This window comes from Benincasa hispida, chromosome 8, assembly GCF_027475165.1.
Source record: "Benincasa hispida cultivar pf3 chromosome 8, pf3_genome.v1.1, whole genome shotgun sequence".
NCBI lineage: Eukaryota > Viridiplantae > Streptophyta > Magnoliopsida > Cucurbitales > Cucurbitaceae > Benincasa > Benincasa hispida.
In genome coordinates, this window is record NC_143485.1 from 16,685,353 (window position 1) to 16,757,441 (window position 72,089).

At 34.6% G+C, this 72,089-nt stretch overlaps 2 protein-coding genes across 4 annotated transcripts; both read right to left on the reverse strand.

The window, feature by feature from the left end:
• Nucleotides 1-1,067: 1,067 nt before the first annotated feature.
• On the reverse strand, nucleotides 1,068-27,347 carry LOC120083041 (Rab3 GTPase-activating protein catalytic protein). 3 transcript variants are annotated; one of them, XM_090316517.1, is made up of 24 exons: nucleotides 27,149-27,310; nucleotides 26,885-26,951; nucleotides 26,693-26,736; nucleotides 26,264-26,327; nucleotides 25,700-25,814; nucleotides 25,542-25,609; nucleotides 25,364-25,461; nucleotides 24,952-25,123; nucleotides 24,221-24,440; nucleotides 23,770-23,896; nucleotides 23,010-23,119; nucleotides 22,833-22,925; nucleotides 22,281-22,409; nucleotides 22,019-22,152; nucleotides 13,641-13,759; nucleotides 11,510-11,599; nucleotides 11,323-11,396; nucleotides 10,709-10,794; nucleotides 10,479-10,550; nucleotides 10,032-10,071; nucleotides 9,241-9,521; nucleotides 2,686-2,863; nucleotides 2,377-2,588; nucleotides 1,068-1,581 (listed from the first exon to the last, which is right to left on the reverse strand). In XM_090316517.1, exons 2-24 carry the CDS (start codon nucleotides 26,942-26,944, stop codon nucleotides 1,285-1,287), a joined length of 2,883 nt encoding a protein of 960 aa, XP_090172643.1. In that variant the 5' UTR covers nucleotides 26,945-26,951; nucleotides 27,149-27,310; the 3' UTR covers nucleotides 1,068-1,284. The 3 variants fall into 3 exon arrangements, with proteins under 3 accessions (XP_090172643.1, XP_038894472.1, XP_090172644.1); XM_039038544.2 differs by having other exon boundaries at nucleotides 11,311-11,396; XM_090316518.1 differs by lacking the exon at nucleotides 13,641-13,759 and having other exon boundaries at nucleotides 10,709-10,895; nucleotides 27,149-27,347.
• Nucleotides 27,348-31,024: 3,677 nt separating this feature from the next.
• On the reverse strand, nucleotides 31,025-39,321 carry LOC150034397 (uncharacterized). Its single transcript, XM_090316603.1, has 6 exons — nucleotides 39,257-39,321; nucleotides 38,753-39,084; nucleotides 38,337-38,427; nucleotides 34,876-35,002; nucleotides 34,083-34,241; nucleotides 31,025-31,355 (listed from the first exon to the last, which is right to left on the reverse strand). Exons 2-6 carry the CDS (start codon nucleotides 39,082-39,084, stop codon nucleotides 31,192-31,194), a joined length of 873 nt encoding a protein of 290 aa, XP_090172729.1. The 5' UTR covers nucleotides 39,257-39,321; the 3' UTR covers nucleotides 31,025-31,191.
• Between the last annotated feature and the right edge of the window lie 32,768 nt (nucleotides 39,322-72,089).

Below are 72,089 nucleotides of genomic sequence, written 5' to 3' on the forward strand. Positions count from 1 at the left end.
TTTTTTTTTTTTTTAATTAAATTACAAGTTTAGTTAGTAAACTTTTGATGTTATATAGATGTAGATTCTAAACTTTAGTAAATATCTAATAGATCTCTAAACTTTTAGATTTATGTCCAATAAATCTCTAATCTTTAAAATACATCAAATAATATTTCAAGAACTTAACAGACAAAAAATTTAAGTTTGAAAACTTATTAAAAAAATTTAAAACTCAAAGACCTAAACTTGTAATTTAACCTACTTTTTAAGGGACTGTTGTAAATATAGCAATCGAGCCTAAAGTATTTGTAGATATAGCACAATGCAAAAAAATTTGCAAATATAACAGAATTTAGATTTTGCTTTCAAAATATATCAATGATAGATCATATTGCTCGTAGGGATCTATCAACTAGTAGGAGTCTATCACGGATAGATTTTGTTATATTTGTAATTCTTTGAAAATGTTACTACACGCTTAATTATTATCCCTAAAACTACTATCCAATAAAATTGTCCACTTTTTAATATATGTGAAAGGTTTGGCAACTTATATGTACCACAACTATTTGCACGAGACAATCATTTCGTCCTACAAGAAGTAACTGTAAAAAAAATTCTGAATATCTTAGGAAGGTAGTGAACATTATGAGATCTAAGCATATAATCTCAAAACTTCTTGGTTTGCCCCAATAACCACAGACCAAATTAGGGTAGTTGTCATTAACTGAATTCACTCTCTTTTTTTTCTCTTTTTTTTTCTCTTTTTCTTCTCCCTCTTAGGAATCCATATAAGAAGAGGAGAGGGTGTGAGTGGGGCATGATCCTGTGTAAAAGCACTGATGAACCTCAAATGTGTAGGTAGTACACATGTCCTTGTGCTATTTATTACTCCCCACCCACCATTCATCTCCATTTTTTCTCGCAAAGGATGAAAGGATCTATTTCCTTGTGATGCTGACCTAAAAGCCATTAAAGCTAGCACTAGCAGACCCCACAAAATTATCAAAGGGATATTTTTATGAAAGGAATTTAAAATATTATCACTGACATATATGACCACCTAACTCCCTATACCCACAATCTCTAACTAAAGCTACTTTATTTATTCACACATGCACACACAAAAATGTTGTGCCAAAGTGCAAATACAGCTCTACTCTTTCAAGGATTTGGTGAAAACTATATGATCAATGAGGAAAAACCTAAAAGGTTGTGACATTGAAATCGATCAATAAATAATATAACTATATAACTATGTGCTGAAATTACCTTCTTTTTTTTTTTTTTAACAGAGGAGATTTAATCACATGAAGTAACAGAGAGAGCTACGCGGAGATCGTTAGAAGTACCGTTTATGTACATTCGATGTGTGTCTATTTCTTCTTCTCGAGCCGTAGGAGTAGAATCTGCATAATGGTTTCCATTGACACGATCTCGCAATGAAAAGACGATCTCCCTGAGGATTGGTTCGTGGCCATTGAAAAGGTTACCCATGCTCAAAACCTTCCTCCATGATTGACTGGCTGTTGGAGGAGTGAACATGCTTGATATCACTCCTCTTTCATGGTTTCTTACGAGCTGCTTCTTGTTAAACTCCTAAAGATGATACATATTTAGAAATGAAAGTTAGTCCCGGCTCCAGCTGAGCTTCAAAATAGTTATCCAGGATGATCATAATGAGCAGATTTGACCGATATAACGAGACAAGGGTAGATTCAACTTTCATTGGAAAGGTTTTTCCTATATATTAAATTGGAAGCAAAATATGTGCTTGATCACTTGATTAGTAACTATAAATGTATATAATGGATTTTTTTCCTTTCCACAATTTTTAGAGTCATACACGGGATTATCGTAAAAGGAGATTTTTTTTTTTCAATTAAATCAATTAAATTATTAATTTGTAAATAGCAATTTTTCCCGTCCTTAATTTTCGGGTATATCTTCTCAATCTAGCCCCACATTTTGAAAAAATTTTAAAAATAGTTGATGATAAACTTTTACTGCATAGAGAAAATTTAGAGGAAAAAGTTCCTCCCAGAAGGATTCCAATTCCTCCCCTAAATTTCTTTAAATTGGTAGAAGTTTTGATTTTTATTTTCCTATATTCTTTTTTTATTTCCCAAATATGGTGCCATGTAAGTTTATCATTGGCCAGTTTTAAAACTTTTCAACAGTGGGACTAAATCAAAAAGCGGGACTGAAAGGAAACATTTTAAATGATAGAACTAAATTAAAAAGAGTTACCTAAAGTATATATTTAGCCTAAATTTGAATACTAATAAACCTTTTTTTTTTAAGAAAGAAAACATGATAATCTAGTATCTCCCAAATGGAAAATTTTCTCAAGTATTGTACACTTTTTCTCAGAAACATCTAATAAGTGATTACCGTTCCAAATTTGCTGCCTGACGAGCCAGTTCCCATTCTTGGCAGGTAAAAGTCGTAGTAGTCTTTGAAAATCATTTCAGACAGACGTGGTGCCTGTGACAATTTACGATAGAGAGAAGCTGCAAGAGCCATCAACTTCTCCACATGTTCAAAAACAACACATAGACGTCTTAGGTCATCAATAACCTCACTCTCAGCAGACAAACGATTTCCTGCAGTATACTTGCATGACATAAACATGGGATCAAAGCAAAATGATTGTAATAAAAAACATGAAATCATGAAGATCGCGATTACGCGTTTGTCTACCTTGCAAGAACTTCAAAACAGACGCCATAGTACAGTAAAGTTGCTCCATTTTTGTTTTCATCAGTTTCAGTCCTCCATAACTAGTCTGGCTTAACGTATCAGCTGCAGCATTAAAGGCAGTGCAGACCATTTGCTCCAGTAATTGATGTGGTCGTAATGTCTCCAGATAGTGGAGAATCTGCAGAATTCCAGGTATCATGAACAAGGAAACAATGCATGCAATGGAAGTACAGGGTTTTAGTATACACATAGGCAAAGTCACTAGTACTACCATGAAATTACAGCTTCCCATTTTCCACAATCCACACGCACACAATACAGTCAATTTCATTATAAGAAATTACATCAAATTACTTTGGTTAAAGTGCAAAAACTGAAGTCCACACATAAATCAGTAATGGTACTTGAACCATTCTCCAGCTTAACTCAAATCAGTGGCTATGCTAAAGTTGCCAAGGTTACCTCTCCTTAAACTTTCAAAGCTACTCATGTGTTCTTAATGTAGCCTGCGAAATAAAAGGAGAGAAATCTCCAAAATAATAAAATCAAAGTCTTTATTATAAATCAAAAGTTACCAATACAAGAAGACAATCTCTCTATTTATAGAGAACTGGAAAGCAAACTAATCCTAATCCTAATTAATCAAAGAAACTAATCTCAATCCTAAAAAACCAAGGAAACTAATCCTAATTCTAATCAATCATGGAAACTAATCCTAATCCTAATCAATTAAGGATTTGACATAATACCCTAACTTATCCTAATCCTACTACATCATTTATCCCTCCAAAAAAAAAAACTTGTCCTCAAGTTTTAAAACGAAAATGAAGATAAAAATAAAAAAGTAAGCCACTCAAACAGACACATCTCTGAACACCGGGCACCAATAACAACCAATTTTCACAAGCCATGCAATATATCGAATATTTGATTCTTGAAAGAGAAAATTATTTCCATCAATAAATACTACCATCAGTTAATCCAAGAATTAAGTTATTTAGTAAATCCTTTGTTATTAAAATATATGCAGACTCCTCAAGGAATGGAGGAAAAAGATTTTCAATTTTCTTCGAATTAAGTTGCCCATGAGTATCTTTTTCTTCCACACTTGAAGAATTCACATCCTCCCAATATTTCCTCTGATATAACCTTGATCTTGGTTGTTCTTGAATGATTCTTGGTAAATCTTGGACATTTTTTACATACCATTGGTGTTGTTGATTCTCTTGTTGTCTTTCTTGGTGGTCAAGGCTAATTTCAATGGAGGTAATTGTGGTTGGTTGTGTGGCTCAATTAATTGATCTGACCAAACGAACACATTCTTTGCAGTGGCTTCATCTTCTTCAACACCTCCATCGTTGATTTCATTGATTAATAGTTCCTCATCATCTGGTTCGAATTGAGCAACCTCCATGTTAGTCCCATCGATATTTTCTTCTTCCAACACAAGCTCCTTTTTTATCTTTATACATTTCTTATTCAACTCGTCTTCAATTGATTTTTCTTTCCTTCTACTCCGTTCATTTTTTGTGCAATTTCACAATCCATTTGGATGAGTTCTTGATCTTCTTGAGTGACTAAATGTGATTCTTGATGGTTTCTTGAAAAATCTTGAGGATTATAATTATGCCTTTCTTGAATTTTTTCCAAAAGAACCTGGATCTCATTCATTCTCTTTCCAAAGCAGTTTTGATCGTCTCAAGGCAAGAGGCGATAAAAAGGCGATGCTCGAGCGAAGCGAGGCGCAATGAATAAATAAATAAATAATATATGTAGAAGTAGGACATAAGTTTATATACAAATGTCAAAGCCTCAAAGATCAATAATAGTAATCTAATCAATAAAAATTAACATGATCCAATTCAACATCCTCCCCATCTAAATATAAGGTTTCATCCATTGCTCCTCCTTGGCCATTGTCCTCAATGTCTAATTCCTCTTCATCGTCGTCCTCATCTTCATCACTAACCACTTGTATAGTTGGTGTTTGCTTTTGAACTTTAGAAGTGGAGGCAAAGGCAGTTGACTTTCCTTTTGATCTAGTATACGTGATGGGTTCTCTAATGCCACTAGCACGAGCTACATCTCCCCATTTGAGGTCGTCGTCATCAAAAACTAGCTCATTGTCAACTTCAACTTCATTATTTTCTTTGTCCAATGTTCCGACCAGCCATTCATTACTCTCGTTTATATGATCTAAGGAGATGGGATCAAGTTGATCCTTTAAATCAAAGAGCTCTTTAAGTGTTTGATTATACTTTATATAAACAAGATCATTTAAGCGCTTCTGTGCCAACATGTTCCTCTTTTTCGTATGAATTTACAAATTATTAACCAATATGGAATTAGAAGTTTATTTTAAATCTTAAATTCATAATGTAGAAAACAAAATGATCACTTACATGTTCAACTCACACCCAGAAGCGTTGCACGTCAGATTAAGGGCTATCATAGCTAACTTTTACAAAATTGGAGTACTACCACCATAAGGAGCCCACTATGATGTTGTTCACACATTTGACATGATTTAGAAATACCATACTTATATACACTACTAATGTAGTAGGGAATATCCTTACCTAGCGTCTTAACTTTCCTTGTGTTGATTGCTAAGTCAATGTCAAACATGTCTTTAGCTCCAGAATATAACTCTAATTCCACTGGGCATTGATTTTGATCACTAGTAGATGGTATCAATCTTTGCACAACTTTAAGAAGACCACTCGTGACTTCAACATCTTGAGTAATTCTACCCTTGTGGTCGTAGAAAAGTGATGGATTCAAATAATATCCAACATGTAATGATCGATTAAGTTGACAATCCCATCTTCTATTAATGATCTCCCAAATTGGCTTGTACTTCATCTCATTATCATTAAACCCACTCTTAATGCCTTTTTTGTCCTATCCATGGTCTCATAAATATATCTCATTGCATGTTTATCACCATCGACAAGTCTAAGTACTCGAACTAAGGGTCCAGATGCCTTAAAATGTAGACCACTGAGTTCCAAAAGAATGCCATCAAAACGGTGTCCGTTGCTCTCTTTCCCTTTGGATCTTTTGTCCATTTGGAAGTCGTCCATTTCTGCTTTTTTTTTTTAAATAAAAATGCTTCCTTTTTATATAAACCCACGTAGAATCTGCCAAGAACAAGTACAATGGAAAAAAGAAAGGACTAAAAAACCTTTGCTTTTTTTTAATAAACCCACCTCAGAATCTGCTGAGAAGAACTATAATGGGAGAAAAAAACTGACCTTTTTTATTGCTTTTTCTACCCCTCAGAGGTGCAGCCGAAGATGTTGAATGGGAAAACTGAAGAAAAATTCTTCCTTTTTTTTTTTTTTAAGAGACTTAGAATCTTGCAAGAAGGAGAAATTCAAACTTGGAAGAAAAGAAACTAACCCAAACGTGGAGAATAGGAAGAGACCAACACATTTTCCTGTAATGATTTTTGCTTTTGCATGGTATAGACGGTTGTGTATTATAATATTAGGTTGCATGGATTTGGTGGGCCTCTTTTACGTAGGCTTAGGTTATAAAATTATACTAGTATAATTTTAAATAAAAAACAAAGAAGAAAGAAAGAAGAAATTCTAAATTTTACTCAGGTACCTCACCTTGGTCAAGGCGCAAGACACTACAACGCGAGCGCCTCATTGAATCTGCACACCTCAGCTACATACGAGGCACACAAGCCTCCGATCGCCTCGCCTCTACCCTCAGGTGCGCTCCCGAAGTCGCCTCAACATCACTGTTCGAAAATCCTCTTGATAGATGTCTTTATTTGAATATTTATGTTTTCTTGAAAATGTTTTGACCTCCAAATTTGTGTTGATTTATGGGTGTCCTTTGATGTTGGTGATAATAATTTCTTACACACTATGAATCATCTAACTCCCAATTCTTACGTCGATTTCTTGAGAAACCGGTTTGAATTCGTCGGGCTCTTTGTTGATAATGTCATCTTGTTATTCCGTTCCAAACTACATTAGAATTTTCATCGGAATGCTAGAATCACTATAATCAAATTTCAAACGTAGATAATAATAGGTTCTTTAAGAAAATCGAGTAGGGGCAAAATTATTTTGTTGGATTCTGAATCACTTGAATCAAAATTCCAACACTGCTTTTGGGAGGAAATTTGACTTTCTTGCCTATACCAACAGCTATATTTTTCTTCGTCGTCTTCATTCATTGGTAATAGTCCATTCTTGCAAAATCTTGAAAAAGAAAATCTCGGTATCTTCTTTCTTTTCTAAAATTTAAAGGGTTCCGCTATATAGATGCAGATTGTTCAACAACGAGCACATCTCACAAAGCTCCCTCTTGCAATCGGCGTCGCCAAGAGTTTCCCAATCTTCCACCAGCGGCAGTCTATGTTGGCCCAGATGGCTGCTCTGATACCAAATTGATGTAGCCTAAGAGATAAAATAAGAGAAATCTCCAATAATAAAATCAAAGTCTTTATTATGAATCAAAAGTTGCCAATACAAGAAGACAATCTCTCTATTCATAGAGAATTGGAAAGCAAACTAATTGATAGCTTGTAGAAATACAAGCTATCGCAGTCTTTTATTTAGAAGTATGAGGATTGATGAGCAGAATATGCGTTAATATTGCTAAGAATTTATGTGCAATATTGAACTTGCGTTGATCAGTACTAAAAATCCCCGCTAACCCTATATCATGTGTTATTTTGCATCAAAATATCTATTTTGTAGTTGTAGCAGGAATCAATCGCATGCGTTGATCCCAAACCATCGCAAAGTTAATCTTCATGAAGACAAGTTCGTCGCATACAGTGATAACCATGATAGGAGGATGATAGCAAAGTGGGTGGAATGCGTTGATACTTCAGAAGAAACAATCATGAACACATATCTCGGGAGTATCAAAGAGATAAGATCATGATGACATTTCACCAACCACGACAAGAATGGCAGTGATTCAGAGTGGGATTACCAAAGTTGTCGGCGTTTAAGCTCTATAAATAGAGCCTTGAAGCCCAAATTCAAAGTATCTGGGACTTCTGCCTTGGGCAGATTCCTGTGATCACAGACGAGAGCATAAGCAAGAAAGTCTTTGAGAGTTCTTCACTTCCACAACTTCCTCCGATTGACGACCAGGGCTTCACCAGAGATAGATCTCGAGAGGGACTACTCCACCGCTCATCCATTGCACCACCGGCAGCCTTGACATACATCTTATGGAAGCAAGAGATTGCCTACATCTAGCCATCCATCTCTCCCCTCACCTCTGTATTGTATTACATTTTAGCTCAAGACATTAATACATTTTATAGTCAATGCATCTCTTTAATTCGTTCAACATCATTTTCATAGTCTTCTTCTACTTTATCATCTTTTTCTTTCACCACAATGAGTTAAGTGCAGGTTGCAAGAGTTATCGCATACTCAATCATGCGGCATAGAGATATGACGCATGTAGCAAACCATCGAGAGGTGTGCGTTGCACGAGTATAGTGAGTCAATCCTGTTTGTTTAGTGTGAGGCTATCGCAATGCTTATCTATGAGCGGAGTAGTTATAACCAACTGCCCTAGAGGGTAAGTAGTAGAATTCACTAAGCAAAGAAAGCAGTGTTCCTAAAGATAGGAATAACCTTATGCTCAACATAACCATGCGTTATAGAGATATAAGCATGTAGCTGACCACCGAGAGGTGTGCGATGCGTTAGTGTGGCGAGTTGGGATTACCCTTGCATCCAAACTTAAGGACTTGGTGAAATCTCCTCCCCCAACCTTACTTCTCCATGCATCTTATTACGCGTTAACAGTTGCCACATCTCTACCAATTCTCATAGTCAAACTTCAATTGTTCAGTCTATTTAGCTAGGAGTAGGAGTAGCGCATAGTAATCAGCTTCTTTCTTTTTATTTTTATTCTCCACCTCAAATGCATTACTTTACAATCATCTTTTAGTTGCAAGTCCCCGTATTCGACCTCGGATCATCCCGAGAAACTTGTGATCTCGTTAGACTTGGCGAGAGAGCAAGAAAGCTTATGACAGGAACGCATGGTCATCGCATCCACGATTAAATGCATTTTTCATATTAACGCATGATCAGCACATGACCATCAACGCATATCCATTAACGCAAACAAATTGAAAGTTTCCTCGAATCACTAATCCTAATTCTAATTAGTCAAAGAAACTAAACCTAATCCTAATAAACAAATGAAGCTAATCCTAATTCTAATAAGTCATGGAAACTAATCCCAGTCCTAATCAATTAAGGATTTGACCATAATACCCTAAATTATCTTAATCCTACTACATCAATTCTTCAACTTTTCCTTCATTAAACTTGGTTGTAGACCAAATAATTAATGTAAAATTGGTGTGCAATTTGAATGGAGCTGCTAATACCTAAAAATTTAACTAAAGATTTGGTTGTCATAAATCCTTAGAAACTTGAAGGCGACTCTAGAAATCCTAAATTGTTCCCATTCTACGATGATACATATCCCCAACCACAATCTTTCAAAGTTCGCAAAACATGAAAGATTGGTTCATATATCTAATGAACATACCTTTTCCCCTTCTCTATTTGGATCCAGCAGCGACTTCTGTTCAGAAACAGGCAAGGCAGGTGCATCATTCCATAGTTGTCGCCATAAATTTCCATGCTCAGACATTCGTTTTGAAAGATGCCCTCGAGGAGGCCAGTTGTTTTTGGAAGTTTCTGTTGCTGAGCCATGGGGTAAATCCTCGTCCTCCGGACCAGAATCCTCCTCCCAATCCCCAGGTGAATGCCACCGAATAAAATCTTCAAAGACACCATCAGGATTCGCTGCTTTAAATGCTGACATATCTGTTTAAAATACCAGATGTAAATGTTCTTAACTAGAATATTGCAGTTTCACTATAATATGGCATAATGGGAAGGAAAGCTGAAAAACAAACACAATTTTTGTGGGGAAAATAATCATATATTTGCCTGATGCAATGCATAATGAAAAGTTAGAAAGGTCAAGCAAATGTAAAACTACATCCCCTGGGGAAATTTTGGAGTCTAATGGCCTCCAAAAGTCTGGCCCGCCGGTAACAAGAACATTGTTACCACATTTTTCCACCAAGTCCCAACGAAACAGTAACGGGTGTGTTATTAAGAATCTCAAATTAATGTTGTTTTACATCACGCACTAATCCTCCCTCACATCACAATAACTCTTTTTAATATTTTAAGTGTAGAATTACTAAAAGATATCTTTATTAACAAAACACTCCTTAATTAGGATTTTTTTCCACAAGATTCCTGTTAATAAGAGCTGGCCAATGTAGATGCAGTAATGATAGAAGAAAATCATTCAAAGGTTATTACCTGAAGATAGGATATCTTTCTCCAACTGAGCAGAAAAGTCCTGCCACAGAATACAAGTGTAATTTAGTTAAGAATCCTCAATGCGAGTAAAATAGTGTAACAGATAACAGAGTAAACATTGTTTTGATGGAGAAGAAATTGCAAGTGCAGAACAGTGTAAAATTCATCATATGGAAATACATACAAAGAATCAACAACAGTATGATTTAGACTGAGAATTCCAAATTAATATCAGCATGGAACGTTGGAATTTATCTGAATCTAGAATTTTCTTCTTCTGGGACTATTTTACAGCTCTGGACTGACAATGTAATATTTAGTATATCTGAAGTTCACTCCCCCCAATCATGCCAGTCATGCCAGTGTTGCAGAAAAAGATGTCATCTTTTAATTAGGTGGGGGGAAAACATAACATGCAGTAGATGAAATCTTGTTAGAAGCACTAACAAATGAATCGCCAAAGGCCTCCACAGCTTGGAGTCTTTCTTCATGCATGTCCTCTGTCATAAGTGGTACATCCTGTAGAACCCAAATTAAAAAAAAATAAAACAGATAATTATTTATTGCCCCTGGGCGGAGCATAAGGTTTCAAAATGGGTGTACTAACATATACATACATGAACATGGGAGCTTGCAATGTATATATATATGAATAGAAATAAGAGTTTGGAAAAAACCTGTGTGAATGGAGCATGCATACTCTGGTATGAATTGAGAAGCATCATGTTTCCTACTATGCCTGCTGAACCTCGTCTCATTGAATCTGGAGACTTTTGATCAGTAAATGATATTAAATCTTCAGACTTGGTACTATCTTTTAACAGATTTACTTTAGATTCAAATTCATCCTCTGAAGACAAATGGCTGCATAGTTTGCCAAAAAAGAGGGGAAAAAAGGAGGTTTGATTTAGTTGAACTACAAGTCCAAGAATTCATGTAGATAACATAGCAGATTAGAAGCATGACCTAACCAATATGATCTAACAACAGACACTCTCATCTGTCTCTTTTAAACCCTGATAATATCTGCACAATCCTACAACTACCATCTATCCTGCGCCACATTGTGACTGCAAGTTTAAGTGTCTAGAGCATTAGTACGCCAGTAATGAACAAAATATGAGGACAGAAAAGGAATGGCCTTATTCACAAAAACATATCTGAAGTTTCTTGGAAAAGCCGGTATATGTATATCATGTGCTGATATGAAATAAGGTCATTGACTGATAGTATAATATCATATATGTTTTTCAGTTAAGCAAAACAAAAGAGCTCTCACTTCTTATATCACCTGTCAGATTTCCCATCAAAATTTTCACCAGGCATCTGCATAATGGAAAAGTCCTCGGAAACTGGACCATCATCCTGCCAGTTCAATAATTTCAATATTTCTTCCAAATCAACAACAAAGAGTAACTGGGACAATGTGGAAAGTTGATGGCATTGAAATAACAATAAGAAAAAGGTAGTGCCGTTACCTCATCACGAGGAGATTCAGGATCCTGGCTCCCAAGACAATCCTGAAACTCCTCAATAGATTGATGCTTCCTCTCGATGCATATAGCCAGCTGCAGAGCCAACGAAAAGCTAAAATTAGTTTTTTTGTTCCCTTCCTTTGCAGTTGTATCCTTCTTTTTAAATAAAATAACAAATGTTTCATTGATTAGATGAAATATAAAAAAGAAGAAAAACTTGAAAATTGGTACAGGTGATCCAGCTTTTCATCAGGTCATTTAAGAGGGGTAGTCAGTGAAAGGAAAGTAAAAATATTTACACCAAGTGCCTGAACAAAAATATTTCTCCATAATTCTATTGAACGGGAGAGATTTGTTGTGGAAAAATCTTCTTTTTTAGATAAGAAACATTTATTTGAATAAAGAAATAAAGGGAGACACCAAGCACCTAAAGGTGATTACAAAAAGATCTCCAACTGGAAAATAAATGAGAAAGACTAAAGTTCTTAAAAGGGTTCCCGATTTTGCACCAATAAAAATAAAAATAAAAAGCAGTAGACAGAACTAGATCAATAAAATAATCTCTAAAGAGACGCTTATTACACTCGCCCCACAAAATCCAGAAGAAAGCTCAAAGAATGGCCAACCAAACCGTGTTCTTTGTGCCAATGAAAGGGTGCCCCACCAAAAGAGAGTCAAGGATGTCAAATATATTATTAGAGCAGGCGATGGACCACCCAAAAGCATCCAAAATATTATGCCAGTTACGGGATGCAAAAGAACGATGCATAAAGCATGAGCTTGACACATACTACACAATGGAGAGAGAGACATATATGGCATACGGCGTGGTAGACGATCAGCAGTATTGATGGCACCATGGCTAAGCTCCTAACGGAAAAATTTTAATTTTCTTAGGGTAGTGATCCAACCAAATGACAAAACAAAGATCCTCGCAAGAGGCTCGATAGAACCAATTAAATCATCCACGAGAGATTTCACAAAGAACGTAGAAGAGGAATCAATAATCCACCTCCAAGAAACAGCACAAAACAAAATCTGACAGAGAACAACAATAGAGATAAAGAAGCCCACTCATGTATTTCAGGCTTATTAAGATTACAACGAAGACGCAAGTCCAAAGCCTTGGATTCCGCAAGCCACACCTCAGCCACTTTAATATCAGGAAAATGAGCAAGTCGAAACAAACGAAGAAAAGCCACAAAGAACACCACAACTAAGCCAATGATCCTTTCAAAAAGAAATTGTGGACCTCGTACCAAGGCAAAATTGAGTACGAGAAGCAACCAGATCAATGGTATGACAGATAAACCACCATAGGGATTTAGCAAAACTACGAATAATAGACAGCCATATACATGAAAGAGAGGAGAATCTAGCCACAATAAGCTTCCTCCACAAAGCATCATGTTCATGTAAAAACCGCCAAATCCATTTGGCCAATAGTGCAGAATTACGACATCGGAAATTACCTATCCAAGGTCGCCCAATAACTTAGGACGTCAGGTAGTTTCCCAGTTGACATTATGTATTCCATCATCACCGCGAGAACCCTCCCAAAAAAAGTCATAAAATCACTTTCTCCAATCTATTAATATCATCAGCAGGAGCACGAAAAAGAGAAAGATAATATGTAGGCAAGCTAGAAAGAGTGGCCTAGATGAGTGTATGCCTTCCGTCCTTAGAGATATATGCATACTTCCAGTTATGGAGCTCCTGTTGTATCCTCTCAATAACAGGTTGCCAAAACCTCAACGAAAGTGAACTACCTCCCAGGGGAAGACCAAGATAAGTAGCAGGCCAATGACCCCTTTTGCAACCAAAAGTATTCACCATTCATTCCAATTCGTCCTCAGATAGATTAATCCCCAACAACTCACTCTTAGAGAAGTTAATAGACAAACCAGAAGCTTGTTCAAAAACACGAATAACCTCAAATAGATGTGTCAAAGCATGTCGATCAGCAATAAAGAAAAGCAATATATCATCAGCAAATTGTAAATGGCTAAGGACAAAAGAGGAATCAATAATAGGGTGTGTTACAATCAGTTCCTTTGACAAACTATGGTCCAACAGATGGCTCAGACAATCAACCACCAAGATGAATAGAAAATGAGAGATGGAATCGCCTTGCCTTATTCCACGAGAAGGGATAATCTTATCCAGAGGTCTGCCATTAATAATGATAGAGAAATTGGCACTAGAGATGCAACCTTGTATCCATGATCGCCAAACTATCCCAACACCTTTGGCCTGAAGAACAACATCCAAAAAAATCCCAATCCACTATATCAAAAGCTTTTTCTAGATCAAGCTTAATAACCACGAAACCAATCATCAACCAACTCATTTGCCATAAGAGAAGCATCCAGAATCTATCGATTTTCCACAAATGCAAGTTGATTCAAAGGAATGGTAGAAGGAAGAACCTATTTCAAATGGTTTGATAGAACACATGCAATAATCTTGTATGCACAAGGAATAAGGCTAATAGGCCCATAATCAGAAACCAATTTGGAATCACTTTTCTTGGGGAGATGGGACAAATATAAGTTTCATTTAAAGAAGCATTTATAACTCTCGTATCAAAAAAAATCATGAACCATATTCATAACATATCCCTTCATAGCAGGCCAAAAAAATTTAAAGAATTCAGCTGTAAAACCACCAAGACAATTTATTCACCCCAAGTGAAGAGACGGCCCTGAAAACCTCATCTTTAGAAAACGGACGTTCAAGATCTATTGATTGGACAGTTGAAATAGGGCTCCAGTCCACATTAATAGGAAGGAAACGATTACCAGATTTTTTAGTGAATAGCTTAGAGTAGAAGTCACAAAATTCAGATTCAATACTGTTGAAATTATATTTTAGCCCTAAGGGCGTTTTTGTCTTTTATCAGTCTAGGGTTTCTCATTGTTTGGTTATTTATACATGTTCTTGTATTGTGTACTGTGTATCTAAATTAAAAATAAAAAACTCTTATCGTGGTTTTTTCTCCCTGGTCTAGGGTTTTCCACGTAACTCTGGTGTTTTTTCTTTTCCCCTAACTTTTCAAGATGGTATCAGAGCATGGTGATGAGAACGTCGCTGGAATAGAAAAGATTCAGTCATCGACTCTAGTAGGGGATGGAACTCCAAGAGAAAACTCATGGTGCGACTGTTATAGAAAAGATTCAGGGGTTTATGGGCAAAAACAACCTACAATGATTCATGGTGCGACGGTTAGTGTTCAACAACAACTGGCAAACCTTCAATACCAAATTTCTGCACTTGGAGCAGCTGTTAGATCTTCGGCCAATCCTTCAACAGATTTTCTACCAGATACATACCCAAGGGTTCCGTTATGTTCAGAAACTCCGGTAACTATTTACCCTACTTTGCCTTTCACAAACATTATGTCTGGGTCTGTAGGCAATTTTGCAGGAATTTCCATTGGCGAAAAACTTAATGGGCAGAATTATTTTTCTTGGTCTCAATCTGTGAGGATGGTTCTCGAGGAGCGGCACAAGTTCGGGTATCTAACAGGGGAAATACCCAGACCAAACCCCGGGGATCCTCAGGAACGGATATGGAAGGGGGAGGATTCTCTCCTTCGCTCAATTTTAATAAATAGTATGGAGCCTCAGATCGGTAAGCCTCTTCTTTACTCAGCTTCTGCTCGGGATATCTGGGAAGCTATCCAGAAACTTTACTCGAAGAGGCAGAATGCTTCACGCCTTTATACCTTGAGAAAACAGGTGCATGAGTGCAAGCAAGGGACACTCGACGTAACATCCTTTTTCAATAAATTATCACTGTTGTGGCAGGAGATAGATCTATGTCGGGAAATAGTTTGGAATTGCCCAGTTGACAGGGTTCAGTATTCAAAGATTGAGGAGGCTAACCGTGTCTATGATTTTTTGGCTGGCTTAAACTCGAAGTTTGATGGTGTTCGGAGCCGAATTTTGGGACAAAGACCAATGCCATCCCTGATGGAAGTTTGCTCCGAGGTCAGATTGGAAGAAGATCGAACCAGCGCTATGAATGGTACAACGCCTAATACCCTGGACTCTACTGCGTTTGGAGTCAAGTCAATGGGTTCAGAAAATGACAAATAGAATGGAAAGAACCCTCCAATTTGTGAGCATTGCAAGAAACCATGGCATACGAAAGATCAATGCTGGAAATTACATGGCCGACCTCCAAATAGCAAGCGGCGTCCTCCGAACAACAAATCTAAGTCCGGTCCGCCTTCATTAGTGAAGTTGTTGATGGTGCCCCTCCAGGGACGAGCCAGGTGGATCCAGGTACGGTCGGAAGCGGCAGTATTGCACAGTCAGGTACTCCCCATTCCTTTAGTTTCTTTGCTGAGGGAGATGAATCCTAGATTCTTGATTCTTGAGCAACAAACCATCTAACTGGATCGTCTGACCAATTCCTCTCCTATTATCCAAGTGCTGGAAATGAGAGAATAAGAATTGCAGATGGGTCATTTGCCTCTGTTGCAAGAAAAGGCCACTTATCCCCACTTCAAGGACTGATTTTGCATAATGTCTTACATGTGCCAAAAATATCCTATAATTTGCTATCAATCAGTAAGTTAACCAGAGATTTGAACTGCAAAGTTGTGTTCTCACCAGATATTGTTTTGTTTCAGGATCTGAGCTCGAGGAAGATGATTGGCACTGCCCGACACAATAAGGGGCTCTATTTTCTTTCCGACGATGCTTCATTTAGGAGTTTATCTAGCACTTGTTTACTATCTTCTCTTACTATTTCTAAAACTGATTTCTTATTATGGCATTTTCGTCTTGGACATCCAAATTTTCATTATATGAAATATCTATTTCCCCATTTATTTCGTAATGTGAATGTGTCATCATTGTCGTGTGATGTTTGTATCCGTGCTAAGCAGCCTAGGGCGTCTTTTACCTCACAACCCTACAAACCTTCCCGACCCTTCCACCTGATACATAGTGACGTTTGGGGCCCTTCGAATGTCACAACGGTATCAGGTAAACGGTGGTTCGTTACCTTCATCGATGATCACACTCGTCTTACATGGGTGTTTCTTCTTACAGACAAGTCTAAAGTGACGACGGTCTTTCAACAGTTTTACATTACCGTCAAAACCCAGTTCAATACCAAAATCACCATTCTTCGAAGTGACAATGGGCGTGAATTTGTTAATCAGACCCTTCGTGAGTTCTTAAACTCGAAAGGAATTGTCCACCAAAATTCTTGTGCCTATACACCTCAGCAGAATGGGGTGGCCGAACAGAAAAATCGCCACCTCATTGAAGTAGCCCGATCCCTCATGATACCTGCATCCTTACCCTCGTATCTATGGGGGGATGCTGTTCTTACTGCAGCTCATCTCATAAATCGGATGCCCTCCCGTGTGCTCAAATTCCAAACCCCCTTAGAACATTTTAAAGAATCCATCTCGTCCACTCGCCTTTTCCCCGATGTTCCTCTTAGAGTTTTTGGGTGCACCGTGTTCGTCCATAATCATAGTCCTCACCAAAGTAAATTTGCTCCTAGGGCTCAAAAATGCGTCTTTGTTGGTTATCCGCTCCATCAACAGGGCTACAAGTGCTTTCAGCCTTCCTCTCGAAAGTATTTTGTCACCATGGATGTCACATTTCTGGAGGATAAGCCATTCTTTCCCGTTAGTCCTCTTCAGGGGGAGACTTCGAGTGAAGAGGCTAACACTTCCACCTACTCTGTTCCCTTAGACTTGTTTCCCAAACCTATCCCTGAAACAGAAACAAATGAACCTATCCTTCCTACAAAACAAGTGCCTTGGATAACCTACTATCGAAAGCATCTCCGAAAGGAAATGGTTCCCGAAATTGTTTCCTTGTTGCTCCGCCGGAAGGTGTTCAAGAGTCAGAACCGGAACCGGCTCAGGGTCAAGGTACCCCTAGTCATAATGATAATGAGTGTGTTGAAGGTGATATAGGGGACTCAAGTGAAGTCAGAGATGATGACAGTGCAGTCAGGGATGATGGCAATAATGAAGCGCCCAGTGGTGCTCAGGGGACTGAAAATGAACAACAGTTGGATACAGATCAACAGGTTGACAAGACCAATGAGATTGAGGTTGATGCTACCTTGGATTTGCCGATAGCTCTGCGAAAAGGTACTAGGTCGTGCACCAAACACTCTATGACAAGCTTTTTGTCTTATAGTAACCTGTCTACGAGATTTAGAGCTTTCACCACCAACCTGGATAATGTGATAATTCCGGACAATGTGTACAAGGCTCTGAAAATTCCTGAATGGCGAGGTGCAATTATGGAGGAAATGCGGGCCCTTGAGACTAACAAAACATGGAATCTGGTTAGTCTTCCGAGAGGGCACAAAACCGTAGGGTGCAAGTGGGTGTTCACTGTCAAATACAAGTCAAATGGAACTCTCGACAGATATAAGGCCAGATTGGTTGCAAAAGGATTCACTCAGACGTATGGAGTGGATTACTCATAAACCTTCTCGCCTGTGGCAAAACTTAACACTATTCGTGTCCTCCTTTCTGTGGCTGTTAATCAAGACTGACCTCTCCATCAGTTGGATGTGAAAAATGCGTTCCTGAATGGTGAACTAGGAGAAAAGGTTTATATGAACCCACCTCCAGGTTTTGAAGCCCAATTTGGCAATTAGGTGTGCAAATTGAAAAAATCCTTGTATGGACTGAAGCAATCCCCTAGAGCTTGGTTCGATCGATTCACCACCTTTGTTAAATCTCAGGGGTTTGTTCAAGGGCATTCAGATCACACCTTGTTCACTAAAAAGTCAGCACCAGGAAAAATAGCAGTATTGATTGTCTATGTTGATGATATTATACTATCAGGAGATGATTCAGCAGAAATTGACAAGTTGAAACGACGAATGGCAGATGAGTTTGAGATAAAAGATCTCGGTATCTTGCGATATTTTCTAGGAATGGAGGTAGCAAGATCGGTAGAAGGGATCTCAGTGTCTCAGAGGAAATACACACTCGATTTGTTGAAAGAAACTGGAATGACAGGGTGTAAACCTGTAGATACACCTGTAGAAGCCAACCTCAATCTGATAGAGTCAGCAGATGATGTTCCTGTAAACAAAGAAAGATATCAACGGCTTGTGGGAAAACTGATATATCTGTCACATACCAGACCTGATATATCATATGCAGTTAGCTTGGTCAGTCAGTTCATGCAAGCTCCGTGTGAAAGACACATGGAGGCAGTCACACGGATCCTGAGGTATCTGAAGTCTTCTCCTGGAAAGGGCTTGGTTTTCAGAAAGCATGATGAAAGGTGTATCAAGGCCTACACAGATTCTGACTGGGCCGGTTCTGTTACAAATAGGAAATCTACCTCAGGATACTGTACCTTTGTGTGGGAAAACTTAGTTACTTGGAGAAGTAAGAAGCAAGCCGTCATGGCTAGAAGCAGTGTCGAAGCCGAATATAGGGCTATGAGTTTGGGTATATGTGAAGAGATTTGGTTGAAGAAGGTTTTGGTAGATCTACATCAAGAAAGTCATGACCCGATGAGACTTTACTGCGATAACAAGGCTGACATTAATATTGCACACAATCCAGTTCAGCATGACAGAACTAAACACATTGAGATTGACCGATACTTCATCAAAGAAAAAAAGGATAACGGTGCATTTGCATTCCTTATGTTCCGTCCAACCAACAAGTTGCGGATGTTCTCACCAAAGGGTTACCCAGACAAACTTTTGACACCTGTGTTAGCAAGTTGGGTCTCATTGACATCTACGCCCCAACTTGAGGGGGAGTGTTGAAATTATATTTTAGCCCCAAGGGCGTTTTTGTCTTTTACCAGTCTAGGGTTTCTCATTGTTTGGTTATTTATACATGTTCTTGTATTGTGTACTGTGTATCTGAATTAAAAATAAAAAAACTCTTATCGTGGTTTTTTCTCCCTGGTCTAGGGTTTTCCACGTAACTCTGGTGTTTTTTCTTTTCCCCTAACTTTTCAAGAAATACTATCACTTGTCAAAGGACTTTGTCCGTTTTTGGAGAGGATTTCTGTAATCGAACTCTTCCTTTTACGAGCAGCAACAACCCGATAGAAAAATCGAGTGTTTTCATCACCCTTAGTGAGCCATTTAAGTTTGCAACATTGTGTCCAATGGATCTGTTCTTGTGCCATTGAACACTTAATTTGTTCCCTCAACAAACAACATGTAGATAATTGATCGCCTGTAAGTTGACCAATATCCTCCCAGTTGTCCAACCCACAAAGCTAGGAGATAAGGGACGGCAAATTAGAAGCCACCTGTCTTTGAGTCTGGTTCCAATTACGAAGGAAGAATTTTAAAGCTTTCAATTTCATCATCAACCCATGTCCAGGCCACCCAACAATCGGATTATTGGCCCACCAAGACTCCACTAATGGTCGGAAAGAAGGAGTCTGAAGCCAAGAGTTCTCAAAATGGAAAGGGCACGGACCCCAATCAATATTACCGGCAATCATAGCCAAAGGAAAATGATCTAAAGGAACGCGATCTAACCGATGCACCTTAATTGTCTGAAGTAAAACATAACATGCAGAGGCACCAAAGGAAGGCTCTGATCCTTTTTCTTTAATTAACTAATTTATTTAGAAATTTCATTTAAAGCTACTTTAATTACATTTAAAGTCATAGTCAGGTTCTAGATGAGATATGTTCCTTTTCCTCCTTGCACAACTGCTGTTAACTTTTCTGGCAAGCATTAAGAATCTGAACAGTGAACTACAATGTAATCAATTTCCAGTAGGTATTTCTTGGTTGATGCTTGTAGAATCCAATCTAAAAATCCTGAGCAAATTCCCACAGTTTGTCTTCTATTTTATTTTTGTTAGGAACCAAGGTAGTACGGGATGCCTTTGTTCCACATTGGTTAGAATGGGATGACCAATGTGGTACTTAAGTGGCTTGGCTCTCCCACCCCAATAGCTAGCTTTTGGGGTATGGCTCTCCAAGGTACTTAAGTACCTAACAATGGTACTAGAGCCGGTTGTTAACGTTCCGGAGTGGAACCAGCTGAGGGTCCTGACCGAGTGTGGCCGAGTGTCTTCCTCCCAATCCCCTTCCTCGTGCACTCCTTCGATTTGCACTTATGCCCGTGGAAATATTTATCGTCGCAGCGAAAACACAAACCCTTGTCCCTCTTCTCCTTATACTCAACATCAAATAATTTTCTCAATGGTATTTCTTTATTTTGGGTTTCTGTCTTGACTGGTATGGTCACATTTTTCATTGTTGCCTCTCCCGTGTTCTTATTTGGCCCTTGGCCGTTGAGCCCAAGTTACTTTTCGATGGGCCTTCAGAGGGTTCTTTCTGACACGAGTCCTCTTCCTCTAGGGCTAACTTAAGGGCCAATGCCCTATCATCTTGAGTTTGGGCCTCTTTCATACATGCTTCTAAGCCCAACTGATGTTTGCTTACCACCTCCGCCTTCAATACCGGCTTTAAGCTGTTGAGAAACGCCTCTTGTAACACATCCTCCACCATTTCGGGAACCGTCGTGGAGTAAGATTCAAATTTCTTCCGATAATCCCAACAGAGTCCCTTCTTGCATTGGTCCAAACTGTTCAAACGTCTTCTCTTTCAGAACCTCCCAAGTTTTAATCGGACCTCGGGTGTTCGCCCATTGGAACCAGTTGACTACTTCTAAGGAAAAGGACACTACAGATACCTTCACTTTCTCTTCCTCGCTCAACTCATGTATATCAAAGAAATGTTCAGCCTGATATAACCACGAATCAGGATTTTCTCCGGAGAATATCGGCATCTCCAAATACTTATGCTTACTCCGGTCAATGGCGCTGTCTTTTTTCCTTGGGAAGTTTCTCCTTCCTCCTTTTCGGTCAGCTCTTTCCCTTTATGGGACCCACCGGTCATAACTGACCCATTCTTCTCTCGTTCAGTCATTGATCTATACTCTGGCTAACTTCGATCATCCATTCTCTCAGTGACGATAACTCCCTTTCCATTTTCTCAACCCGTTCGTCCATTTCCTTGCGTGTTTGCGTTGCATTCGTCCTAGAGTTATTAGTCTTTGATACCAATTTGTTAGGTACTTAAGCACCTTGGAGAACCACATCCCAAAAGCCAGCTATTGGGGTGGGAGAGTCAAGCCACTCAAGTACCACATTGGTCATACCATTCTAACTAATGTGGGACAAAGGCATCCCATACAACCTTGGTTCCTAACAAATTTTTAACAGCACAAATTCCCGAACTCTTCCTGCATTAACTTAATACAAGAGAGGACCTATAGCTAAGACCGCTTTGCCTACCACAGATATGATGTCACCCTAGATTGGCTTTAATACATCCTTCTAAGGAGTTACATTCACCAATAATAACCGTGAGTCAATGGCACAGTACACAAATATGAAACTCAACAACCCCCCCCAACAAAAAAAAAAATGAATTGAAGTTACATGTAAGTTGCAAAAAAAAGGCAATGTTGCACAAGGGCACGGAGAGTTTCTAAAATAAGTCTTCAGAAGGTGTAAAAATTACCATCTGCAGCTTTTGATTTATTAAACAAGTAGAAAGGTCAATCGAACTGCTAACTGGAATCCGTGGCAATGGTTGAACCTCCTCCCAACACCATCTGACTTCTCTAACAAACTCAACCCAGAGCGTAGCTATTGCTGTCCATTCATTACAGAGATCCATATATTAACAACTGAATGTGCTAGAAAGGTTTCTGCTATTCACTAGATTTTACATAAACTTTGATCAATAAACCAAATAAAGAAAGCCAGTATGCAAACCATACCACGTATATTGCAGTTTCCAAACCATAGAACATGTAAACAAAACTGTGCAAAAAGAGAATCGACAGGTGCAGCTTTAATTGCTTGAGAATTTCTATGCTCACCCTTGGCAAAATAAGGGGATTTTTTTCCTGCACGTGATACATGGATAATTATTTATCATACAAGCATCCACCTGGATCCTACTAATCATATCTCAGTAAACAATTATGTGTCTACATTGCAACCCCACCCAGGGCAGAATTATACCGGACACTGGTTAATGAGCTGCAAACTAGTTATAGTGAGAAATTTCTAAATGATTGTCATAAAAGGGGCAAATGAATATCACTGGCCACTTGTACCATAAAGAGCTACAAGTTATTTAAAAGATGCAATTGATTAAGATTTTCATGAATGCTGCGGTGTGTGATGAGCATATTCATTCTCTCTCTCTCTCTCTCTTCCACCCCACCCCCTCCCTTGTCAGGAAGACCAGAGCATTTTCATGGACATCAACAAACAAGCCTAACCTCCGAGGGTAACCAGGAGGGAAGGAGGAGGCAGTTTGATACCTTCGTGAAAGAGTTCTTTAAGTACACGATCGATGACGGTGGGTGGAGGTACTACCGTAGAAGACTTTAGATTATCCGAACCTGGGTTCTCAACTGCCAAACCAGAAAAGAGAAGAGTGGTGTATGTATTAAAACTAAACATTTACATATAACTGGATGGTTAAGAACAATACTTACCTGAGACGAAATCTTCCATAAATTGAGCTTGGAAGGACATATCTAATGCATCAATTAGAAGATACAGCTGAGAAGAAAATCCGACTCTGTTTCCGATGGTGTTATCAGTTCTAAATAATCATAAAAAAAATAAATGAATAAAGATTTCTAGACTAAGTAGAACTCCAAGATATCTACAAAAATCATTAGCCACCAGTACCACACACATCACTCTCCTACAATTTACACCATCAGACATTCAGATGAAATTTTATAACAGATTCTTGATCAAATTCCCATTCATTTAAGATCAGCAACTAAGGGAAAAATAGACAATTTAGGAAAATAATCAATACTCAAAGCAATGTGACAAACAAGGAAACTCAGAAAATACCAGTAGGATAGCAATGGAGCATTTAAAAAACTTCATTATTGAAAGAAATGTTTAAAGAAAAGTAGTCAATCATTAACAATTACAGGATAGTGAACTTTCTGCAAAAGCGTATATGGGTCCTTCTGTAATCCCCTTGGCTTATCTTAACAAAAAAGAGAGAACTAAACTCTTATACTGTCATACATTTGAACTATCTTATCTAAACATAAAAGTGAGAATATCATATAATAGCAGCTCCTCTCTATTTGTCAAGAGCTAGAGTTTTTCTTTTCGATATGTTGTCAAGCTTTCAAAATAATGGTACACCTTACTACCATGTTCACGAGCAGAGAGTTCATGGTTTCACAAAAAGAAATTATATACCCAACCAAAGATTGCGCTCCTTACATATTCGGTGATAGAATTGGAAACAAAATCCATTTCTTAGCTTCATGAGGTGAAGAATTTTCCAACTCAGCCATTTCCAAGGAGCTCTCAACCATCTTCTCTGACCATGAGGCAATCAGTTCAAATCCTGGGCACATCCAAGAGCTATTATCTTCCACATTAAAAGGAGAGGAGACCCTATAACATAACTTTTTTTTCATTTCATTTTATTTCTGCCTAAATGAAGGAAGATTTATTAACTTGGAATATTTGAACATTTAAGTTCAAATTAAACAAAATAGAAGGAAGTGACAAATAGAACAGAATGTTAAATCCCTCCCATTAGGTATTTTAACATTTATTCACTGTTTAAGAAATGATATGTCAGTATACCAGGTATCTTTGATTCTTATCACGTGATCATGTACACAAACCTCAAATGGAAATAAAGGTAATATCTCAAATATTTCACCTTTCACAGGATCTTCTAAGGAATACCACTCAGTCCATGGACAGTCATCATCCCATTGCACTTTCCCGTGAGTACCAATGGCATTTTCTTGCACTGATTCTATCGTGTCAGCATCAGCTCTGCGGATGTCATCATCATCAGATAGGAGGATTCTGAAGGTAAGCTTCATAGTAAAATGGACTTTGAAGAAATTCGTAGGAATGTCCGCTGAGGAGTAGGCCTTCAAAAAGAGCAAAATTATTTTGGGAAACTAAGAATTTCTTTAAGAACTCTAGTTTCTAACACACAAAAAATATGTAGAAAAAGAAAAGATATTTACAATAATGAGTATGGTAAAATAACTAATAATAGGAGGTTACATAAAGTTAAAAAATAATATTAAAAAATAAATTTTAAAATTGAATAAACCTATCATCATAATTCTTGTTTACTTTATTGGAGAAATACATAAAATGGGAATAATTCATAAGATGTGTCATACCTACCGGCTACCAGGAACAGGGACATAACTATAAAACCAGATTTGGTTGGTTAAGTACAAAATTTATTTGGACCTTAATTATTTCTCCTTCATGCTTTTATGAAGTAAAAGGCGCGATTAATAAAGGCCACTATTAGCAAAGAATCAATATATGTGCTTAGAAAAATGAGAAGGTGCAATAGTGAAATTTGAGAACTAAGGTAATGGTCAAGAAAAAATAGCAAGAAATACTAGCATCCAGAGAACTTACAAACTTTGAAACAAACAATTCATATAATCCTTCCAAATGCATAAGTTTTATTGGCACTTGGGTCCCAACGCGATCTGCTTCGAATCTCCTAGTAAAAGTTGTTCCCATATTTTGGATACCGATGTATGCTTTCCGAGATGGATCGTGCACTGGAACAAAAGCTGGCCAAAAACTGCATTCATAAACAAGAAATAGGTATCATCTAAGACACTATAGAAATTTAATATGGTTATTCGATAACAAAGTAACAAAGGTTTATGTTAAGAGCATAAATAACAATAAGAAACAAGCTCAGCCATAAATTATCACAAGATTGTAAGCTTTGCGAGTTTATTACTCCAATGGGTCGTTAAATATAATTCAACACTTCATCAAGAGTTACAAATAGAAGTTTTCAACAACAGTGCTCCACCTGGAACAGTTTGTCAATGCAATTGCAACTGCACTTAAAAGCTTGCTGGCCTCAGGTGAATCGAGAATCACACCACTAATACTTTGAGGAGCAATCACCTGGCAATAAGAAAATATCTGTAAAACAATTGAATTTATTAATATTTCATACAAAATGCAAGATATGGATTCAAACGTACCAAAAACTCTTGTACCCCAAAGCATAACTGTATTTCATGCAAGCTTAATTCCCAGTCCACAACTTTGCCTGTCAAGTAGAAGCCAAAAATGCATAATGATGGCTCGTCTACACATGAAACTAAACTTTATAAATTTTATGGGAGAAATTCCCTAGTACCATGATTGCTATTTCCAAAGTAGTATTCCATCGAATAGTTTTTATTATCACACTTAAGATCAGATTTAACCTTATACAGGTTAGTTGAGATTTCTAACTGAGTTGAACCCTTTTTCTGCAGACAACAAAAATAGCATGAAATTATTACAAATAAAATAAATAGGTCAATAAAATGAATAATTTTTAGAAATAAAAAGACACGAGAAAATTGCACGAAGTTACCTAGAATACAAAAATTTCCAGAAGCGCTGTTAAGATTTAAGAATAGCATATAATATGCAACATGGTGGACAGAAGTCATACAAAAACTCTTTTAAATACTCTGTTGTATTGGAAAATCCATCTTAATGAACAACATCAATAAAGGGAGGGGAAAAAAGGACCTTTCAACTAGATATCATATAATTTTCATTTGATTTCCTATCAAATAATGAGAACAATAATTTTTTTTTAAAATATCCATCCAAAGAAGCCGAGAGCGAGAAGAATTCTTTAAAATAAAAAATTATAAAGAAGAAAATAATGATGGTGAAAATGTAAGTCCTTCAGACGGAAATTACTTACCAACAAATTATTTGGACCATCGGCCATCCATTGTCGACAAACTGCCTCTATTTCAGATATGAATCTTAAGAGAAAGTAAACGTGACAATTAGAACAAGTTCGTACACTTAAAATGTTAAGGTAAAATAAATCATAATATCTTAGCCCATATAGAAATTGTCCTCTATTGAAGCGAGCCTTTCTTAATAGAAGACAATTTTCTTCAGTTTGAGTTCAAGGAGAGTTTACTCTACAAGTTGAGAGAGGTTTAATGCAGATAGCTCCTACTTGTACATTTTCTATCACTAGATTGAGAAAATTTCCGGCGAGTTCAATATTTAATCTAATTGTCCTCCAACCTAAAGTCTAAAGAGATACATAGAAACGACAAAGGACTCTATACTTCTATAAACTCGATTCATTAAGACATTAAGAGGTTAGAGAAGTTACCTTTCCCAAGTTGACGCTATGGTAAAATCATCAAAGTGTTCAACCTGAACCGATGCCACATAAATAGGGAAAATTAATCGAAATGCCAAAGAATTTTGCATCGTCGTAAGGTATAACGGACCAAAATTGGGGCAACATACAAAGCAAGATGACCAATGGAAGTTCACAGGAGAAAAGCAGAGAAAAATGTACCTCCTCGTCTTCCAGGGCTTCGTCTTCTCCGTTAGATTCAACCTTGGCGGAGGACGCCATTAGAGATCTGATAGAGTAAAGCGGGACTCAAATCATGCGAAAATTGGATAAATACATGCAGAAGTTAGAGAGATTTGTGGTGTATTGTTAACAATTCGAAAGATATAAACGAGAGTGATTCAAGAATTGTGAGGAAAGAGAAGAAAATCAGGAACAAAGTGGTTTGAGTTTGATTCAGCTGAAAGAAGAGAATTCTCAAATAACCTTCCTGCTTTTCAGATGAACTTTGAAAGTCCAGATTTCAGAAATGATAGAAAATGCGCATCTTAGTCATCAAACTGCTTTTGGACATATTTTTAATGTAATCTCTTGGATTTCATTTCTAATTCCTAAAACTTCAGATAGACCATTCTCACTTTGCCAAATAGTTTCGAAATGGAATATTGAAGATTTATGTAGATTTGTTTCTGAATTTTAAAAATACACCTTTTAGCTTCCAAGTTTAGAAAAGTGAGTCTATTGGGACTTTTTTAGTCATTGAATTTTTAAAGATAGGTTTAAAGGGTTCTTAAGAATTTTGTGTTTGATATTTTTAAAATAATTACATGATATTTAAAATTATAAAAAATTAGTTTTAGAGAGAATGTGATTTTTAAAACTTATTCTTCTAAATTAAGATCTCATGTAATTATTTCAAATGGTAACATAAAGTTATTTGATGGATTTTTTAAACCTATTTGTAAAATCCTAGAGACTAAAAAAGTTACATTTTGAAAACTCGTGGTCCAAATGAGTGTATTCTTATAAACATGGAAATTAAAAAAGGTACATTTTTAAAATTCAATGACGAAACACATATTTTTCAAAACTTGATGACCAAAGGGGTAATTTTCCCAAAATTATATTTATTTAATATGGTATTTGAGTCTATGAAGTTCATACCCTTCAAAACAAGGCGAACCAAAAAGAGCTTCCTTTTTCTTTTCTTTTTTTTAAAAAAAGAAAAGAAAAACTTAAGCCATGTTTACCAATATGAAATGAAAATTGTTATAATCAGAATGAGATTTCATTAATAAATTAATTGTAATAGGCCTAAATCGCAACCATAATTGGGTTTTTTTTAATCGTATTTACTTAGAATTGTGAATTTGTCACATTTTACTGTTACTATTATCATCATTGTCATTGCTTAACCTTAATAACAATAAACGAGGCAATTTAATAATTTGCATACTTTTAAGGTAGTAGGTCCCACATAATTTTTCACCACAATCAGAACACATTCCTCAATCAAATTACACGTTTTAATTACAGATTTAAAGGTGGGCCTCACAGTTCATTACAGACACATGTAAACCACAATAAATATATCTGGGACCCACTTTTCAGATTATTATGGATGGATTATGTTTCACTTGAGGTAAATATAACCTTGTTACTTTAAATCAAGAAGAACAATAATCCATTAGGTTACAATAATTCAAATTATAATTTAAATAATAATGATAACCAAGAGAGGAAACATGGAAGAAAAGGCTCATAGGTTTGATTTGTAACAAAAGAACAACAAACGAATAGAATGGAAGTTGGAAACTAGAGAGAAATATTACATGGAGGATCAAGTGCTTCAAATAATTTCAATATTCGTTAGAGTGGAAACAATACAAGTATTTATAAGTAAACAATAAAACTAGTCACTAATGCACTGATCTTAAAACTTGTCATTAATCTTGAAAATTTCTTGATTGTGCTCGGCTCTTTGCTCAAAAGCTGCTAGGTCCTCCCTCCCCTATATGTTGGTGGAATATGATTATGCTAATATTATCAAGGTTATTTCTTAGGTGGGATGTGATTTGTCTGAGTTGTTTGGTTTAGTCAAGGAAATTCGTTCATTGCCTGAGGTTGCTAGGGTGGTGTTCTTTGCTTGGTGCATGCGCTCGACGAATGGGATGGCACAACGCCTTGTTTGTGCAGCGATCTCTTTTGGTAATTTTGAGGTGTGTTTTGTAAATTCCTCTTCTTCCCTCTCTCAAAAAGTTGGATGGGATTCTTTTGGAATGTCGATTTGGTTCTCCTCTGCTTTCGGTGAAGATACTTTATTGTATGGATTCTTGTTAGTTTGATTGTGTTGTTTACCTTATATATATAAAAAGAGCTAGGAGGGGGAAGAAATAATTTGAAAATCTCCGTTGATCCTACCAAGCCATTAAATCATTCTCCTCTTATCTAGGAGACACTATTCTAAATTAATTAACCGATATAAATTAAAATAAAAAGTAATTTAATTACAAATTAAGTATGCAACTAATTCTTAACATGGTTGTCCTAGTTGCTTCTTCCACCTAATTTAATGCTTGTTTTTTAATTTGGCTTAGAATTCATTGGTTTTTAAGTGATGTGAAAAACTTAGCTCCAAGCAATTGTGAGAAACTCAAGCATAATTTTTAAATAACAGAAAATAAAAAACAAAATAGTTATCTAAGTACCTAACAAGGCTTTAAAATTTTTTCTTTTAGTTGGTTTTCTTTTTTTTCCCCAACAATTAGGGTGGAAATGATTTAAATCTCCAACTTCTCGATCAAAGAGAAATGATTCAACCAATTGAGATTGAACTTAAATTTTATAGTTGAATGATTTTAAATATAAATGGATGAGAATGTAAGAATTTATTTTTGTGCAAATATGAATATAATTTAATTGGCGTAAAGCATACACTATCAATCAAAAGATCAGACGTTCAAGTTCTCTCCTACAAATTGTTGCACCTGATAAATTAGTCTTTGCCTTTTATCTCTTTTTTCTTTATTTTACAATTTATGGAATGTGGAATCGAATTTCAGACCCCAAAAATTGATAAATACAAGTTAATGTCAGTTAAACTATGCTCGTGTCACCTTTGCTCTCATTGTTATTGCATAAGTAATGACAATTTGTTAAAACTTCGTTTGGTAACAATTTAGTTTTGAGATATTTGTTTTTGAAAATTAAGTATATTTTTCCTCAATTTCTTACGGTGTTTTACATCTTTTAAGTAAAATTGTTGAATTCTTAGTCAAATTTAAAAAACAAAAACAAGTTTTTTCAAAACTACATTTTTTAGTTTTCAAAACTTTGTTGTGTTTTAGAAAACATTGATGAAAAATAGATAGTAAAACAACAAATTTAAAGGTGGAAAAAGTGTTTAAAGACTTAATTTTCATAAACTAAAAACTAAAACCAAATTGTTACTAAGAGGAGTCTAAAATAATCATAAAGGAAATTGTTTTAATTGATAAAATTGTTGGAAAAAAAATCAAATAACAAATATCACTATCTATCCGTGATAAAAACTAATAGACCACTATTATATATCACTAAAAAACAGTGATATTTTGTTCTATTTGTAAATATTTTTGTTCATTTTACTATATTTGAAAACCCCTCGTTATAATTTCAAATTGCTTATCAATTACCCATATTGATAAGGTACATCTCTAACTTATTCGGGAAAAAAAAAATTTATTAGGTCCAAGATTAAGAGTGTGTTTAGAATACATTTTCAAGTATTTACTTTAAAAAAAATCATTTAAAAAAAATTGAAGTTTTTTACAACCATTCAAAATAGTTTTTAGGAAAAGAATTTAAATAAAAATGAGAGTTTTTAAAAATATTTTTTCTCAAGTCAATCCAAATAGACCCATAAAATCTTCGGAAAAAAACCATTACATAACATAGGGTGATTAAACCATTACCTCTAATAATATAGATGTCTACAAATTTTTAGAACTGGTATACAAGCGATTGTCGAACACCGACCTCAAAATCACATGTTCAATGGGTTTCTTCATTTTCAATTTTTTGTTTCAAAGATTATTAACCTATCCTACATTTTTCTTTTTTTTTAAAAAAATCAATTCCCTATCGTTCACAAAATTAAAAGTAAGATTTTATTTAAAATACAATTTTACATTTAGTAGATTAATGGATTTTTTTTTTTTTTTTTTTTTTTTTTTGAAAATTGGAACATGTCAATTACCTATTAACACAAATTTTAAAATCTAAAAACTCGTTATATATTTTTAAACTTCAAATATCATTTCAAACATAATTGAAAATTTCGAATTATACCCATCTTGAAGATGTAATTTACAGTATTTGCCATTAAAAGAACAGTACAGTTTTTCTAAAGTTTGTTCCAATGTACTTTAACAATTCAGTCTTTTAAAAGTTCTCAAATTAATTTCTCATATCTTCAAGCCCTCAAATTAATTTCTCATATTCAACTCAGTGCAGTTCTAAATCCTGGTCCAGTAACGGGCCCAGTAGCTTTAATTGGGCCATTCCATTCCTTGTTGGCCCAATTGGTTGAAGTTGGGCTTAGATACTTGACGAAGCCCAGGTGTTGGCATCCACTTGTACTCAACCATTTTATTACAGGCTGTTGAGTTGAACTGGCCCAGCCCATTTCCTCCTATTGTTCTCTCTCCATCTTCTGCTCCAGCTCCACACATAAAATGCTCAATTAGGGGGGAGAAAAAAAAAAAACCCAAATTGAAAAGGAGAAAAAAAATTGTAACATAATAAAAATAATTTATTTTATTTATTTTGGTTCAATTTTTTAAGAAAATTAAGAAAAACTATTTACACAAAATAACAAAATTTTAATCTTCTTTGATAAATATTGGTAGCTGCTGATAGAAGTCTATTAGTGTTTATCAATTATAGAAATTGATAGAAGTTTATTAGTGTTTACCAGTGATAGAACTGATAGAAGTTTATCACCAATAGACGTTGATAGAAGTCTATCAGTATCTATCAATTTTTGTTTTTTTTTTTTTTGCTATTTCTGTAAATAGTTTGACATTTTTCTATCAGTGAAAATTTTCCTTTTTTTTTCTTAATACATGTTTAAGGACAATTCCCATTCAAATCAAGTCGAGGATTACTCAAGAGATTAAATTACAAATTTGGCTTTTATAATTTAGAAAAAGTTAGAATTTAGTTCATCTAGTTTATAATTAGATTTTGTTTCATATAGTTTGATAAAATTATCCTACCATAGAGACTGTTTATAAGGATCTTATCAAAACATAAGGACTATTTATGAGGTTTTATCAAATCATTCTTAATTTTAAATTATAAGAATATAAATTCTAACTTAGACCATATTTGTAATTTAATTTAAAAAAAAATAAAGGATATAGATTTAGAAATGGGTTAATATTTTGACTAATTGAGTCAGGATAAGTCAATCGAATAAATTTCATAATTTCTTCCCATATCATATTAAGAATAATCGTTTGACCTTTTATTTTATGTTTATAAAAGTTAGGTCTATAATCACTATTTTTACTGATAGTTTCATTTTGTTGTTTTATTGCAAATTATATAAGTATATTTTTATAAACCAAGCTAAAATTTAAAAACTGAAAAAAAAAAAGAAAAGTGAATTATGTTTGATAATCATTTGATTTTTGAAAATTGTATTTGTTTTCTTATAACTCTCTTGCCATTGTTTTTATCTTTCCTAGCTTATCTATATCTTTAAGCCAATTTGCAAAACAATAACAAGTTTTTAATTATTATTTTTTTTCCTTCAAATTTTGACTTTATTTTTAAAGCAAAGAGTAGATAACATAAAAAAAAAAAAAAAAACTAATAGGTAGAAATAGTACATATAAATTTAATACTAAAAAACTAAATATTGCATTTTCTTAAATAATTTGGCTTGAAATTCATATGAGTGTTGTTTAAAGAACTTGAGAAACTTACTTAAAAACTTGCGAATAATAAGTATAATTCTCAAAAATAGAAAACTTAAAATAAAATAGTTATCAATATTTGTTTTCTTTTATTCCCTTAAATAATATTAAACCTCAAGGAATGACATATACTTTTCTAATTTATCAATTCAATTTTAATTATTTAAGAAAAATTTTCATAGATAAAAAAAATGTCAAACTATTTATAGAAATAATAATAATAAAAATACCGATAGAGATATTAATAGACTTCTATCAGCATCTATCAGTGATAGACTTCTATCAGTTACTATCATTGATAGATTGATAGATATTGATAGATTTCTATCGGTCTCTATAAAAAAAGACTAAAACTTTACTGTAAATAGTTTTTTTATTTTACTATTTTCGAAAATATCCCTAAAAGAAAACTAGCATAATTTTTCAAAGCCAAAACTAAAAATTAAATGATTATAAAATGGAAATATGCACATGCTTGATTTTATAAATTTGATGATGAAAAACTCATTCATCTATTCAACATTGCAGGTTCAATAATGGAACAAATAGTAAGGGAAGAGTATTGCACATTTTAGTTCATTTTAATTCAAAAAGATTAAAATTAATTAGCGATTAGAGAAGTAATAACTAATCTATCCCTCTCTATTTTTATAGCGTGGAATCATCAACCTGCCCTTCAACACATTATCTATATTTGGGTTTCTTATTCTTAATTGGGATGCCAATTTTTTATTTTTATTTTATTTTATTTTTTGTTGGATTGAACCCATTTGGATCAAATCTTAATTTTTACTTGTTCTTTATGAACTGAAACCATGTAGGTTCAAGTGTTTGATGGGATATAAAGTATTAAATTGACATAAACGACAAACGAACGCAACCCTAAAAATAGTTTATAAAAATTATTTTAAATGATAAGATTAATCTGAGTTATTAGTCAAATTAGTTTTTTGTTTAATTGAAGTTAATGACTTTTATTTAGATAGTGTATCCTAAATTGGAGGACTGCAACATAATTGTTTGGTGAATTGATTAATGAAGATTTTCAAAGTTAGGAATAGAAATTTAAGATAAGTGCATTATTGAGTAATTTATGAGCAATAATTAGGTACTGTGTAACCTTAACACTCTCCACTTATTAACCATACAAAAATAGAATTTAAAAAAAATATATCTTTTAAAAAACCAAAAAATGACATGTGGCAATATTTTATTGGACAATACTTGCACCACTACAGGTGCATCTAAGAGAACACCCAAATATATATATTTTTTAAAGTTTATTATCTGGTTATAAATACATGTAACCGTTTGAACTCAACTGAAGCACTTGATCTTTACGCAATATTTTCTCTCTTTTTTTCATCTTCATTCTATTCGTTTTGTTTTATTTTTCGTCACATGGTAAAATAGCACAATTTTAGAAGTTTGAAAGTTAAATAAAAGTAAAAAATTACCTTGGCTTGGTTGGGGAGAGACAATGTTGGTCAATTCGGATGCATGAAAGTTTGGTGGCATTTGAAAAACATTCTTATCCCACCCATTGGCTTCACACTGCTGCTTCATATGGAGTTCCCTCAGCCTATTCACTTCAGCTCTGTTCTCTTCTATTTCACCTGCAAAATTAATTTTTAAACCAAACCCTAAATCAAAACTTTTAACACAATTATATATTTTAAATTATCTGAACGTTTTAAATTTGTATCTATTTTATTCTCTAAATTTTATCAAAAAAAGAAAGAAATCTAATAGATAGTTATGACTTTATTTGGTAATCATTTAATTTATTGGATTTTGATTTGAAAATCAAGCCTACAAATACCATCTCGGTTTCTATACATTGTTGTCTATATTTTAGGAGTGCTCAAATCAAAGCCAAACTTTGCAACTTTGTTTTTAAATGTTACCTAGGAAAAATGAAAACGGTGAATTTTAAAAACTAAAATCCAAATAGTTATCAAACGAGATTTAGAACTTTACATTTCATGTCTAACAAGTCTCTTATTGTATATTCAAAATCTTCTAAAAGTATTTGTTATATATAAAAATGATATTAACATCGTCTAATATTAATAACTCTAAACTTGAAATTTTACATTTATTAAATCTGTGATTTTTAAAAGTTCTAAGACCTATTATTAGAAACAAAATTAAAAGTTCGACATCTATTAAATACAAATTAAAAAAGAAAAAGAAAACTCAACTTATAATTTAACCAAATTAAATATAAATATTTATTCAAAACATCACCGTCTCTCATAAGCTTGTTCCTCGAGCAATTCAAAATCTTCTGATTCAATCTCTTTTGCTCCATTTGCAACATATGCTGCTGGTTTCTGTACAGCTCCACTTGGGGAGATAGAATTGCTATATGTGCCTACATTTGTTATTTTTATGTTAACATATTCTTATCGATATTTTCATAAATTGAAAGGTTTTTAAACATGATCGAATCGATTTGAAATGACTTTTAAAGAAAATTTTGTCTTCAAACTACGAGAAAACAAGATTCATGCAACAAAGCAGGGGAAAATTAGGTAAGAAAATCAAAAGTTTGCATTGTAATTTTCTAATTTATGAAACCTTCCTTTTTTGCTTTGCTCCAACATCTATGAGTACTATGGAGATAAGTACTAATTAATACCTGCTAATTTCTCCCTAAATAATACTTTAGATTTTGTTGGCATTTTTAGAATATTAAAAATCACTTTTGAATATATCAAATCAATTTGCTACACAAATTTGTATTTTCAATGTATTTGGCCTGCCTATTAACTTAAGAACATTTCTTTGGTGAGTTTTTTTTTTTTCTAATATGTTTAGAATTTTCATGAGTAGTTTCGAGATAATCAAGCAAGGGGTGGAAACGGTTCGGTTTAGTTTGGTGGTCAAACTGAATCGAATCAAAATTTTTAAAATTTCTATATGTGAAATCGATTCGAACCGATTTTTTAATTCAAATTGAATTGAACTGAACTACATATGTTATTTAGTTCAATTTTAAATTTGGTTTTGGTATTTTTTTTAAAAAAATATATATATGTTTTTAAATTAAAAAGCTAATCGATTCGGTTCGGTTTTAAATCGAATTTTGTTCTTTAAATTAAAAACATGTTTGGTTTAAATTCGGTTTTACTTACTTTTATATCTATATTATATATATATATATATTAGAAACAGTTCAATTCGATTTCAACTTGGGTTTTCAAAATTGAAACCAAATCGAACTAATTCAATTTCTTAATTTCTTTAAACCAGACTGAATCACATTCTTTTGTTTCACTGAGCTTTTGGTTTGGTTTTGAGAAATTGTTCGATTTTTGCGGTTTGAATGACTACCACTAGTGTTGCTATAGCATCAATATGTATGTATTTTAAGGTATTTTATAAATGATTATAATTTATAAGTGTTTTTCAAAAAAAAAAAAGAAAAAAAGTTGAGGTACAATTTTTGTTTAAAATTATAATGAGTGGTATTAAGTGTTTTTAACTAATTAAAAGGATATTTAATTGCTAATTTTTTTTGTATATAATCAAAGTGGTTTGTTTTTTGTTTTTTTTGTTTTGTTTTTTTTTTTCTAAAAAAAAAAAACATCACTTAACTACTTTCCTTCTAAAAGTGCTAATAGAACAAGTGTTTTACTTAAAAAATACAATTTTAAAATATCTGAAAAATAGTCTTACTAAAACAAAAATTAGTATTAAATAAATTTAGAATTAGGTTAAAATACATTATCTATGTAGATCTATCAACTTTAATGTACTTTATTTTGATTCATGTATCTTGTTTTGATCTAAACTTTCATAAACACTGACTAATTAGTAGTGATTGCTATATATTCTACTAATCTTTTAAAAAGTTAATGAACCGAAACTTAATATTACAATCCATATACAATACAAATACATAATTCAAGACTCAAAAGGCAAGTCTAAGTAAATAATAATAATAATAATAACAACAATAATAAAGGCAAGTCTAAGTATTGCCACATAAAATATTTTCTTTTTATATATATACTATTTATCTATTTAATGGTGTAACGATCATTTTCATATAACATGTTTAAAAATAGAAACAATAACCTTTTAAGTTTAAATACTATTTTAGTCACTGTATTTTTTGTTTTTGTTTATTTTGATTTCTATACTTTTAAAATATTAATTTTGGTCTCTATAGTTTTAATTTTACTTCATTTTGATCCCTATACTTTAAAAATGCTCATTTTGATTTTTGAAAATTGTGTTTGGCTTTTTCACAATTTCTTTCTAATGGTTTTCATATTTCCTATGTAGACATTAGAATTCTTAGCCAATTTTAAAAAACAAACAAAGTTTTGAAAACTATTTTTCTTTTTTTAGTTTTTAAATTTTGGTTTTAATTTTGTAAACACTCATTAAAATTAGACAAAAAAAAATATAGAAAACAATATATAGAAGCGGTTTTTATAAGCTTAATTTTCAAAAGTAAAAAACTAAAATCCAAATGGTTACTAAATGAAGCCTTAATTTTATACATATATATATATTTTAATTTATGTTTGTTTTCTCCCAAATTTTTCAATCATGGTTCTCACTTTTACAAAAAAAACCACTTGAATTCCTAATCAAGTTTTAAAATACAAAAGCAAAATTTTGAAATACTTTTTTTTTCTTTCAAATTTTGATTTGGTTTTTTGAAAATTTTAGTACGAAATGTGGATTATATATAATATTGGAACTTATAGGTAGAATTAGTGTTTAATTACAAGCATAATTTTTCAAAACAAAAAACCCATATTTGATAAATTTTTCATTTTTAGTTTTTAAAGTTTATGTTTGTTTCCTCTCCTAAATCTCGTACTATAGTTTTTATCTTTCTCGAGTTAAACATTTAGGGCATATTCGGTAGACAATTTGAAAACAAATTTTTGAAAATAAAAGATTCAAAGAAAAATATAGTTGTATTAATATTTTCATATGTGTTCAGCATTCAGAAATTAAATTTTAATTAACATAAATTTTAAAAATGTGTTTAAAAATATATTTATAAACCATAAATCTAAACTCACTAAATATTAGGTTGATTATAAAATATTACTAGTTAATTAATGAACTTGTTTTATATGTTGAATTTTTTATATAATTATTTTTTAATATCATATAATATAGAATATGTTATATAATACATATTTTATTTTAACAAAATAATTAAGTTTATAACATGAAATATTATATTTGTTGTTATTTTTATCTTTTCTAATATATTTTTGCATTTTAAAATTTTGAATTCAAAATCTGGGCATAATTAAAATATTAAAATGTTGTTTTTCAGATTTTGCACTGTTTGGATCATAAAATCTAAAAATAAATTTCGAAAACAGAGTCAAAACTACCTATCAAACACATATTCGTTCAACTCAATGAATCTGAAATATCTACCAAACAGACCTTTGTATTCTTAGTGAAATCCAACAAAAGCAAAATTTTAAAATCTGGTTTTTCTTTCAAATTTTGGTTTGATTTTTTTAAAACACTAAAAAGGAGCTAGACAAAGAAAGAAAAAGAAACTTATAAGTAAAATACCGCTTATAAGCTTAATTTCAAAAACTAAAAATCACAAGCCAAATATTTATCAAACGAAATATTTAAATTGAGTTTTAAAACCATACATTAAATTTGAAAATTTCATTAAAAAAAGAAAAAGAAAAAAAAAAAATAAAGATGAATACCTCTAGAGCTTTCAACTTCCTTTCCATATCAGCTACATATTGAACTTTTTTAAGTCTAGATTTTTGAGCTGAGACTCGATTCGACATTATTCTACAACAAAAATCAAAACCCTAAATTAAAAGAGAAACCAAATTGTAAAGGACAGAGTAACAAAGGAAGAAAGATTAGAGAAAAATTGCGCCCTTTTAATTCATCTTAGATTTTTCTTTTTTAAAAAAAGTATACACAAACAAACTATGATTTTCAAATCTTCTTCCTAATTTGTTCCTTAATTTTTTTTAATTAAATTAGAATTTTGTGTACACTAAAAATCAACACTTCAAATTTTCCATCCTCTATGAAAATTATTTCTTGCTTTGACAAATTAAATTTAATAATGCATGAAATTAAAAGAATTATAGCTTTTAGGGTTCACCGTTTGAGTTTCCTTGGATCCATATTAGGGTCAATATTACGACCATACAAGATTTGCTCGGAATTTCTCCCGTCGACATTCCCCGAACCGTCACCGTCGATCTTGCCGAAAGGAGGCAGCGGCGTTGCCCTCCCCCCATCTTCATCTTCCCTACGGTGGCCAACCACGAAGGATCTCCGCCAGTCCGAAACCGAATCATTGACGAAACGACGGTCGCCAAGATTGACAGTAAACGGCGGATTAGTAGAAACAGACACCGAACACAATTCCATAATTTCCTGGAAGTTGCATGGAGGATGATTTTGATTTTGATGTAAATTATAATCTTCCATCTAAAACAACAAGAAGAAGAAAAACACATTTTATTATGAGAAAATAAAATGAGGAAGAACAAAGAAGAAGAAAAAAAAAGTTTTTTTTTTTTTTTTTTTTTTTTTTTTTTTTTTTTTTTTTTGAGGGGATGTAATGATAATCAAAGAAATGGAGTATGAGTTTTGTTCATACTTATCTTTGATTCCCACAGAAACCGAGAGAAGAAAAGGTTTAAATTTTGAACAAAAATGGAGTTTTCAGTGTAATAAAAACTGTTTATGTGGCCCTGATTATATAGAGGGAAAAAACACTAAACTTACCATATATTCCTGTAATAATCCTTCATCATTTCTTCTAATTTTTCAATAATTAATTATCATTTTACATATACATGAACCACCCCATCATTTCTAACATCATACATAATTATGTTTATGGTTCTAATTATGTTTTAATTAGCATAAAATTATGTTTTCGTTTTGTTTGATTTTTTACGTTTACATGGTTCAACCGGTGAAGACGTTATACTATTTCGTTTTGTTTGTTTTATTAGATGATACTTGCATCACCATAGGTGCATCCAAGGGAGCACCCAAATTTTTTTTCTAAGTTTATTATCGGGTTATAAATACTTGTAACTGTTTCCACTTCGACAGATAAAGATATAGAATTCAATTGAATCAGTTGATCTTTCATGCAATATTTTCTCTCTTGTTTCCATCTTCAATCTCGTTGTTTTGTTTTATTTTTCGTCACATGATATTTTAAAAGTTTGAAAGTTTAATAAAAGTAAAAAATTGCCTTGGCTTGGTTGGGGATGTTGGTCAATTCGGATGCATGAAAATCTGGTAGCATTTGAAAAACATTCTTATCCCACCCATGGGCTTCACACTGCTGCTTCCTATGCAGTTCCCTCAGCCTATTCACTTCAGATCTGTTCTCTTCAATTTCACCTGCAAAATTAATTTTTAAACCGAACCCTAAATCAAAACTTTTAACACATATATATATTTTAAATTATCTAAACGTTTTAAGTTTGTATCTATTTTAGTCTCTAAATTTTTTCAAAAAAAGAAAAAAAATCTAATAGATGTTTATGACTTTATTTGATAACCATTTAATTTATTGGGTTTTTCAAATACCATCTCGATTTCTATGCTTTGTTGTCTATATTTTAGGAGTGTTCAAATAGTAAACTAACCAAAAAAAAAAAAAAAAAAACTTTGAAAACTTTGTTTTTAAATGTTATCTAAGAAAAATGAAAATGGTGAATTTCAAAAACTAAAAACCAAATAGTTCAAACGAGATTTAGGACTTTACTTTTCACGTCTAACAAGTCTCTTATTGAATATTCAAAATCTTCTAAAATTATTTGCTAGATATAAAAATGAAATTTATTTCATCTAATATTAGTCACTTTAAACTTAAAATTTTACATCTATTAAATCTGTGATTTCTAAAAGTTCCAAGCTATTATTAGAAATAAAATTAAAATTCGAGATCTATTAAATACAAATTAAATTTTTTTAAAAAAATTAAACTTATAATTTAACCAAATTAAATATAAATATAATATTCAAAACGTCACCGTCTCTCATAAGCTTGTTCTTCGAGCAATTCAAAATCTTCTGATTCAATCTCTTTTGTTCCATTTGCAACATATGCTCCAACATCTATGAGTACCACGGAGATAAGTACCAATTAATACCTGCTAATTTCTCCCTAAATAATACTTTAGATTTTGTTGGCATTTTTAGAATATTAAAAATCATTTTTGAATATATCAAATCAATTTGCTATACAAATTTGTATTTTCAACGTATTTGGCCTGCCTATTAACTTAAGAACATTTCTTTGGTGGATTCTTTTTCTTATTTCGAAACTGAACTGAATTAATTCGATTTCATCATTTTTCTTTAAATCGGATCGAATCACATTCTTTTGTTTCACTAAGTTTTCGGTTTGATTTTGAGAAATGGTTCGATTTTTGCAGTTTGAATGACCACCCCTAGTGTTGCTATAGCATCGATATGTATTTTAAGGTATTTTATAAATGATTATAATTTATAAGTGTTTTTAAAAACGAAAAAAAAAAGTTGAGGTACAATTTTCTCCTTTAATGATGTATTTTTCACCATATTAAATAAAGATGAATTGAATATGTTTTTTCCAAACAAATTTCAGGAATTACTGTAACCGCAAGGGAACAATTGAATTAAATTTAAGTCTCCTTTATCTTAAGATAAAATTCTACATCTAACACACTATTACTCTCATTAAATTAACCATGTTGTCTCTCAATTTTAGTTTGTAATAATTTAGTCTATATTTCTTAAAATTTATAACAATTTAGTCCAATAGATACATTTAAATTTCGTTAACTTTAATTTTTATGATAAAAAAATATTTCTACTATTTAATGGATTTTGTTATATGTCCAAAATAATAAATTGATTAGAGACCCATTATGTTTATAAATTACAATACTAAACCATTATCTAATAAAATTTGATACTTAATTTGATGAATTTTTTTTATGGTAGTGATTAATTTATTGAAAAATTGACAAGAAAGAGATTTAGATTGTTGCACACTAAAATTCAAGGACAAAATTATTATTATTACAAACTTAAAAATGTAGGGACTAAATTTTTATGAATTAAAGTTTAGAGACTAAATGGTTGTTTTCAAATCAAGAAATAAAATAAAATTGAGATATATTAACAAAAACCAGTAGGATCTCCACTTATTATATTCCACACATATTACAAACGTTTTATCACATTTATGACATGTTTAGAAGTGATTCTCAAATGGTTAAAATCACATCTGTCAGAAAATTATTTTGAAATATGCTTATTTTTTAGTCATTCAAAACCAATTTTAATGATATACAAATTGCATTTAAAAGTGTAGAATTTTTTATTAAATTACTTTTGAGTGATAAAAGACATGTTTTTTTAGCACAATAGGAGGTAGGGGGATTCGACCCACTGACCTCATGATTAAAGACGTGTTACGAGATGATTTTGAACTTGACAAAAATGATTTTAATCAATAACACTCCCAAATACACACGTATGTAGGTTACATAATCTTTCACCAACCATGAACAGTGTCTTATGTTTAAAAAGAGTATAATATGGAATGGATAATAGAATTTGATAACTAATTAACAACAATTTAGACCTAAAAAATTAGGCTACAAAAATTCGAAAAATGAGAAAAATAAAAGGGAAAAAAAGAAATTTATGAATTATCGTGTTCATTTTTGTCCAATAGTTTATACTCAACCAGGGGGCGCCCAATTGATTAAAGACACAAAAATAAATGCACCAAACTAATAGCTGAGTTGTGCAAAAAAAAAAAAAAAAAACTTCATTTAAGATGGCAATCTGTCCTTTCTAAACTGATAATTACAATGTGGACTCTAGACCAACTAAAAAAATACAGGAAAAAAAAAAAGTATACGGTTGGTTGGTAAATTTTGAGTCATTTTTATTCCATTCATATATTTTTAAATGTTATATTTTTAGTCCTTTTTTTTTTCAATTTAGTTTCTAAATTTTAAAATATTACGATTTTATTATTGAGATTTGAGTTTTGTTACACCTTGGCTCGTAGATTTCAGAATTTACACTTTTAACCTTGAATTTCTTTAAGAAGTGTTTGACTTATCAATATGAGTTAGATTGAGTTGGTAACTTTTTACCTATTCAATGTCTATTAATTAATTTAAAAGAATTATAAGAAATATAATTAATTAATTTTCACTGTTTTTCATCACTATTAAAAGAAAATTTAAAATTTCACTTCATAGTTATTGTAAATTAATTAATAGATATTGACATTAAAAATTGAAAGTGAATATTTAATGAAAAATCAAAATTTAAAGTGTAAATCTTGAACTTAGGGACTAAATTAAAGAAAAACTCAAATTTAAAGGGTAAAATGATAATATTTTGAAACATATGAAATAAATTGCAATTAAACTCAAAATTTAAAAACGAGAAGTGTAACATTTTGAAATCTGTGAACTGACCTAAAATCTATGGACTAAAAATGTAAATTTTAACCTTTTATTTTTTTAATTGGCATATTTATGTGTTATATTGTGTCAAATCATTACATATTTGTTCAATTTACCACATATTTTTTTAATAAAAATATCTACTTTATTTGAGAATAAATAAAAGAATATAAGAATATTGGAATTTAAATTAGAATTCAAACTCCAAAAACTTTAATCACCCATAAATTTCGGTCGTATTTAAAATTTGTTATAAATTATAGACTAATATATTTGAGAAAAAATGTATAAGACCATGACCTTTCAATTTCAGTCTACCTAATAGCTAGCTATATATATAGACTTGTGAATATTAAAAATGTCGACACGTATATAATTTAACCTAAATATTAATTATTTTACTCAATCTATACAAACTCAAAAAAATTTCTAATTTTAAACTACACTAACCCAAATTATACCATTAATTAATCCAAACATTGGAAAACTTCTGGGGGCATTTGATTTGTGATAAAAGCAGAGAGTTAGATTGAGTTGGTAATAATTATTATCTGGATAGTTAAATTATCTGTGTTTGATGTGCAGAGTTGAGTTGGTAATTATTATCTGTGTTTGGGTCCAAAGTTGAGTTGAGTTGGTAATTATTGTCTATTGAGTGGAGTTGGGTATCTGGTGCTGTTTTTTAAAATGAAATTGATTTTTTTTTTTAATTTTAATTTTCAACTATACACATATTTTTCTAACTTTTTTAATATAAAAACAAAAAAACTTCCAATTCTTTTCCATTCTCAAAACATAACAAATTCTCTACAAAGTATTCATATACAGAATACAAAATTTTGAATTTAATTTTTTAAACACTCAAATAGAAGTGATTATTTCATTAAAAAAAACCCAACTTAATCATTAATACTATAAAAAAAAAAAGAAAAGAAAATAAAGGATTAGTGTCATCAAATGAAACTATTGACATTGTTTTAGATAGAAGGGACGACATTCAATTTAAATCATAAAACCAACTATTAAGTAATTGAGGGAGTTGGGAGAGTAATGAAAACGTGTGGGAAAATGCGTGAGAGTGAGAGTGATAAAATGGTGGATAATTAAATCGACCGTTTTATTTTTATTAGTGGTTATCGAAGTTGGCACATGAAGGTGGTAGATAGAGTATGTCACCGAAGTTACTTGTGTGAAGGTAATCGTTGGAGTTAGTCGCTAGAGTTATCGTCGGAGGTGGTTGATGGAGCTCGGAGTTCCTCATTGAAGTTGGTCGTGCGAATGTGGAAGTCAGTTTTTTTTATTTTTTTTTTTATTTTTTTTTATAATTTATACCAAGGTTGTTGTCGGAGGTGGTTGCCAGAGCTCAGAGTTGGTCGTCGAAGTTGACCACCTGAAGGTGGTCATCAGAGTATGTCGTCGGAGTGTTGTAGCGATAATTGCCAATGGAGATCGATGGGTGGAACCATTAAAAATGTTGGAAGGAGAGATAATTGAGGAGAGTTGGGGTGGTGAGTTGGTAAAATAACCAACTCAACTCCACCAACATTTATTCAGCAATGAACCTTGTCAAACACCTCCTCATAGTCGTGAATTCGGTAGAGATTGAATTCGTAAAGAAGTAAGTTCCTATATTTGAAATATATATTGCTATTATTTTGTTGAATTTTCTTAGTTGCAAGAGTAAGGATCAAACAATGAACCTTTGATCTGAAAAAATAATTGATGATGTGAACTATGTTCGAATGGATGGTTTTTTGTTAATTATTTTTTTTATTATTTATTCAGCAATAGTGAGAGTGGGAATCAAATAGATGTTGAATTAAGTCGATAACAATTGATGCATTATCTTGAACGTGGGGTATTAGTACATGATATTTTTTAGTATAATTGAGAAAAGAAAAATCGAACCACAATTCGCGTCGTACCTCAATTTGACAGGTAAGTACATGAATGGAGTGAAAATTGTTTGTTTTATTTGGATGATAAGAAAAAGAAAGGTACCAAAAATTGTGTGTAAGTATGTGAAAATGCATGAGAAAGTTGTTTTTTATAATCAATTTGGTTTGATAAAAAATGAATTAAAAGCAAGGCATTATAATCATCACAATTACACCCCATGCACGAGGCTCCCTTTTCCCTTCGTTACCAACAGAAACTTCCACTTTGTTTTTCTTTTTTTTTTTTTTTTTTTTTTTTTAATCTCCACTTCACTTCTTTTTCTCTTCTAATTTCTTTTTCTTTTAATTGTATTTATTTATTTTTTTACCTATTTGACAAAAAAAAAAAAAGTTTGAATACTACTTTGAACTCTCTATTTTCATCTTTGGTTCATTTTGGTATCTACATTTTTAACTTTCATTCATCTTCGTCCTTATAAATTCAACTTTGATTCAATTTGGTTCTTGAACTTTTAAAATATCATATTGCCATTTTAACACTTCATTTGATGTAGAAGATAAATATTATTTTAGTTTCAATAAACTAAATGTAAAATCTACATTCTAATATCATTAAACCAAGCTAATTGTGACTTTTTTTTATCTAGAGTTTAATTCCACAATCAATCACTATGCATTATTAGATATTGTTGTGGGTAATTTTGGATCAAGTGACATAACGAAAAAAATGAAATAGCAGAAGCAGATAGAGAAAGATTGGAATGGGCATAAGAGAAGGGGCCTAAGGCCTGGCCCAAGCTAGTGACCTTGACCTCAGCCCAACCCAGGCCGAACACCTAATGAGGTATGTCTTACCCATGTCACGGCCTAAAATAACATTTTAGGCCCAAGATATAGTTTAAAGAAATGCTTGACCTCAGCTTGGAGGCCAAGGTTGACCCTAGCCAAACACGAAATCGGGTATGCCCGACGGCTTAGTAGGTTATCTACTTGTTTAAAGCAACTCAGAAACCATAGGTCAACTTTCTTTATAAATATATCGTGATAACTTCATGTGAGGTAAACTGAAGTCCTACTAAAACTCTCTAGCTTCTACACTTATTTCATTTTCTGACTTAAGCATTGGAGGAGTATGTGATTTAACCACACAAGTGTGCAGGCAGGCTTGTTTAATTTATTCAACAATTGTGAGAGTGGAAATCAAATAGGCGTTGAATTAAGTCAATAATAATTGATGTGTTATTTTGGGCATGAGTTATTAGTGCATGATATTTTTTAGTATAATTGAGAATAAGGAAAATCCAACGACATATGGCAAATGTCGATTGAGTATAGCTCAATTTGGCATATATGTACTTATTGAGTGTAAAATTGTTTTTTTATTGGGTTGATAAGAAAAAGAAATGTGTCAAAAATTGTGTGTAATATGTGAAAATGCACAAGAAAGTTGTTTTTTTTATAATTAATTTGGTTTGAGAAAAAAATGAATAAAAATCCAAATTTGGTATTATAATCATCACAATTGCACCCATGCACGAGGCTCTCTCTTCCTTTCGTTACCAACCAACAGAAATTTCCGCATGACTGCTTTCTTTTTCTTTTTTTCTTTTTTTCTTTTTAAATCTTCATTTCACTTCTTTTTCTCTTTCAATTCTATTTTCTTTTAATTGTATTCATTTTTTTTTAAAAAAAGAAAGATGACTTTTTAGTTTAAATACTACTATGATCTCTCTATTTTCGTCTTTGGTTTTTGGTCCTTATAAATTCAACTTTGATACAGTTTGGTACTTGAATTTTTAAAATATTCATATTGTCATTTTAATGCTTTATTTGATATAGAAGATAAATATTATTTTAGTTTCAATAAGCTAAATATATAAAATCTTAAGAGCTATGAATCAAATTAAAAAACTCAAAATTCAGATAAAAAAAAATGTAATATTTTGAAATCTAAAAACTAAATAGAAATTAAAATTAAAATGCAAAAGTGAAATATCTTCAAATAAAGGGATCAAATATAAACTAATACTTAAAAACTTGGCAAAAAAAATGTATTTTTTTATACTTGGATAGGGGATTGGACCTCCAACCTCAAGGGACAGAGCACATTCTAATATCACTAAAGCAAGTTAATTGTGACTTTTTTTTCCCTAGAGTTTAATTCCGCAATCAATCACTATGTATTAATTGATACTGTCGTGTGTAATTTTGGATCAAGCGACATAACGGAAAAATAAAATAGTGGAAGCAAACAAAGACTAGAATGGGCCTAAGAGAATGGGGCTAACTTGGGTCTGGCTCAAGCCAACGACCTTGTTCTCGACCTATGCTGAACACCTAATGGGTTTTACTCTTTTATAGGTTACATTATTGTTTAACTTATTTAACAATTGTGAGAATGAGAATCAAATAGATGTTGAATTAAGTCAATAATAATTGACGTATTACCTTGAACATGAGGTATTAGTGTGATATTTTTTAGTATAATTGAAAATAAAGAAAATTGAATCACATATGGTTTGAGCATAACTCAATTTGACACGTATGTACTTGAATTGAGTGTAAATTTGTTTGTTCTATTGGGATGATAAGAAAAAGAAAAGTGTCAAAAATAATTTGTAAGTATGTGAAAATAAGTTGTTTTTTTTATAATTAATTTGGTTTGAGAAAAAAAAAAACGAATTAAAAGCCAAATTTAGTAATATAATCATCACAATTGCACCCCATACACAGATTCCCTCTTCCACTTCAACCAACGGAAACTCCGCCAGCTTCTTTTTCTTTTTCTTTTTTAAATCTCCATTTTTCTCTTTCTCTTCCAATTTTCTTTTCTTTTAATTGTATTTTTTTTACCTATTTGACAATTTTTTTTTAAGTTTAAATACTATTTGATCTCTATTTTCGTCTTTGGTTTATTTTTAACTTTCTCTTATTTTTATCTTTATAAATTCAACTTTGATTCAATTTGGTCCTTGAACTTTTAAAATATTCATATTGTCATTTTAACACTTCATTTGATGTAGAAAATAAATATTATTTTAGTTTCAATAAAATAAATGTAAAATCTTAAGACCTATGAATCAAATAAAAAAACTCAAAATTAAAAAAAAAGAGTAACATTTTGAACCTAAGAACTGAAAAGAAATTAAAATCAAAAGTAAAAGTGAAACATTTTCAAATATAGGGATCAAATAGAAACTAATACTTAAAAACTAGCAAAAAAAAAAAAAATGTATTTTTTTTTTTTTTAATATAATGGGATAGGGGATTGAACCTCCAACCCCATACATAGCACATTCTAACATCACTAAACAAAGCTAATTGTGACTTTTTTTTCCCTAGAGTTCAATTCCGCAATCAATCACTATCTATTAATTGATACTATTTTGGGTAATTTTGGATCAAGTAACATAACGAAAAATAAAATAGCACAAGTAAACAGGGAAAGACTGGAATGGGCCTAAGAGAAAGGGCTAACTTGGGCCTGACCCAAGCTAGCGATCTTGACCTCGACCTGACCCAGGCTGAACACCTAATGGGGCATATTTTTCACATGTCCCGACCTAAAATAACGTCTTAGGCCCAAGATATAGCTTAAAAAAGACGATTGACCTCAGCCTTGGGGCCGAGACTGACCCTAGATGAACACGAAACTGGATATGCCCAACGATTCAGGTTAATCTACTTATCCTAAAGCACTTCAGAAACCCTAGGTCAACTTTCTTTATAAATATATCGTGATTAACTTCACTGAGGTAAACTGAAGTCATACTATAAAACTCTCTAGCTTCCACACTTATTTTAGTTACTGACTTAAGCATAAGAGTATGTGGTTTAACCAGGTTTACTCTTTTGTAGGTTACATTATTGTTTAATTTATTCAACAATTGTGAGAGTGAGAGTCAAATAAATGTTGAATTAAGTCGATAATAATTGATGTGTTATCTTGGGTGTGAGGTATTAGTGCATGATATTTTTTAGTATAATTGAAAATAAAGAAAATACAAATCATACATGGTGAATGACAATTTTGCATAGTTCAATTTGACAGATATGCACTTAAATTGAGTGTAAAATTGTTTGTCTTATTGGGATGATAAGAAAAAGAAAGGTGTCAAAAATTGTTTGCAAGTATTTTAAAATGCATGAGGAAGTTGTTTTTTATAATTAATTTGGTTTGGGGAAAAACTGAATTAAAAGCCAAATTTGGTATTATAATCATCACTATTGCACCCTATACACGAGGCTCTCCTTCTTTTTGTTACCAACCAACAAAAACTCATCTTCCCAGTTTTCTTTTTCTTTTCTCTTCTTATTTTTTAAATCTCCATTTCACTTTTTTTCTCTTCCAATTTTCTTTTCTTTTAATTGTATTTTTTTTTTACCTATTTAACAAAAAAAATCTTTTTAGTTTAAATACTACTTTGATCTCTCTATTTTTGTCTTTGGTTCATTTTTGAAATCTACATTTTTAACTTTCGTTCATTTTTGTCTTTATAAACTCAAATTTGATTCAGTTTGGTCCTTAAACTTTTTAAAATATTCATATTACCATTTTAACACTTTATTTGATATAAAAGATAAATATTATTTTAGTTTCAATAAACTAAATATAAAATCTAAAGAATTATGAATCAAATAAAAAAACTCAAAATTAAGACAAAAAAACATAACATTTTGAAACTTAAGAACTAAATAGAAATTAAAATCAAAACTCAAAAGTAAATGTGAAATATTTTCAAATATAAGGATCAAATATAAACCAATACTTAAAAACCAGTCAAATATTTTTCTTAGTATAATAACCGTGGGGTGGGGATTGGACCTTCAACCTTCATGGACATAGCACATTCTAATATCACTAAATCAAGCTAATTGTAACTTTTTCCCCTAAAGTTTAATTTCATAATTAATAACTATGTAGTAATTGATACTGTTGTGGATAATTTTGGATCAAATAACATAACGGTAAAATAAAATAGCGAAAGTAAACAGGGAAAGATTGGGATTGGTCTAAGAGAAGGGGGCTAACTTGGGCCTGACCCAAGGTAACGACCTTGACCTCGGTTTGACCCTGGCCGAACACCTAATGGGGCATGTCTTACCCATGCCCCAACCTGAATTAACATCTTAGGCCTAAGATATAGTTAAAGGAGATGCTCAACCTCAACCTGGAGGTCGAGGTTGAACCTAGCCAAACACGAAATCGGGTATACCTGACGGCTTAGTAGGTTATCTACTTATCCTAAAGTAACTCAGAAACCCTAGGTCAACTTTCTTTATGAATATATTGTGATAACTTCATGTGAGGTAAACTAAAGTCCTACTATAAAACCCTCTAGCTTCCACACTTATTTCACTTTCTGACTTAAGCATTAGAGTATGTGGTAGCATCGGAGTATGTGGTTTAACCACATATGTGTGCAAGTTTACTCTTTTAGGTCTGCAGGTTTACTTTTTTGTAGGTTACATTATTATTTAATTTATTCAACAATTGTGAGAGTAGGAATCAAATAGACGTTGAATTAAGTCGACAATAATTGATGTGTTACCTTGGGCATGAGATATTAGTGCATGATATTTTTTAGTATAATTGAGAATAAGGAAAATCGAACCACATATGGCAAATGCCAATTGAGCATAACTCAATTTGGTAGGCATGTACTTGAATTGAGTGTAAAATTGTTTATTTTATTTGAATGATAAAAAAAAGAAAGGTGTTAAAAATTGTTTGTCAGTATGTGAAAATGCACGAGGAAGTTGTTTTTTTATAATTAATTTGTTTTGAGAAAAAAATAAATTAAAAGCCAAATTTGGTATTATACGTTGGGAATATTCTAGAACTCACAGTTCGTAAATTTTGTGTTAAATATTCTATTTATCAATAAAATATTATCGAGTATTTTATTAAAAAAAAGCCATTGATATTGCATTCTATAATGAAAATCCCATAACAAATCCATGACTATAGTATTCATACTTTAACTTTATGTGGTGACATAAACAGGATCAAGTTATAGTATATAGCCTGAATGGTCTATAAGTATATGGATGAAGTTGGGTATTTCATTTTGGTAATACTATTGGATGCAACCCATTTCGTATATTGATACAAATGATGTGATCCACAAAATATTCATGTAGAGACATATAAGTGGGGGCACCCTATGCAATGAGTTTGCATATGACTGGACCTCGAAATAGTTACTTTTCTTTATAACAGTCGTTTACGGTTAAAACTGACTATTTCAAGCTAGACCTAGGATAACACGATCTTAATTCAGAGCTAACTATGAACTCCTATTTATTTCAGGATTATCCTTTGATCTGCATAGGTGAAAGTAGTCCAACAACACTGCTCGATAAGCCTCCCATTTTGGGGATAAGACTGGGTTGATAGCTGAGGAGGGATATGATTTATAAATGGTATTACAAATCAGTTGTTCAATGAGGGTCAGTGGGAGCTTAAGGTGCAAGATGTATTTACATAGGTAAAACGGTAATTTTGACCGCTGTAAATACGAATGACATGTGAAGGATCGACTTACTAATTATGGTAATGGACAGAAATATATCTACAGTGAGGAGAGTGCAACTATGAAGCTATAGTGGTGTGCCTTGATAGTTAATGAAAATAGTAATTAATTTGGTTTAAAGAGTTTTACTGATTAATTACAAATAGTTGGAGCTCATGATCTGTAGGTCCATTAGGTCCCTCTACTGACTCATAAATTGGAATAAAAAATTGAGTATTAAATTGGATGAATTTTGGAATTAGGGTTATGAATTTGAAATGCTCAAATTCAATTATTAGGATTTTCAATTTATTATATTTAATACAATTAAAAAACGTTTAATTTAGATGAAATTAAACGAAATTGGAGAATCAATTAATATTTAAATATGAAATTGAATCATATTGGTGGAATTGATATTTTATTACTTTAATATTAAAATATTAAATTAATTTTCTATTAATTAAAAGGTTTAATTAAACTAAAATTAGTTTTATATAAATTAATTTTATAAAAACAAAATTTAAATAAAATAATTTTATTTAAAATAAAAATCAATTTTGAGAAAATTGATTATAAAAAAAAATTAGAAAGAAAGTGAATTTTCCAATTTTAGAAAAATCCACTATCTCATTAAGTGGTAATCCACCAAACTCCATCAAATACTCCAAGTAAGAGCTGCCTTCCATGCAGCCCTATTATCTTGCATGTTTTTAGTGTATATATACATGCTTCATGCAGAGAAATGAGAATAGAATTCTAAAAAAATTGACTGAAGTGGTGGAAAAATTGAAAACCCTTATAAACCCATCAAAATCCCTCCCCAATTCAGCTAGATTTGAGTGTTTCCACCATATATTCCTTCCTGAGCTTTGTAGAGAAGATCTTGATGGTGGTCTTGTTGAAGTTTCAAGCTCAATCTTAGAGTATTACTGCTGAATTTATGGATTAAGTCTTCAAAGGTAATGTTTGCTTCAAACCCTCTATGAATTTCAATTGAATAGCATGTTTAAAACTCAAATTAAGAGTAGTTATAGTGCTTATTGATTCTGATTTGTTCCGTTGCATGTTAGATTACTCCTTCAATTGGTATCAGAGCATGATTTAAGCACTTAATTATCATTAGTTTGAGTTTGGTGAGTGAATTTCTAAGCATGTTTGAATATGTGACTGATATGAATTAAATTCAACTTTGGCATTAGAATTCTCTTTGATTTCCAAGTTAAATTTGTAATTGGCTCTTGTTTGATGAGCTTATATTGTGCTCTAGAATTTGTAATTTATTTGGAGTTAGTAAACGATGTTGTCATGAACAAGGGAAGTCAAGTTGGTTTTATTCTAGAATCTCTTCTGAAGAGTTTTCTGCAATTCTAAATTCATTAATGAATAAAATTTGACTATTTTGCTGAATGAGCTATAGGCTTACTAGACAATGTTGAGAACAAAGGGTCTGATGCCAGAAGTAAATGTTACTACTGCCAAGAAGTGAGGAATGTCCTCCAAGCTTGAAGTTGCTTCCTCTTCAAGGAGTAAGAGTATTCTTATGAAGAAGGGCATAGGGAAAAAGAAGAAGAAGCTTACTGAATTGAAAGGCAAAGATAGCATTGCAAAGGAAAATGTTTCCACTACAATGATGAAGGGTACTGAAGGAGACACTGCCCTCGATATCTTGTCGAGAAGAGAGCGGAGAAAAGGTAATCAGGCTAACTTGACCCTGGGACCATTTGCTCAGCTCATCTAGTGGGAGAAGTTGTTACTTGTTTTTAATTGTTAAAACTTGTATAGAACAAATTGTATATATTTTTGTGATAAATGAAATGTTCATTTTCAAAAATTATGTTTATTCTAGCAACCTTTGTTGAGAATCAAATTGTTAAATGTCATTTGTAGATATTCAGATATCTAAATGGCTAGATCAAAATATAGAAAGTTTAAAGATTTCTAGATCTGACTGTTAACATAGAGTTGTTGAGACAGGTTAGATACATCTTGCTCAAAGAGTTGAGAGTACCTCAATGTACTGGGAGGAAAGTGTGCTTCTTGGCCATTATTGAGATTAAGATGCAATCCCCTTATAGTTCTATCTAAAGCCTGTTGTATACTAAAATATTTACAATAATTCTCTCGGCTAAAGTGTTTGAGAATTATCTAGCAGGACTAGGAATACCAAATAACCTAGGGCAAGTGGGAGAAATATCGGGTATAGAGATATCAAATTGTAAAAGATGGGTATGGAATGCTCTAGTTTATTGTATTTCTCTATAAAACTCAGAAACTCAGTCTTATATATCGGATGTATAAGTTACCACTAGAGTTTTAGTCCAAGTGGGAGTTTGTTGGGTTTTATGTCCTAAAACTCGTGGTATGTAAACAATGGAACTTATTCTAAAAATTTAATAAAGGTGTTATTGAATAGATCTATTGTTTGAATAGAAATCCAATAAAACTAAAAGTCTATTGACTATTGGATGAGTACTTGAGCTTTATGTGGAGACATAAAGGTTGATCAGGTTCGAGTAAATAGTCAAAATGATCTATAGTACATGAATAAGGTTGGGTACCTTATTCTGGTAACATTATTGGATACGGCTTGCTCTGTAGTTGTTACAAGGAGTTGTAAAGTGCTACAAACGCAGTGATCCTAATTCATTCATGTTGGACATGAGGAGTGGGGGTGTCCTTGTGCAAAAGAGTTTGTACAAGATCGGATCACGAAATGGGTCACTCTTACTTTGTAATGCTGTTTACTATTTAAGACTGACTATTTTAAAGCGATGACCTAGGTAACTTGACCTTAATCCTGAGTTAACTATAAACTCCTATTTATTTGGGATTGCCCTTAGATTTTCATAGGTGGGGGTTAACTCAACAAAGCCGACCCAATATGATTGCCATTTCAGGGGTAAGACTGGATAGATAGCTGGGGACATAGGGTGCAAGAGGGAATTCACTCCTACCCGCTTTAGGGATAGTAGAGAGGTTGTTCTCTTAAGTGCTGATTCTGGGGCTTGAACAAGGGATCCCGCCCTCTCATCCAATGAGAGGGACTCGGTTTTGTGATTGGATCACAAAACAATTGTTCATTAGGGGATCAGTGGGGACTTAAGGAATAAGAGGTAATTTGAGGGGCAAAACAAAGATTTGACCCAGCCGTTATTACGAGTAACCTGTGAAGGGTTAACTTACTAATCATGGTTATATCGAGTGGGCATAATATATCTATAGTGAAGGGAGTTCAACTATGGATTTTAGTGGAGTGACCCATTAGTTAATGAATGTGGGTTAGATCGATCTAATGAGTTTAGCCGATTAATCTCGGATCGTTTGAGCCCATGATCTGTAGGTCCATGAGGTCCCCCTACTAGCTCGAAAATGGATTAGCTCTAGAGTAGTGTGATAAGTTTGAAACGTTCAAATTAGAATCAAACAGAATTGGAAAAAATAGATTTAATTATGATTTAAATATATGAAGATAAATTTGTGTAAAAATTAATTTAATATTAGATATTAAATTAATTAGAATTATTTAAATTATTTAAATAATTATTTATTAATTTTATTAGAAAATTAATTTTTGAAATTAATTTTTAAAATTAATGAATATTGATTTTAGAAATTAAATATGATTTTAAAATAAAAAAGAATTTTGGAAATTGAAAATTACACAAAACTTGAAAAAATGGGTTTTTCAATTCATCTTCAAGTAACTTACAAAGAACCCACCACCACTTCCTTGATTTACTCCAAGCATGAACTGCATCCCATGCAGTACTTCTCTTTGCATGATATTCTGCAATATATTGAAAAGATTGGAGTGAAGAAAGGGAAGGAGAACCGACTGAATTTTTGCTAAAAAATTTGGATGAAGAAGGTGTTCTTCAATGGGTTCTGTCCAGTGAGTTTTCTCCATATTCTCTTTGATTCCAGCTTATTTTAAGTTCCACAACTCAATTTAGAGTACGAAGAGGATAGTAGGGAAGATCTTATAGTGGTATACATAAGGATTCAGAGGATTTTGCCACTGAAAATAGAGATTTCGTTGGTTCGGCCAAGGTATGTTCATAAAACCCATTATACTCTGTTTTTAGCATATTTCTTTTCAATTAAAATTAATGAACTAGAGTGTTTATGGATCCCAATTTCTTTCACTGTGTGCTGATGTCGATCCAACAAGTTGTGGATGATTTAAGGTTTGTGTTAGCAAAGGAATGACCTCTAATTCCCAGTACAATAGCGAACTAAAATGTTCGGGACATCTATGATCGGTGGGTTAGGGCTAACAAAAATTCTCGAGCTTATATCTTAGCAAGTATATCCGATGTACTTAATAAAAAACATGAGGTAATGCCCACTGTCTGTTCGACATGAAACCATTAAGTATGTTTATAGTGAAGGAACTCTTATTCAAGAGTACCTACGAGCGGAAGCGGATCTTTCCAATTCATTATGACAGAATTACCACATATACATTCAAACATACTTTCATGATGCTAAAGAGATCAAGAAATCATAACAAATGAAGATTTCTTCTTCACATCGGGTCTGAATCCCAACCGTCTACCTCAAACAATCACCACTCGGACAGAAGAAAACGGAGAAGACAACACCACTCAGTGCCTTCAGTATTCTTGGAGTGAGAATCCAAAGTGTGGGCTTTATTCGGATTTGGTAGAGGGAAAGAGGAAGAAAGACCGTACACAATGATCAAGCAAGTGGGAGATGCAGTTGTCTATCGCATAGACAAGATGCTTGATCGTTTATATGAAGTATACGATCGTGTAGGAAAAGGTAAACGATCATCTAAACGATCGTGTAGGAAAAAGGGTGATTGATTGTCCGAACGATCGCGTAGGAAAAACTAAGCGATCGTCTATACGATCGTTTAGTAAATACCGGGAGCTAAATGATCGCTTAAGGAAAAGGTAAACGATCGTTTAGATAATAGCGTGCGATGGTGTATTCGGTATGCGATCGCTTAGCAATATCATATATGTAAGCAATCGTGCAGTCACTATCGTATAGACACTGATTTTCTAAACGTTACAAGGATAAGGTTTCCCTCCTATTTCCATATACTACAGACCATTTTGGTTATCACTGAAGACATGATCCACTTGTATGTCACCACATACATGCTTGAGTCACATATAGATAACCAGAGATTTTATGTTTATTGGTTTGTGGTAAAGCAAATAAAACAAATAACCGAGCAAAATACAAGATGTGAAGTAAATATCATATATTAACATCACAAGTGTTCGTACATACTGTTTACAAACTATTGGACACGAGACTTTAGGGCATCAACCCCAACAATCTCCCACTTGTCCTAAAGAGAAGTGGGGTGTACAAAAACTTAGTACAAAACAATAAACTAGGGCATAAAAGCCCAGTACAAGAAAATATCCTACTTGCTCTAGTCCAGCTGCAGGCGATCCTGCAGACCCATGCTTCGTAGATGACCCTTAAATACTATAGTTGTGAGAGCCTTCACAAACGGGTCAACAACATTATGCTCTGAAGCGATCGGCGTGACAATCACGTCCTCTCGATGCACTATCTCGCAGATCAGATGATACTTCCGCTCTATGTGTTTTCCGCACCGATGACTCCTTGGCTCCTTGGAGTTCGCCATTGCCCCACTATTATCACAATGAGAGTAATGGACTAGGCATATCTGGAACAACTTCCAGGTCTGTCAAGAACTTCCTGAGCCAGACGACCTCCTTAGCAGCTTCGCAAGCCGCTACGTATTCCGCCTCTATAGTAGAGTCGGTGATGCACCCCTACTTAGTGCTTCGCCACACTACAACTCCTTTGTTAAGAGTAAAGACTGGCCCTGATGTGGACTTGCTAGAGTTCTTATCAGTTTGAAAGTCAGAATCTGTGTATCCTGTAAAGATCAGATCCCTTGAACCAACACAAGCATGTAGTCCCTTATTCTCCGAAGATACTTGAGGATGTTCTTCACTGCGGTCCAGTGACTCTGGCCTAGGTTAGACTGATACTTACTGACTATGCCCACAACGTAGTAGATGTCTGGACGAGTACAGAGCATTGCATACATTAAACTGCCAACGGCAGACGCATATGGGACCTGTCTCATCTTCTCAACCTCTTAAGGCGTATTAGAACACATTTTCTTAGACAAAGTAACTCCATGCCGGAATGGCAGTAGATCTCTCTTGGAGTCCTGCGTCGAGTATTTGAGAAACATCTTGTCAATGTACGATGCCTGAGACAGTGCTAGCACTTTGTTCTTATGATCCCGAAAGATCTGTATACTTAGGACAAACTGAGCCTCTGCCAGATCTTTCATTTGGAATTGGGTCGCTAACCAGTTCTTAACTGCAGTTAGTAGACCTACACCATTCTCAATGAGTAGGATAACGTTTACATATGACACTAAGAAGACTACTGAAGCGTTGATGATCTTCTTATAGACACAAGGTTCATCAACGCTTTGGTCAAAGTCATACGACTTGATTATAGTATCAAACCGTATGTTCCAAGATCGAGACACTTGTTTCAATCTATAAATGGACCGATTCAGTTTGCAAACCTTTTGCTCTTGACCTTGGACTATGAATCCCTCGGGTTACACCATATAAATGGTCTATTTAAGATTTCCATTCAGAAAGGCCGTCTTGACGTCCATTTTACCAGATCTCATAATTATAATAAGCTACAATGGATAGGAGGATGCGGATCGACTTTAACATGGCAACAGGCGAGAAAGTCTCTTCATAGTCAACTCCCTCTACCTGGGTATAACCTTTTGCCACAAGTCGAGCCTTGATGGTCTGTACCTTCCTATCAGCACCCCGTTTGGGCTTGTAGATTTATTTACAACCTATAGGGCGAACCCCATCTGGCGAATCTACAAGATCCCATACTGAGTTGAAGTACATTGACTCCATCTCGAGATCCATGGCCTTGACCCATTCATTCTGGTCAACATCCTCCATTGCCTTCTTATAAGACAACGGATCCTCAACTTGCCACTTGCTATCATAGCAAGGATTTCCGTGACACCTAGATAGCGAACGGGTGGGTTCGCAACCCTCCCACTACATTGAGGTTCCCTCAACTCTTGAGGTGGAACCGACCTAGTGGATGAAGTCCCATCAACAATTCTTGGTGATGTAGGAGGCTCTTCAACAACTCTTGTTGAAGTTTCAGTAGTTTCATTAGAAAGCTCACGCAACACGACTTTGTTTCATGGACTGTGCTCTCTTATATGATCCTCCTCCAGGAAAGTAGCGTTTTTTGAAATAAACACCCTATTTTCCATCGGATCATAAAATAACCCCTTCGTGTACCTTTGGGGTAGCCTACAAAGAGGCATAACCTCGACAGTGGTTCCAACTTATTGGGATTAGCCTCAAGCACATATGCAGGGCAACCTCAAATGCGGAAGTGACGTAAACTAGCTTTACACCCGTTCCATAACTTCAGAAGTGTTCTTGCAACACTCTTGGAGGGAATACAATTGAGTATGTACACCGCAGTCTCCACTGCGAAACCCCAAAACGAGTCTGGTAAGGAAGCGTAACTCATCATCGAGCGAACCATGTCTAACAAGATCCTATTTCTCCTCTCCGCTACACCATTCTTCTAAGGTGTACCCAACGCTGAAAGTTGGAAAATGATTCCATGTTCTATCAAATAGTCCTGGAATGTCGAGTCCAAAAACTTTTCACCTCAATCCGATCGAAATGTTTTAATCCGTCTATGTAATGCGTTTTCAACTTCAGCCTTGAACTCTTTGAATTTTTTAAAGAATTCACACTTCCGTTGCATAAGATGAACATACTTATACTTAGAGTAATCATCAGTAAAACTGATAAAATACTCATAGCCACCTTAGGCTCGGACATTCATAGGACCGCAAAGGTCAAAATGCACTAACTCAAGAGGCTCCTTGGCTCTAGAACCTTTTCTAGTAAAAGGTTGTTTAGTCAACTTACCCTCAAGGCAAGATTCGTACACAGGTAAAGAATTTTCTTCTAACTCACTTAGAAGTCCATTCTTCACCAATCTTTCAATCCTATTGAGATTTATGTGCCTTAAACGTGGATGCCAAAGTTGGGTATTTTCTTTTGGAGAAATTCGTCGACGTTTTGATTGAGTTACAGTAGTTCTGAACATTTCAGTATTATGGAGGGAATTAATGGCTAACTGCCTTAGCACATATAAATTCGATTCCAGATTTGCTGTGTAAATAAAAACACCATCTTTATGAATAAATGCTTTATTCAAATCAAAAGAAACAGTGTATTTATATTGCAATAAACACTTTATAGAAATAAGGTTCCTTTTTAGTTCAGGAACAATATATACGTCATTTAAAATCAAAAACCTATTCTGTAAAGCTATCTGGAGTCCTCCCACTGCCACAGCTGAGACGATGTACTCGGTGCCTACTCGCATCGTCATCTCATCAGTCTCCAACTATCGCCAAGATCTACTCCCCTGAAAAGAAGAACAAACATGGTTAGTGGCGCCTGAATTAATTAACCAGGTAGAATCATCATTCTCCACTAAACAAGTTTCAAGCACAAGTAAATCACATTTACCTTTATCTGCCTTGGCCTTAGCCTTGACTGCTTTCTTCTCCTTCAGATAACGAAGATAGTTCCTCTTCCAATCTCCATCTTGGTTGCAATGGAAACACTTTCCCTTAGCAACTGGTGGACGCCTCCTCGGGGTGACAGGCGGTAGGTTAGTAGGTGCCTTCCCTTTTCCTTTACCACCCTTCTTCTTCTTCCCCTTTGTAGAGTTAGAAGAGGAAGGTGCAGACTTCGTTCCTGAGGTCGAACCTCAATGGAACATCCTGGAGGATGAAGCAATATTTTCCTCACCCTTCTGCATCTCTTTAATTTTAAGTAAAGATTGGTATGTCTGCAACTCGTTGAGGAGAGTTGTAAGGTTCTACTTCACTTTGTTAAGAATCACATTACTAACAAAATACAGGAAGGTCTCTAGCAAAGAATGTAGAATTATGCTAACCTGGCTGCCCTCATCGATAGTAGATCCATTCAACTCCGCCACATTGAAGTGGACCATTATGTTTAGCACATGTTCACGAACAAAGGTGCCTTCTTGCATTTTGGAGTTGAATATGTATTTAAGAGCCTCATGCATAAGCTGTTTAGACGGTTGTTTAAACATCCCCTGCAGGGACTTCATGATCTCACGAGCTGAGACCATAGGCCCATGCTTCTTGGCCAAGACGTCAGAAAGACTTGCCAAGTTATAGGCTCGGGCCTTCTCATTCGCCCTTGTCCATCGCTCATATGCCTCCTAAACATTTCGAGTGACATTTGGAGCCGGAATAGGAGGACAAGCCTTCGTGAGAGCAAACATGAGATCCTCGATGATTAGAATCGTTGTGATCATATGTTTCCATGTTGATAAATTATCGCCGGTTAGTTTTTCGACGCTTAACAACGATAAGGTGGTTATTGCCATTTGAAAAAGTTGTTAAAAATACGATCAAAACTTTATTAGATTTTGCTAAACCACTTTTAAACCAATTAGATTTGCAAAACAGTTTCAAGTACCCTAAGTTATAGACTTCTATTTTGCAATGATGCCCTAGTGAGTCGGGACAAATGCCACCGGTGGGGTGATCAATTGCCCCTTCACTGGGATAAGACATTCTCAACCATTAGGCAGAACCAACTCTTGGAACTGAACCTAACAACCACCATTTTTCGGTCCAGAATCGTTAACCTTTAACTATTTCGTGTAAGTGCAACCCCTTGTTTTCGATGCCAGAGTCCCGCCCTAATGCGCTTACCATAAGGAAAAGATAGATTAGGAGAAGAGACTAAGTTACCTTATCCTATTTCAGGAGATCAAATAAAGAAATGCGCAAAACTTCCATCCTTTAGGGGGACACTCCCAGGGTACCTCGAGGCGAGGCGCAATAACTTTATTCAACCTAACAAGGGAGTCCGAGGAATATGTTGTCGCAATTCCCACTCCCACTTACTATGAACATTCTTTCCATCCACCTTGATATTGACCTACCCAAACACCATCCGTTGGGGGAACACGCTAAAGGTGCCGCGAGGTCGAGGATAGATCTCATGGTGTGGATTATTTAGGGGAAAAGTGAAAGGTTTAAATGAAGCATCTTATGCCCCAAGTACCTCCCACTGAATGTTCTACCTAGGGATTCATTAACCTAGACAATCCAGCTACTAATTTAGTCTAAGTACTCCTTTTAAATTCTGCTCATAAACAACGTTTGTTTATGAAATATAAACAAGTTCAAATAGTCACATTTAAACTCTTTAATGGACTGTCCTTAACTTGCATGCATGCATCAAATCTATCTAATTTACCTTTCCAGGTAAGTTCCCAGGTAGGGGTGTTACGTTTCCGTCAACTTAAATACCCCAGCCTAGACAAAACCCACTTTAGACAAAAAGTCCCTTATAGATAGATTTGCTACACTTTAACCTTTTATTAGCCAATTTAATCCTATTAAACTGATTAAAAGATTAAAGCCTTAGGGTTGCTAATCATATTAGAACCGTGATCTTAGGTCTATGTGATCCAAGTTTTAAACATTATAAAACATGAATTAAACTGAGCATGCATGTCTTTCTTATTTCTTTTAGTTCTAATTTCTATTTAACTCTTAAAAATAAACAACTAAAAAACATTGCGTAAAACAAGGCGTTTATAACATTTATAAAATAACCTATGTGTCATGCTTCATGCAATGTCCAGCCATTACTATATAACTTTTACATAACGCGTAATAACTAAGCAAAACATGCTATCATTCACCCTTATACTATAACAATTATAATATAAAGATGATGCATGTCAATGCTTTTTATGCATGCATAAATGTAACTCTTATATTATATGATGCATGAGCATGCTCTTACATAATTAAATCATACTTCTCTAAATTATAACAATTACAATAAAGAGATGATGCATGATCATTGCATAACCGAAGGTGGGATTTACTATATGTTTATACCATATGACATATAAAACATACATCGCATGTATTAAACAAACGATTAATGGACCGAGATGAGCCTTTATAAAAAAAACCGAAATGAAAAACCCTATCTATTATATTTTTCATCAAGCAAACCGGTTCATAGGCGAACCGGGTCTTGAATCATTAGGAGGTCTTCATCATGTAGCAATCACCAGCAGGTAGACGATCATTCAGTGCGCACTAGACGATAGGAATATAAGCAAACGATTGCGTAGATGATGACGAGGCTACGAAGCCTGATCGTCCATGCGATCGTGTAGCACGACGATAGGTAAATGATTTATCTTTAGTTACTAAACGATCGTTTAGTCAGTTACTAAGCGATGAAGCTTGCTGACCTAAGCGATCGTCTAACGCACTTTAAACGATATGCGAGGGTCTCATCATCTAACCGATGCGTGCAACTTGTTAAACGATTTACCTTGTGATGCTAAGCGATTGTTTAGTCAGTTACTAAGTGATGAAGCTTGCTGACCTAAACAATCGTCTAGCGTGCATGCATTAAACGATATCCAGCGATCGTGTGCCCGATCGTCAACATGATACGACCAACTTTTAATCACATACCTTATCGTTTAATCGATTCGTTCAACCACGATCACATACTCCTTCATCTTTACGATGCGATGGATAACGATCGTGTAGAACTTCTTCTGCACGATGCGATCAACCTTAGATCGCCTCCTTCCTCGAAGAGCCACAACGCTTACCCAGAACTTCGACGAACGACTCAGGACATCAAACACTTTGAATACAAACTCGATAACGATTATTTATGCCCAAAAATGCAGGGGCCTTTACAAACAACCGCAAATGTAAAAGGAATTAAACAAGCTGAGGCTATTCATCCCAAAAACATCCATTAATCCGGCACATCTACAGTAGATTTAATAATTAAAACAACGTAGAAATGCACCCACCATGAATGTATATTTAATTTTGTTGCAATAGATGAAATCAGAGTATCAGAAACTTGACTCTGATACCAATTGAAGGATCTCATACCGAGAGTTCCATGACCAGATTCAGATCGCTCCGATTTCACAGTGACCGAAATACAAAAGATATACATTCAACACAAACAGTTATGCATATAAACCTAATTATCGGCATGCTCATAACATAATAAGTAACAGGGAAAGGGTTCATACTAGTTGAAGACTCTGTTTGAACGTCTGAAACCTAAACAGTGGAAATCCTCGAACGGATCTACCAACACCCGACTATATGTCGACTGCAATAGCACGATCAGTACGAACACGAACATTGCAGCGGGGACAACACTACCATAAGTGAAACCCAGGAATCCTCGGAGTGAAAACCCAAATAGTGGGCATTGATGAGTTTGGTAGAGGACTGAGGATAACGCATCGTGTAGACAATAAGCAAGTGGGAAATGAGGTAATGCTATCGTATAGTGAAGATGCTTATCGTATAGATGAGCTACGTGATCGTGTATGAAAGGTTGAACGATCGTTTAAGAAAAATGTATATGATCGTTTTGAGAAATCGTGAGGTAGACGATCGTTTAGACAGACGAGATTCTATCATATAGGTTCTCGCGATCGTTTTCACGAATTCTTTTGCAGGCGGACGAAATTACTAAATGAACGATTGTGAAAAATGAAAACATTTTTCATTTTTAACCCGCCGGTTACCATAACCAACGTAGCCCACTCCCACATCCGAACGTGGAAAAATTAGTTAATTATTGATAACTGGCAGAAATGCCAATTATTATAAGCCTTTTATTTAGAATTATGAGGGCTAAGAGGTAGAAAACACAGTGGTAATACTTAGAATTATTGAAAAATTGAGTTTTGCATCGATAAGCACCTAAAACCTCACTAACCCAATATGATGCGTTATTCTGTGCCAAAGTGTCTATTGTTGTAGCTATCGCAGGAATTAAACGCATGCGTTTGTAATAAGCAATCACAAACAAACGCATGCGCTGAAGCCGGGCGACCGCAAAAGACGCACGCAGACGGCAACCCCATGTGTCCACTGCATGGAAGTTGCAGTAATCACATGCGTCCAACGAATGGAGAATGCAGTGAACAAATAGAGATTGCGGCCATGGATTGACAAGCATAATAGAAGATCGCAAGATGGGTAGAACACGTTGATAACTTTAGCTAAATTTAGCTTGGACGCATACCGTGGGAGTATCAACAAGATAAGGCGATGTGACAATGCCCATACTGCGATAAAAGCAGTAGTGAGCCATACCTTCATCATTACAGTTGTCGGCTTCCAAATTCTATAAATAGCTCTTGAGACCTTCATTTTGAAACATTCGAGCTTCTGTCTCAAGGCAGAAGTTTGTGATCACAGATGAGAGATTAAAAGAGACTTCCAGTGAGAATTCTTCATCTTCACAACCCAGACCGAGTGACGATCGAAGCATTCGCCGGGGATAAAGCTCGAGAGAGACATCTCCACAATTCAACCATGCAGCCTTGATGCAGAGTCCTTCATCTCCCTTCTAATCTCATTATTGTATTATATTTTAGCTTGAGATATTAAGATATTTGGTGATCAATGAAAATCTCAATTCCTTCATTATCGTCTTCTTCATCATCTTCATCTCTATCATAATTTTTCTTCAACATTTATTTATCAAAGTCAATCGCATGCTTAATCATGTAGTCTAGAGATAGGACGCATGTAGTAACCCACCGAGAGGTGTGCGTTGTGCAAGTATAAGTGAGTCAATCCTCTTTTCTTGGTGAAAGGCTGTGGTAATCCTTGTCTATGGGGTGTTGCATTGCTTGTCAATAAGTTAAATAGCCACATCTAATTGTCTGAGAAGGTAAGGGATGGAACGCTCTAAGCAAGGTTCGTATTGTTCCTAGAGATAGGCACAATCTTATGCTCGACGCAACCATGCACTATAGAGATATAGTCATGCTGCTAACCACCTAGAGGTGTGATGCGTTAGTGCAACGAACTGGGATTACTAGGGCGATTTAAGATAGTAAACATTACTATGCGTTATTGGTTGTTGTGTCTCTACTTATTCTCATTGCAAGTCTTCTGTTGCTCAATCTGTTTAGTTAGGAGTAGAAGTAGTGTGTAAAACATTTAAACCTTCTTCACTTTATTTTTATTCTTATTCATTGCCTCAAATGCATCATCTCATAAATATTATTAAGTGACAAGTACCCATGTTCGACCTCGGATTACCCGAGAAACTTGCGTTTGTGTTACACTTGGCGCAAGCGCAAGAAAACTTGTGATAGAAATGTGTGATCATTGCATGCTAAGATTAACGTATCATCATTCTGACACATGACCTCAGATGCATGGGAGCAAACACATCAATTATATCTAACGCATGATTTCATGTTCAAACCCATCCGTCCTTAAATGATAAAAATAAAACAAAACAAAACGCGTCCATAAATTATCCCAACAAGTTTTTGGCACCGTTGCCGGGTATTCAGAAACAAAATTAACGAGAAATTTCATTTGTATCTGTTGTAGGAACACTTCGGTCGAGGGAAGTATTATGAGTTAAGCCTAAGCTTATGAACGTTTATGAGTAGGGAGAGCACTCCTGAACTCAGATACGACCCCGAGATTGAAAGGACCTTCCGGTGTAGAAACCGATCCAAACGTCATTGGAGGTTGAGGCAGCAATTTCTCAACAACAGAACACGCAACGAGCAATGGCAGAAGAACAGGAAAATCAACAACTAGCTCATGCTGCACAAAATCCAATCCTGATGGTGAATAGCAGCACGCGTCCCATGAGGGAGTACATGTCCCCTGTACTGTATGATTTCTCTCCAGGAATCATATACCTAATGCCAGATGGAACTAGGTTCGTGATGAAATCTGTTATGCTTCAAATGCTCTAGTCTGCTGGACAATTTGGGGGTGGTTGTAGTGAAGATCCTCACGCCCACATGAAGCATTTCCTGGAAACATGTAATTCATTTGTGATTCCTGGAAACACCCCAGAGGCGATCAGGCTATCCTTGTTTCCCTATTCTTTTCATGATGATGCAAAACAATGGGTGAGCTCTCTAGAGCCTGGTGAAATCACCACCTGGGAGAAGTTGGTGGAAAAATTTATGCAAAAATACTTCCCATCTACCACCAACCCGAGGAGGCATTGGGAGATTATGAACTTTGAACAAGAAGATGCTGAGACCTTAAGCGCCGTATGGGATCATTTTAAGGGCTTGGTCAAGAATTGCTCGAACCATGGACTACCTTTAACTATCCAAATGGAGACGTTTTATGGAGGACTGAATAGAGCATCGTAGATGGCAGCAGACGCAGCAGTAGTTGGTGAACTTGTGGGCAAATCTTACACTGAGGCTAAAGAGATACTATACCGCATTGCTAAACACAATATGGAATGAGTGGATGATACGAATGATGGAAGAGCTGACAGGAAGAAGAGATCTCAGAACGTTAATTCTATTGATGCCAACGCAATAGCCACACTTTCTGCTCAAGTGGCTACGATGATCAGCCTTCTGCAGAACATATCGCTGGGAAATGCATCAAATCAGCAGAAGGTGAAACAGATAGAGGCGTTTGGGCAACCCACGTTTAGCTGTGTGGGCTGTGGAGATCCTCACTCCTATGTTGAATGTCCACAAAACCGTCAGTCAGTATTCTTCATAAAAAACAACCCATTCTCTAATACATAAAACCCTGGATGGAGTAACCATCCAAATTTTTCTTGGACAGGAGGAAATCATTAGGAGCACCACCCAGGGGCGAACCATCAGCAAAGAAATGGACCGCTGCCTGCATTTCAACAAACGCATCAGCAACATCAACAGCTTTTTAATAGAGGAGGACAGGCGTCGAGCTCAGGAGCTTCGCATGAGAACTTGTTGAAGGAGTACATAGCCTAGAATGACGCGTTGCTGAAAAGTCAGGTGCCATCTATCAGAAACTTGGAAATCCAGGTAGGGCAGATAGCGAGCGAGTTGAAAAACAGGCAACCTAGAGTTCTACCTAGCAATACTGAAACACCTGGGAACAATAATGGAAAGGAGCAATGTCACGTGGTGACGTTGCGAAGTGGAAAAGCTCTTGAAGAAAAACGAATGAATTCAATAAATAACAGTCCTTTGAAAGAACGCATCATACGTTCAATGGTCAGGAAGAAAGAATGCCCGAGACTACAAGCCATTCAGAACCCAGTATGTCTAATGAGGGAAAGCCTGAAGTGACTTTGAACGCACCATTTTCTAGGCGTCTGATGAAGAAGAATGATGAACAACAATTCAAGCGCTTTCTTGAGCTCCTAAAGCAGCTACATATCAACATTCCACTGATAGAGGCTTTGGAGCAGATGCCAACATATGTCAAATTTTTTAAGGACATTTTGACAAAGAAGAGAAAATTCAGCAAGAAGGAAGTAATAGCGCTAACACAGGAGTGTAACGCGTTAGTAAACAACAGTCTACCAAAGTAGCAGAAGGACCCTGGGAGTTTCACAGTTCCTTGTTCGATAGGAGGATTGGATGTGGGTCATGCATTATGCGATCTAGGAGCCATCATTAATCTCATGCCACTTTCAATTTTTAAGAAATTGGGGATTGACGAAGTACAACCTACTTCTGTTACTCTTCAGCTTGTTGATAGAACAATTAAGTACCCAAAAGGGAAGATTGAAGAAGTTTTAGTGAAGGTTGACAATCTCATATTCCCAGCAGACTTTATTATCTTGGACTATGAAGCAGATAGGAAGGTACCAATTATCCTTAGATGCTCCTTCTTAGCTACTGGGAAAGTTTAATTGACGTGCATATAGGCGAACTAACTATGCGTGTGGACAATGAAGAGGTGAAGTTTAATGTGCTCAATGCATTAAAGTTCCCAGATAGTGAAGATTGTCAACTAAACAGTATTGAGTTGCCTGAAGAAGAGACTCATGTATGTGAGGTCCTCGCATTGGAGAAGAACCTGAAAGAATCAGAGCCGCCAAGTCTGAGTGAGCGTAAAACCAATGCGTCCATCACTTGAAGAACCACCAGAATTCGAGTTGAAACAGTTACATGGACACTTGAAATATGCATTCGTTGGAACCAACAACACTTTACCTATGATCATTTCCACAAATCTTACAGAGCCTAATGAGCAATCTCTCTTTCAGATGCTGAAAAAGCACAAGCGTGCAATAGGCTAGACGCATGCGGATATCCGTGGCATTAGTTCATCTTATTGCATGCATAAGATTAGACTGGAAGAAGGGAAGTCAAGGTCAATCGAGCCTCAAAGAAGGCTGAACCCCATAATAAAAGAAGTGGTTAAGAAAGAAATTCTAAAATGGTTAGACGCAGGAGTTATTTATCCTATATCCGAAAGTAGCTGGGTAAGTCCAGTCCAATGCGTTCCTAAGAAAGGGGGAATGACCGTGATAGTCAACAACAATAATGAACTCATACCCTCGAGGACTGTCACGGGCTGGCGCATCTGTATGGATTACAGGAAACTCAACCCAATAACTAAGAAAGACCACTTCCCCCTTCCTTTCATTGATCAAATGCTTGACAGACTAGTGGGCAAAGCATTTTATTACTTTTTCGATGGATATTTTGGTTACAACCAGATTCTGATAGATCCGAAAGATCTGGAGAAGATTACGTTTACTTGTCCCTTTAGAACATTTGCATTCAGATGCATGCCCTTTGGGTTGTGTAACGCACTTGGGACATTTCAAAGATGTATGATGGCTATCTTCTCTGACTTCCTAGAAAAGACCGTTGAAGTCTTCATGGACTACTTTCAGTCTTTGGAGACTGATTCCATCATGCCTAGATAATTTGGAGGCTGTCCTTGCTCGATGCAAGGAAACAAACTTGGTCCTCAATTGGGAGAAATGTCACTTCATGGTGATTGAAGGAATTTTCTTAGGTCACAAAGTATCTAAGGCTGGCTTGGAAGTAGATGAATCCAAAATAGATATCATAGCAAAACTTCCACCACCATCAAATGTTAAACTTTACGAAGTTTTCTAGGGCATGTCAGCTTCTATAGACGGTTCATTAGAGGATTCTCTCAGATTGCGCGACCTCTGAGTGCATTACTAGAGGCGAACCGACTCTATGACTTTAATGAAGACTGCACTGATGCGTTTGAAACCTTGAAGTATGCGTTGATGACAGCTCGAATACTGATAGCACTAAACTGGACATAACGTTTTATTCTCATGCGCGACGCGAGTAATGTGACAGTAGGAACAATGTTAGGGCAAAAGATGGGTAATTTGATACATCCCATCTCTTACACGTCCAAAACACTAAATGACTCTCAAGAACATTACACCACTACTGAAAAGGAAATGTTGGCTGTAGTGTTTGGCATTGAAAAGTTTCGATCTTACTTAGTTGGTGCGTCAGCCACCATATACACCGACCACTCAGCCATAAAATTCTCGATGAGCAAAAAAGATGCGAAGCCAAGGTTGATAAGATGAGTGCTGCTGCTACAAGAGTATGATATTGATATCCAGGTCAAAAAGGGAACATAAAATATGGTGGCTGACCACCTGTCCAGGCTAGAGAATCAAGAAATGCAAGCCCAAGAAGGTGAAATTAAGGATGCATTTCCTGATGAAAGCCTGTTTAGAGTTAAAGGCATGGAACCTTGGTATATGGATATAGTCAATTATTTAACCACCAAGCAATTCCTTGGGAACTTCAACTCTTAGCAAAAGAAGCGATTAATTCATGAAAGCAAGTTTTATTTTTGGGATGAGCTGTTTCTATATAAATAAGGCCCCGGCTCCATAATGCGTCGATGCATTCTGGAGGAGGAGACACAACGCATATTAGTTGAGTGTCATGCCTCTCTGTACGGAGGGCACTTCGGTGGGCAAATAATCGCAGCGAAGGTCCTTCAAAGCAGATACTTTTGGCCTACACTCTTTAAAGACGTGAGGGAGTTTGTTCAAAAATGTGACCCTTGTCAACGCACCAGGAATAGTTCTTCAAAGGACGCAATGCCCTTGAAAAATATTCTCGAAGTTGAGCTGTTTAATGTTTGGGGCATAGATTTTATGGAACCTTTTCCCCTTGTCCTGTGGCCAACAGTACATCCTGCTTGCAGTAGATTATGTATCTAAGTGGGTAGAAGCAGTAGTCTGTGCTAGGAATGATGCGTCCACTGTATCTAAGTTTCCTTACCAGGAACATCTTTACACGCTATGGAACACCAAGAGTCCTGATAAGCGATGAAGGTACGCACTTTATTAATCGCATCATTTCCAAATTACTTGCAAAATATAATGTTAGGCACAAGATCGCCACTGCTTACCATCCACAAACGAACGGTCAAGCGGAAGTGTCAAATCGAGAAATCAAGTCTATCCTGGAGAAAGTCTTCAATGCAACGTGGAAGGATATGGCATAGAGGCTGGATGAAGTGCTCTAGGCCTACAGAACTGCTTACAAAACTCCTATAGGTATGTCTCCATACTCTCTTGTATTTGGAAAAGCTTGTCACTTACCTTTAGAGTTGAAGCATAAGGCATTTTGGGCAGTTAAGAAGCTAAACATGAACTTGGACACCGCGGGCGCTCAACACAAACTTCAGCTTAATGAGCTCGAGGATTGGCAATTGAACGCGTACGAGAACAAAAAGCTGTACAAAGAAAAGACAAAGCATTGGCATGACCAATGCATCAACAAGAAAGAACTTTTTGTTGGCCAAAAAGTTCTATTGTTCAATTCACGTCTGCATTTGTTTCCAGGAAAACTAAAATCTAGGTGGTCAGGACCCTTTATCATTAAGACAATCTTTCCATATGGATCTTTGGAAATAACACGAGGAGAGGGCACCAACACATTCAAAGGAAACGGCCAGAGAGTGAAGCCTTACTTTGAAGATGGACTGGAACGCCAAAAGTCATCTCTCGCACTACGCGAAGCCAAGTGAGGTCCGCATTGAAGTATCCCTACGTTTGCATCGCCATATATTCCAGAGACGCTTCCTCTATCCTTATCTTTTTGCATTATGTATTTTACGATGCGTTTGAGTTTGTTGATTTATTTGTTTGGTGGTTTTAAGATTGTTCTTTGTTTTTTCTTTTATAAAAGTGGAAACTTATTTGTTTTTCATTAAAAGTTGTGTATAATCGAGTTGGGAATTACGGACGTGTTAGATGCAAGCATGGCCCAGTTGAAGGGATGCGTCTCGAGCACACAAAAACACTCGAGTATTTAGAAATCTGAGACGTCTCTTCAGCTTTAGAAATTCTGACGTCAGCCACTAATTCTCTCTCAGCCTGTAAAAGGGCCCAACGATTCAAAGCCTTCTTCTTCTTCATTTTCACTCTCGAGTTCTCTAAAACAAAAGAAAGAAAAAAAAAACCTAACTTCTCCGTCTCCCTCGCTTTAGATTCGCTCGAGCTTCTCCGACCACAATGTCGTCCGCTTCAGACAGCCAGAACTAGACCATGAGCTTCGGGAACGACTCACCGGTAAACTCCTATTCCTTGTCCTCTGTTTTGATTTCACCTCCCCCGAGCCCTAGAAAAACCACCAAAACCCTCACTCAAACCAAACCCACACAC

Excerpts from the sequence above, each read along its gene's own strand:
- LOC120083041 (XM_039038544.2), bottom strand. The coding sequence starts at position 26,944 with ATGGCGTCCTCCGCCAAGGTTGAATCTAACGGAGAAGACGAAGCCCTG. Across the intron at positions 13,760-22,018 it reads TAAATCAAAAGCTGCAGATG|GCCAAAGGTGTTGGGATAGT; the intron begins GTAATTTTTACA and ends GTTGTTCTTCAG. Across the intron at positions 2,864-9,240 it reads CAAATAGAGAAGGGGAAAAG|ATTCTCCACTATCTGGAGAC; the intron begins GTATGTTCATTA and ends GGAATTCTGCAG.
- LOC150034397 (XM_090316603.1), bottom strand. The coding sequence starts at position 39,084 with ATGGAAGATTATAATTTACATCAAAATCAAAATCATCCTCCATGCAAC. Across the intron at positions 38,428-38,752 it reads GATCCAAGGAAACTCAAACG|AATAATGTCGAATCGAGTCT; the intron begins GTGAACCCTAAA and ends TTTTTGTTGTAG. Across the intron at positions 34,242-34,875 it reads GAACAAGCTTATGAGAGACG|GTGAAATAGAAGAGAACAGA; the intron begins GTGATGTTTTGA and ends TTAATTTTGCAG.